General features: G+C 53.8%; 3 protein-coding genes across 5 annotated transcripts in view; 2 read left to right on the top strand and 1 right to left on the bottom strand.

Annotated features, from left to right (window-relative positions):
• Positions 1–11,547, top strand: part of KDELR2 (KDEL endoplasmic reticulum protein retention receptor 2) — a 16,887-nt gene extending 5,340 nt beyond the window's left edge. Inside the window, exons 2-5 of the mRNA XM_075527536.1 lie at positions 5,414–5,514; positions 8,473–8,631; positions 9,496–9,748; positions 11,318–11,547. Coding sequence (XP_075383651.1) covers positions 5,414–5,514; positions 8,473–8,631; positions 9,496–9,748; positions 11,318–11,352 — 548 coding nt within the window. The 3' untranslated portion in view covers positions 11,353–11,547. The remainder of the gene's footprint in view (positions 1–5,413; positions 5,515–8,472; positions 8,632–9,495; positions 9,749–11,317) is intronic.
• Positions 11,548–18,002: 6,455 nt separating this feature from the next.
• DAGLB (diacylglycerol lipase beta) lies at positions 18,003–44,590 on the top strand. 2 transcript variants are annotated; one of them, XM_075527534.1, is made up of 15 exons: positions 18,003–18,194; positions 22,848–22,999; positions 28,079–28,250; positions 30,978–31,224; positions 31,914–32,036; positions 32,945–33,072; positions 34,021–34,147; positions 36,904–36,987; positions 37,894–37,971; positions 39,717–39,797; positions 39,876–40,003; positions 42,379–42,447; positions 42,521–42,593; positions 43,561–43,793; positions 43,874–44,590. In XM_075527534.1, exons 1-15 carry the CDS (start codon positions 18,100–18,102, stop codon positions 44,073–44,075), a joined length of 1,992 nt encoding a protein of 663 aa, XP_075383649.1. In that variant the 5' UTR covers positions 18,003–18,099; the 3' UTR covers positions 44,076–44,590. The 2 variants fall into 2 exon arrangements, with proteins under 2 accessions (XP_075383649.1, XP_075383650.1); XM_075527535.1 differs by lacking the exons at positions 30,978–31,224; positions 32,945–33,072.
• Positions 44,591–47,087: 2,497 nt separating this feature from the next.
• RAC1 (Rac family small GTPase 1) lies at positions 47,088–66,802 on the bottom strand. 2 transcript variants are annotated; one of them, XM_075527533.1, is made up of 6 exons: positions 66,535–66,802; positions 57,170–57,241; positions 55,370–55,487; positions 49,406–49,468; positions 48,700–48,863; positions 47,088–48,555 (listed from the first exon to the last, which is right to left on the bottom strand). In XM_075527533.1, the coding sequence occupies exons 1-6, from the start codon at positions 66,567–66,569 to the stop codon at positions 48,495–48,497; spliced, it is 513 nt and encodes a 170-aa protein (XP_075383648.1). In that variant the 5' UTR covers positions 66,570–66,802; the 3' UTR covers positions 47,088–48,494. The 2 variants fall into 2 exon arrangements, with proteins under 2 accessions (XP_075383648.1, XP_075383646.1); XM_075527531.1 differs by having other exon boundaries at positions 48,704–48,863; positions 66,535–66,779.
• Positions 66,803–68,993: the final 2,191 nt, after the last annotated feature.

Raw genomic sequence — 68,993 nt, 5'->3', positions numbered from 1 at the left:
TAGAACTGCTCTTGTCGACTTCTGAGACTGTAACGGTTTACGAGAGTAGAAAGCTTCATCCTTCTCTGGGTGGGTAGTGGTTTTGAACTGCTGACCTTGCAGTTAGCCCAATGGCATGATCCACTATACCACCAGAGCTCCTGGCACAAATTCCCTATTTTGTGACTATTGCAAGCCTGCTGTGTGCTGGACACGTGGCCTCTGTCACAGAGCTGGGGCTTCACCAGACAACAGCAGGATAAAAGTCCTGCTCGCTTGGAGCACCTCCTCTTAAATCACCAAAGTGAAGAGAAATGACCGGCAGCGCAGCACCCCCACCAAGGGTGCAGGCTCGGTCCTGACCACCTCAATCAAGCCAGTGTGGCAAGAAAAGGAGCCACAAGAATGTTGTGGTTTGCCAGTGCATCTGAAAGTGGGGAGGATGACAGACTAGTCGATGAAGTGTGCCGCTGCCTGGTGAGAAGCTTGGGAATATTATGGGAACTACACTGCAATAACTAGGTGACGCAGGCCAAATGGTACTGGCTGTAGACATGGTCTGCTCCAGGTCACCAGGCCCCTTTCATTCATAAAAATACTGTCCCGGAAATGAGAAAGTGAGGCACTGAAAAGATGAGGGTGGCCTGTGTGTATGTGATGAAGGTCAAGGTCCGTAGAAAGCCCTCTCACACAGCTTGGTGGGGAAACGGGCAAAGGGTACTTAAGCAGGAGATAGCGTGGTGAAGAAAGCTGATGGTTCCCGGCTATCAAAAGATACAGTGTCTGGGGTCTTAAAGCCTTGAAGATAAACAAGCAGCCATCTAGCTGAGAAACAACAAATCCCACATGGAAGAAGCACACCAGCCTGAGTGATCATGAGATGACAATAGGATCCGGTATCAGGCATCATAGAACAAAAAATCATATCAGTGTGAATGAGGGGGAATGAGGAGTGGGGACCCAAAGCCCATCTGTAGGCAACTGGACATCCCCTTGCAGAAGGGTCTCGGGGAGGAGATGAGCCAGTCGGTGCAGTGTAGCAATGATGAAACATACAACTTTCCTTTAGTTCTTTAATGCTTCCCCACCCCCACTGTCATGATTCCAATTCTACCTTACAAATCCGGCTAGACCAGAGGATGTACACTGGTACAGATAGGAACTGGAAACACAGGGAATTCAGGACAGATGAACCCCTCAGGACCAGCAGTTAAGAGTGGCGATATGTGGAGGGCCGAGGGAAGGTAGGGTAGAAAGGGGGAATGGATTACAAGGATCTACATATAACTTCCTCCTGGGGGATAGACAACAGAAAAGTGGGTGAAGGGAGACACCAGACAGTATAAGACATGGATCTGAGATTCTAACTGGAAGACAAAGTCAGCCCATTTGCAGGGGAGACAAGCTGGCCCACAGAAACATCCCAAAAAGGAGGCCAGACAAAGTTGGGGTGCTGGGGAGGAGCAGGAGGTTTGCTCCAAAGGCCCGGTCACATTGATTCTTTCTAACTTGGCATCGTTGGAATGGTTCACCATTAGCATGAACGTCTTTTAAAACGGGAAAGTGCTGGGCAGCAGCCCTTGCGGAGCCTTCCCAGGGGTGTCTCGGTCCAGCCTCCTGCGTCTCCCCTTTTCTTGTTGCAGCAGCCCCACACACTTGGTTTGCTTGTGCCCGTTTTACAGATGTGGAAAGTGAGGCTGAGGGAGGCCGGGCATGTCATAGCCCAGCGGTAGCCTATGAGTGACATGTCTGAGCGCCAAATTCTGAGCCAGCTTCCCCATGGAGAGGCAGACTCCAGGAAAAGCAGAGGGAGGAGTGTGTCCTGCTTATCCCGGGGTCCAACATGAGGGCCCGGTGGTGTCCTGCCCTCATCAGGACAAAACGAAACTCTGGAGGGACAGGTTGTCTAGACCACAAGGAATCAGAAGGGCTGTCTGCCCGGCTGTGGGCTCTGACTGAAGTGCACGTGGCCCTGTGGGGAAGGGAAGAACCGCCTTGCTGAGTGTAGTCCATTTCCATTGAGTGGGTTCACTCCTCAATGTGGTGTGGGCCGCAGGGTCGGGAAGGGTGTTCTGTGACCGCCTGGTCCTTTGCATGCTGTGGTCCCAAATGACCAGGGAACTCCCTGTGGCCTAGAAGCAGAATTACCCCCCACCTCCCCAACCAGAAGAAAGGCCCCCTGGCCATGCAGTCGTTCAGCACTGGTTTAGCTGTTCAAATCCACCAGCTGCTCTGTGAGAGAACTGTGTGGCCGTCTGCATCCAGCCTCTGCAGTTCAGCTCTGTCTTACAGGGTTGATAGGGATCAGAATCAACTCATCAAAAATTTGGGTTTGGTTTGGAGTTTGGGAGGAAGCGGACTCCTTTTGGTCCTCTGTTGGCACTCCCGCCTTCTGTGGAGACAGGGCCTGGTGTTTCTGCTGGAGAAGCTATTGCTGCTGCTTCCTGGCAGGCTCCCAGGCCAGGAGAGGAGTGGGGACTGAGCATCCTCCTCTGAGAGGCCAGGCCGCAGGCTTGTCCCTCCCTCTGCCGCCCCATTCACCCTCAGGAGTCCCCATCCTCTAGAGCAGAGCCTAGATCAGAGAGACTCAGAGTCACTTAGAAATTCTGAAGATTTATCCCCAAATGCCATCAAGTGAGAATTTTCCCTCTGATCTGAAAGTGAAATGAATTCCATTTTTTTCACTTTTGCCCTCATCCGGCAGTTATTTTCCAAGCGCTGCTGTGTGTCCGGCCCCAGGGTGGCATAAAGCATGATGCTGGCTGGAACGAGCTGGCCACCACCTCAGCCTGGTGTGTTCTGATGCACGAAGTGTGATGAAGAAGCAGCCTCACTGCCGGCAAGTTGATTCCATCTCAGCTACCCCACAGGATCTCCAGGGCTGTCAGTGATCTTTACAGAATGATATTCACAAGTCTTCTGAGGAGCCGCTGTGGGGTTCGAACTGGCAACCTTTTTGTAAGCGTCCTGGTGCTTGACCAACTAAGCCACCAGGGTACCTTTGGATCTCAAGAGGGGAGTGATAATAGCAGTGTGATAGTCCCTGATGTGAAGAGTGCTCACGAGGAGGGCAGCCTTTCTTTTTTTTCCCCTGGTAAATACTTTTACTGGGGGCTCTTACATCTCTTTATCACAATCCATATTCCTCCAGTGTGTCAAGCACATTTGCATATATATTCCCACTTGAGCACCTGATAATCAGCTCCCCATTTCTTCCCCTGCCCTCCCTCATGAACCCTTGATAAGTTATACATTATTTTTTCCATATCTTACATTGTCCTCTGTCGCCCCTCACCCACTTTTCTATTATTTGTCCTCCTAGGAGGGGGCTCCAGGTTGACCCTTGTGATCGAACCCCCCCATGCCCCTAATCCTCCTGGTATCTCTACTCTCCTTGTTGGTTTATCTATCCTGGATTCCCTGTGTTGTGGGCTCTTATCTGTAGCAGTGTGCATCCTCTGGTCTAATCTGTTTTATAAGGTAGAATTGAGGTCTTGATAGTGGGGTGAAGGAAGCACCAAAGAGCTAGAGGAAAGTTGTATGTTTCATCGGTGCTATACTGCACCCTGACTGGCTTATCTCTTCCCTGTGACCCCTCTGTGAGGGGATGTCCAATTGTCTACAGATGAGCATTGGGTCTCCACTCCCTCCACCCCCATTCACCTTGGGTATGGTTTTATTCTAGGTCTTAGATGCCTGATACCTGATCCCATCGACACCTCATGATCACACAGGCTGGTGTGCTTCTTCCATGTGGACTTCGTTGCTTCTGAGCTAGATGGCCGCTTGTTTGTCTTCAAGCCTTTAAGAGAGGAGGGCAGCCTTTCAAGCCTGCCTGCTTCCTTTCCAAAAAAATTAGACCACACATGTCTCCTTTTTATTTTTTTTAGGTTAAATTATTGGAAAGACCATATAGGGCATGAGGACATGGGCTGGGTCATTGCTCTTAAGGTTTCTGCACATGTTGGGTGCACCCCACCTCTCCTCCTTGTTTTCTCTGTTTCCCTGTTACATCACCATCTCCTTGCTCCTTTGGACACTGGCCTTTGGTAGGAAAAGGAAGCTCACGTGACCATAGACCAGCTGGATGAACCGGCCCTCCTGGCTGTATCTCCCCTGGTTCTTGACATGTGTTACTGTAGATGAACTTGGACTTGGAAAGGCCATATCAACCGCTTTACTTTCTGTTTAGGGTCTGGGCAGTGCAGTGCTTAAGAGCTCGGCTGCTAACCGAAAGATCAGTGATTTGAACCTCCCAACCACGCCTCGGGATAAAGAAGAGACAGTCTTCCTCTGCAGAGGTTACATCCTTCAGAACCCAATGGGGTAGTTCTCTGTACTCTAGGGTTACCACTCACAGCTGTTGAGTAGATCAAGGTTCCCAGCCCACAACGCTACCCCTGAATGGCAGTGTGTTTGGTGGGTTTTCTACTTGGGATGGGCAGGCAAGGCCTGTAGTTAATGCAGACTTACCGACTGCGGTCTGCTGGCCGAGCTTGTCAGTTGAATAAAGCTGCCCCTGCCCGTGGTGGGATACTGTTCTCCCAGTCATGGAGTGACTGCTGACTTCAGTGCAGCGGTGTGGACAGACAGCCATGTAGGCAGTGATTCCAGCCACTGAGGTGTGCTGCGTGGAAGAGGGTGGCTGGGACTCCGCTCTTTCCTGTTCTCTGGTCATTTTTCAGCTCTTGTCCTTGGTTACATCAGGATTGGGCTAACTGACCCGCCGTGCCAGTGCTTGGGGTCGGGTGGTAGCTGGAGGTGGAGGCTCCCATGTTGGCTTACGGATAGTTCCGGGTCTCTCACAGACTTGACTAGGCCCGCCAATTGCCACCCTCGTTGTCATCTTTGTTGGGTGACGTCGAGTGGATGCCGGCTCACAGTGAGCGACTCCTAGCGCCAGTAGAACCACGCAGAGGAGCAAAGAGCCAGCCAGACCTTTTCTTCTGTGCAACTGCTGGTGGCTTCAAACTGCCAGCCTTCCGGTTGGCAGCCGAGGGCTTAGTTGTTGTGCCACCAGGCCCCTTGCTTGTTGCCTCGGTGTCAGGAATGGCTTCCTAGTGACCTGATAAGTCTAAAACCAAGCAAATGCAGTCCCTCAGCTGGTAGGTAACGGGATCACACTTCCTGCTTCAGCGCTCCTCTCGCCATCCCTCCTCTTCTGGATCCAACAGATCCGAGGCCACCCTTGGGTGCACGGACTCTCCAGCGTTGTGGGCAGGCCGGTGCTATGGGAGTCACTGCAGCACCGTTGAAGCAGAGTCGGCGGTGAGCGTCAGGCATCTCGCTCCGTCAGAGTGGCGTGATGGGTCGTTTTCCCCATCAGAGCTCAGAGCCACTCTTCCTCCTGAGAGTTAGCCCCGTCAGGGGTGTCTGCAGGAGTCCACGCTTGCTGGGTGGCCACACTAACTCGGTCTCTCTGCTTCCTCTCTAGGCATTTCCGGGAAGAGCCAGCTTCTGTTCGCACTGGTCTTCACCACACGTTACCTGGACCTCTTCACGTCCTTTATTTCCTTATACAACACGTCTATGAAGGTACGGGGATGGGGCCTTTGATCTGTAGTCCCAGACATAAGGAAACCCGGCTTGGCGTTGGCTGGGTGGCTGTGGAAACTTCTTCCCGAGGAGTGTCTAAAGATGCTGCCCCAGACTCGCAGCCCTCTGCCAGCCTTCTCTCCTCCCTGGGAGGGGTCACGGAGCTGCCGCAGAGCGTCAGGGCGTCTCATTCAGGAGCTTTCCACCTAGAGGCGCTTCCTTTATTCCAAGGGACACTGAGCACAGCTCCTCTTCCTGGAGAAAGAAGGGGCAGCTGCTGGCCTCAGGCTGTGGGCAGCCCGGCCTATCGCCAGGCCTCCCTTGGTGACTGCCCGCTGCCTGAGATCTTCTCCAGGTTGCCACACTCACATCGCCACCATAGGGCTGTCATTGATCTGATGATCCCATTTTTCTTTCGAAACCAAACCACCAAGCATGTGAATGCATGCTGCTTCCTCACTTGCACTGAATAAGCAGGTGCCTATTCCTATCAAGGAACCCTGGTGCTGTATAGGCATGCATTGGTTGCTAACCGCAAGGTGAGCGGTTCAAAACCACCAGTCATTGCAGGAGAATGAAGACGCTATCTGCTCCCGTAAAGTTTCACTGTCTCAAAAACCCACAGGGGCAGTTCTGCTCTATCCTGTGGGGTCCCTGTGAGTCAGCATCGACTTGATGGCAGCGAGTTATTCACACCACCGTGCCTGGCCATTAGCTCCTTGGGCAGCCACAGAGCCAGACACCACCTCCCTGGGGGGCCTGACAAAAAAGCAGGCAGCCAGAGGAGAGCAGTGAGAGCTGCCAACAGGTGGGAGGGGCCCCTTGGAATGGCCGTCAGAGTCTGGTGTTGCCCCTCCTTAAACGGTTGCAGGTGTGTGTGTAGCCGGGGCCCGTGCTTGTGCTATTCCTGGCCCTGGGTTTGTTGGTATAGCTCAGGAAGTCGGGTGTAAAGGGAGGGAAGGCCAGGGTGGGAACCTAGCGGCCCAGAAGTGGCTCAGTCCCAGCTTGTTGCCCAGTTGGCTTACCCTGCAGCTTCTAGGGGGACAGGAGCAAGGCTCCTCCTCTGTCTCTGCATGCTTGGTCTTGGGAGGAATCTGCTTCTCCCTGTGGCTGTGGTTTCCAGGATGATGTCCGAGGAAATCCCAGAAGTGGGTGTTTTCTGTGTTTTAAGTGCCAAGCCTGCAGGGAGGAGAAAGGTTTTTCCCTGATGGCTGGGAGACCTGGAGTCTTAACTGACCAGCTTGAGTGACCCTTAGCCATGGTGTGCCCTGCTTGGGGCTCCGCGTGTGGATAGGTGTATGTTCGTTTTGTGTATGCTTGTCGGTTACATGTTACTCGCATCCATGTAGCGGGCAGATGTAGAGAGCGTGCCGGTTCGGTTTCGGGTCACCACTGTAAAGCAAGCTGCCCGTGTTTTGAGGTTTCCTGGTGCATAGAAAAGCAACAGACTGTTGCCTGTTAAGTGTGCAAAAGCGGGACGGGAAAGTTTGAGGTGACTGACGGGGCACAGAGACACGAGGTGAGCGCAAGCTGCTGGGGAAACAGCTCCTTTGTAAATCTGCGATGAGAATTCTCTCTAACAAATGATCCCTCAGTGTGTTTCCTGTTGGTCTGGTTTGTTGGCTGGGTCAGCATGTGAACACCAGGCTGACCACGCATGCGTGAGCACTGTGTCATCGGCAGTTGGGAGGTGGAGGCTCGTACCCAGGTTGTTATTTATTGCTTACGCATATGAGGCTCATTCTCCTGTTGAGTCATTTGTCTTTCTGAAAGAGATGTTCTGAGCCACGTGGTCCCAAGGTCAAGAGACAACACAACCCTAGTGGTTTCAACCCAGGGCTCTTGGCCTGCCAGCACCTGCTCTTCCAGGACTTCAGAGCTTCCCTTGGGGCTGGAAGAGTACTGAGTGTCAGACCCAGGGGCAAAGGTGCCCACAGAGTCATTGCAAGCCCTTGGACAGCTGTCCCGATCCGGGCATGAGCTTCTCTCTCGGTGATGCCATCCTCCCTCGTTCGGCCTGGCTCCACTGCTGGCCTTAGTAAGAAGAGCACGAGTGGGGAAGCACCTTCACTTAGGAAGGAAGGGCTTTGGTTTTTGAGCCTGTGAAGTTTGCATACCTTTGTTCCCCATGCTGCTGCTCTGTGAGAGTTTAAATTGAGATTGAAAGTACGTTTCTCTTGGCAGTTCCTTTAAAGCTAATGGACCCAATCTCCCTCCTAGGCATTTTTGACCCAGGGAAGTGAAGACTTAGGTACTTAACTCTCACCCATAGACCTGGACGCGGTGCCCATGCCTGTGCTGCCCGTCATCCCCTCCCCCAAACAAGAACCGAACCCTAATGTCTACCTGCCAGATGCTCAATTATGGTTCAGCCACGCAGCACAGAGAGCAACATGCATCCTGCTGAGTGACGGAAGCCCGGCTCCAGGCCCCACTGCACTTGGCCCCTTTGCTGTGGCATTCGGGGTCCTGTAGGGGTGGACCCGTGGTGGCCAGTGGGCGGTCCAGTGACAAGACAGGCAGCACGAGGAAAGCTCTCGGGGTGCTGGGCTGTGCCCCGGGGCCTGATGATGGGCACAGTGGTTATGCAGGTCATGTACGCCTCCTGCCCTAGTGTGAATTTTAGCACATTGAATTTGTTTTTCTCAATCTCAGCAAAGCAAAAGCACTAAGTTGGGGAAAAGAAAGCACCTCTCCTCCCTGAGTGGGGGGTCTTAGATGAGCTGGGGGTTGGAGCCTGGTGGCACAGTGGGCTCGGTTGGGCTGTCACCGCAAGGCCTTCGGGCGAGAAAGAGGCTGCAGTCTGTCTGCCCCCATAGCGATCGGCAGCAGTGGACACCTCGTGGTGCCTCTCGGGTCGCTGTAAGTCAGAGTCGACCCGCTGGGGGTGGTTTAGGCTTAGGGGAGACATTGGGGGGACTGTGAGGTATTGACACCCTGTTTTGTCTTTGCTTCTAGCTCATCTATATTGCTTGCTCCTACGCCACTGTGTACCTGATCTACATGAAATTCAAGGCAACCTATGATGGAAACCACGACACCTTCCGCGTTGAGTTTCTGGTCGTCCCCGTGGGAGGCCTCTCGTTTCTAGTCAATCATGACTTCTCCCCCCTCGAGGTGTGTGCAGAGGGTGGTTAGTGGTGGGGGATGGAAAACAGCTATCATCTGACTTGCAGTTTTGTGGGAAGCCTGCCTGTGGGCCAGCACTGAGCACGCAGCCATGGCCTGGTGTCTGAAAGGTGATCGCTGGCCTCCTCTAGAACCAGAATCACAGCCTACCTGTCACTGTTGGTGCCTGTCCGACCCAAGAACTTTCCTGCCCTGACCCAGTTCCTGCTGCCTCTGCCTGTAATAGTTGCCTCTGAGACACTCCCTAAGCACCCCTGACATACTTCCCAACTTTGGGAGCTGCTCCTGTGCCACCTACACCGCCCTTGGTGACCTCCTCTGTGACCTGGGGCTGCTCCTGGGTGTCCGGCAGGGTCTGCCTGGGTTTTCTGAAAGCTCTCTAATGCTGCTCCTCTTGTCAGAGAGGGTCAAGTACGGTGCGTGTAAGGCCAAGAGTTTACATCTTGCCAGCGCCCTTGTCTTCGGCCTGGGGTTTGAGTCAGGCAGCTGAGATCTAGAGGGCAGCAAAGCTGGGGAGGAAGGAGGCTGATTATCAGACTCCGAGTCTGCGTTGTGCCAGCTTGCCCGAGGCCAGCAGCCTGTGGTCTGTAGAGAACTGACTGGGGCTGGAGGAGGTGCTGGCCAGACAAGGTAAGGAAACCCCAAGGTGGTAGAGGCGCCTCGCCTCCCAGCTTGTCCCCACCTGATGCCTGCTCCTCATGATGACAGTGTCTGAGCTTCTGTGACCTAGTGAATCCCTGTGCTGCCCAGACCCCCCAACACCAGCACCCCGCCACCTGGGCACTGCACCTTAGGCCAATAAAGTAGGAGGCCTGACCTGACCGCAGCCTGTGCCTGCCTCCTGCCTCACAGATCTTGTGGACCTTCTCCATCTACCTGGAGTCCGTGGCCATCCTCCCACAGCTGTTCATGATCAGCAAGACAGGCGAGGCGGAGACCATCACCACCCACTACCTGTTCTTCCTGGGCCTCTACCGCGCCTTGTACCTCTTCAACTGGATCTGGCGCTTCTACTTCGAGGGCTTCTTCGACCTTATCGCCGTCGTGGCTGGCGTCGTCCAGACCATCCTTTACTGCGACTTCTTCTACCTGTACATCACGAAAGGTACCAGGGCTGCTGCCCAGCCCACCTCTTCTTCCCTACATCACGGGCTCTCCCACACACACCCCCTCCCTTTACATCTGGGTGCCAGCCTTTGCACTACATGGGCACAGCAGAGTAGCGCCACCAGGGTTTCTGTTCATCCACACCAGGCATATCCAATGAGTGTTTGTAAACATGTCCCTGTGATCGGCGGGCGCTAGACAAAGGTTCTCTCTAAGATACTTGTCAGTCTCCTCAGAGTCCCTTCAGAAACAGGTGCCGGCAACCCAATGGCCTCCGTGAGGGGCTGCTGGGCCCGCCCAGGGCAAGGCACAGGGATCAGCTCAGAAAGTCAGGGCACTCCTAAGGGGTCATTAGAGAGACTTACTCGAAGGCCACAGGTGGTCACAGGGGCTTATTCAGGTGAAGCCTTACATTCCTGCCGCAGGGAGAAAAAGGCCAGGAAAGCTGGACTGGGGTCTTTTCCATCATGTCTTTTCCCAGGGTAGCAAGGGCTGTGTCTTAGAATTTTGTTGGAAACCTGAACCTCTGACCCTTATCCACCGTACAGCCATGGTCTTGCCCCCTTACACTTACTTCTCTTTGCTTCCCGAACTGTAAGCATTAATGAAGAGTACTGTTGGCAGCCCTGAGGCCGCCACAGCTGCCACTGACGGGGGTGGAAATCTGAGCTGGATGTTTGGAGCAGAGTTAGAGATGGAAGCAGGGCTTTCGGGATTGTGGGGACTGGATGAAGGGTCTGTCAACATGCAGTTGCTTTACATTTGTTTGGGGATAATTTTGTTACTAAAGGTTGCTAAGATTCTGTAGCAATACTTTTTGATTGGCCTCATATCATGTAAGTACCTCCTGTTTTCTTTTGCTGTTGTATTTTTCTATGGTCCTTGGGTAATCAGCTGTTATTGGTCCATTGATGTTAAATCCAAGGCTTATATCCATAGCCTTGTATTTGCTTTTTTTTTTCATTCATATGAATATAGTACATAATGGATTTCACAGTATCAAATGCAAGCTATGCATCTGGCCCAGAAAACAATGCAATTTTTGCACGTGCACAAAAATTTATGGTTGCTGCTTTTAAGGGGTTTAGGAGCTCCTAAAACCCAACCACAGATCCCAGGTGAAAAATCCCTGCTGCCCTGTAAACTTCTGGTATGGTGTTGCTGGGTGCAGGACATAGGGGAGTCATTGCTTGTTTGTAACATGATTGATTGGTAGACAACCTCCATGCAGATAATCTGTTTTATGTTGGGGGCCAATTTGAGATGCGTTTGTTGTCTGTAAAGTACAGGGGCGGCTTCTCTGCATGGTAAGAAGATTCCAGTAGGTTTGCCTGTGCTCTGTTCTGGCTGTGAGTCAGTGACTCCAGGACCCGGCCCTCTCAGCCTCCTGAAGGTGTGGCTGTCACTGACCGGGTGGTGGGGGGCACCTCGGCCCAAATACACCCTCTCCAATGCTGTGTCACATTTCAGTGGCCTTTGTCTTCTGTCCACTTGGAGGTGCAGTGGCGCATCTTGGACAGGGCTGCGCCCTGACCGCTGGTCTCTCACCCTCTCTTTCAAATCCCAGTGCTCAAGGGAAAGAAGCTCAGCCTGCCAGCGTAAGTGCCAAAGACCGCCGCCGGCCTCTGCCCTCAGGGCGCAGCGCGGACAGATGCTCACCACAGCAAAGGCGGGAGGTGCTCCCCGGGAAGATCAGACACGCCCCTGTCGCGGATGGTCACCAGCGGCTCTGGAGGTGCCGAGGCCAAGGACCCCGAGGGTTTCGGTTTGAAGCACCCTGCCTTATCTTTTTTTATTACTATGTACAAAGATTTTTTACACAAAGAAACGCGATGCTGTATTAATACATTCAGTATGTAGCTTCCATGGGGCTAGTGTCCAGAACAGGAAGATTTGGTGAGGAATCATTCAAACCCGTTCTTTGGTCTTTCTTTTCCTTTCTCTCTCCTTTTTTTAAATTTAAAAACAGTTCTTTTGAGATTGCTGATTCTTTGTGTCTGTAATGCAAATTGTACCCCTCGACCATTGGCAGATGACAGCTCGGCCCGTCATTCCACTATATTTATTATCACTGCTCTCCCTTGGCCAAAGGATGGGGGTCTGTCGGCCTGAGATGCAATGTTCTGTTGGGTAGGTGGGCTCGCCCCCGGTCACCGCCCGGCCTGGAGGCCATCACACACTACAGAGAAGACTGGGAGGGTGAGAGCCAGGTGCAGACTCAGCTGGAGCCTCTCCTGAGGGTCACCCAGGTGCCTGCCCCTTCCCCTACTGAGAAGTATCCCCAAAGCCTGCCCTACAGGTGTTAGGAGCCTCAGTGGACTGACCTGCTTGTCCTCTGAGTGCAGCCAGGGGCAGTCAGTTGCCATTTGGGCTGTCAGACCCCGCTCCCTCTCCCACCACACACACACACACACACACCTGCCTGCGGTGGGGACGTATTCCACTGGTTCCCTAGCAGCATGTTGTGGGAGAATACTGCCACCATCCTGTCTGTGCTCCGAGCCAAACCGTTGGGCTCAATTACACAGTACCCCCACCCCAGCCCCCAAACTGGCAGTGCGAATGACCTTTTTTATTCTTTTCTTTAAAAAAATTTTTTAATTATTGTTTTGTTTTTCACTGAACTTTTGCCTGATTTTTCTTATGAGAGCATCCTAAATAAACATTTTCTTGGACATAGAATAACACACACACTGTCTTTGTCGGTGAATCAGGCCCCCATGGGGTGGCCGGTTGGTCTGTTCCGACTGGGTTTTAGTTGGCAGAAAAGCTCCACAAGCTGGGGGCCAGGTGGAGGCAGGAATTGAAAGGCCACTTCATCTGTGAAAACCCTTTGTGTTTTGTGGAAATCTATCCCCCCTCCTCCTGATTTTGCCATGATAATTGATGTGCCGCTTTTTACGTTTATGACGATGCACCTGGCTCTCTGTCTGTCCGCGACACGCCGTAGTTTGGAGTGCTGGACCCCAGCACAGCGTCATTGGACAAGGAGGACAAGGTCTTGCCGAGGAGGGTGGGCTCTGCTGGTGTCTTGTGCAGCTCCTCGGTGTGACCTCCTGCCTCCCCCCGCTCACTGCGCTGACCCCCACCCCCAGCCTCCTGGCTTCCTTCTCAGATGTCCACACACCCCGTCTCCACCATCGGAAGCTCACCCTCTTGAGCAGAGCCAGCAGCTTGTGGCCCAGTGCGCGCCCAACAAGCCCAAGCTTGAGTCCTTCCTCCGCAAGCCCAGCGCCCAGCGCGAGAGTGTGAGCCCCAGCTGCTTGCCCGCCTCCTGATGTACCAAGTACCATACCTCCTCCAGTCCAAGTAAAAATGACATTGGCCACCACCTCACTAGGGTGGGCTCACCAGGGTTGGGCTCACCAGGTTGGGTGGCACCTAGGGAAGGAGGGGACCGGGATCCGAGCTGGGGTGTGGGGGCAGCACCCTTGCTGTCAGCAGGCGCCACGGCCTTGAGTGGCGGGGGGATATGAAGCACTGTTCATCGCTACTTTCACATCCTGAATAAAGGTTATCAGGTAACTGATGCTTTTATCAAGGCGTTTTATTTGCGCGGTGTGTGTTTTTCCATATTGTTTTTTAAACGAGGATTCAAAGGGCATGGGAGCTGCTACTTCTCAGCACCCTCCCGTTCTCCCAGCTGCTCCATCATTCATCTCCCAGAGTTCACAGGTGCTCACGATAAGGGGAAATGCACAGGTTACCATCCAGGCAAAAAATGCGCAGGGTACAGGTGATGAGCAGGACAGTCTCATCTCTGCCCTGCTCAGGCATGTTCCAAAACCCTTAGGACTGCTAATAAGTGCCCAGAGGGCATGCCACTCAGCTGTACCTTCACCTAAAGGCATTCAGCTCCAACTCGACAGTCAGCAAACCCAGCTCTCAAGTAAGTGAGCCAAAGAGGCTCAGTGCACAGGGCCTTTGGGGTCCATAAAGTGCCCTTCCCTCCTGACCTTTCTCGCTGGCAGTGAGATCCCCATCCCTGCTTCTGAGAGGACTCGTTTCGTACCCAGCAGGCTGGCATCCCAATTACCCCCGTTCACAATCAGCTGAATCCTATCCGAGTCTTGCCCCCACCTTCTCTTCTCCTGAGCCATAAGGAAAGGCTCTTTGGAGGGGATTACAAAGACTCTGGCTAGAAGAGCCTCATTAAATGTTTCACAACACAGACTTCACACGGCTGCCCCTTGAGTGACAGGACCGCAGCCCGTTCCCTGCCCAACCCAATCACCAGGCTTCCTGAGTTCTCCGCCTGGCCCATGGTGGAGGGAGGAACAGGCAGAGGAGCAGGTGGCAAAAGGCAAGTGTGTGAAGTGGAAAGATGTACTCACTGCCACCAAGTCCAGCCACCCTGCTGGACAGTCACCACCCTCCAATCAGTACTGACTCACAGCGCCCCTGTGGGTGTCAGAGACTAACTGTTTAAGGGCGTAGAAAGCTCTGCCTTTCTCACCTGGGGCTGCTGGTGGTTTCGAACCTCCAACCATTGGATCACAGCCCAAGGCGTAACCACTACACCAGGACGGCTTGATGCAGGGCAGAGTAGACCTGTCCAATAGGGGCTCCAAGTCCCTGATCTTCATCTTTCTTCCTCAGAAAATCTGGGGGAGTTCGAGCTGCTGACTTTGTGTTAGGCTCCACCTCCCCCCCCTCCTTTTGTTTCCTTTGAACTTTTGCGATCTGGGTCACATTTGGCAGAATGAGTTGGTTTTCCATTCAGTGCTTCATAGCCCTTTTGTTAGGCACCATGGATATAGTCGCACAATGCAACATCGCTCTCCCCATTTCTCCCCGGTTTCCCACCTCCCTTTGTCTTCCTCTCCTGTCCCTTATCCACTTCTCAGCGTTCTCCCAGGGCCAACGCTGCTGCCCTTTGGGTCTGGCATGGTTGATTGTATGAGAGTATTTTGTTGTTGTGACTTGCTTATTTACCAAGAGAAACCATTCCTTAGACTACACAGCCTATTTCAGAGTTCAGGTCCATAGGGAACCACCATCCCAAAGAAGTTCTCCACGTTCCCAAATCACTCTGCGCTGCAGAAGACACCACCTTCCTGCTCTCCGGGTCCAACACCTGCAGGCTTGCAAAGCGGACAACCCCCAGGGGTCTGGAAAGCCTTCCTCACAGGCCTTCACAGATGGGCCCAGAGGCCAGACAGCTGAGATTTACCTAAAACAGCACCAGAAGACATGGCGATCCTGCTCCCTGCACACCTGTGGCCTGCCTACTGATCTTGGCCCCCACCCCAGGCTGGCTGCTCTGTGACCTTGGGCTGATAAAGCAGGGGCCTGGTCCTTCCTCAGTTACACAGATCTATGGGGACCCAGCAGAGACTCAGCATTTCCGCCAGCCCCTTCTCCCTCTCTGCTTTCCTGAGAGCCTTGAAGGCAGGCTCAGAACTCTATCCAAGAACTCTGGCTCCCTGGAAGGCCAGTCACTCTTGCCAGCAGGTCCAGACCTTGCTGATGACAGAAATGCAATACCAGCTGCCGATGCGTGTGTCTGATTAGAACTACTCCCTGGAGTTTCCCCCATCAGCCTGAGTTTTGGGTGGGCTTGACCCTCCCATCTGCAGATCTACCCTCAGGTGTGTTTCCATTCTGCACCCCCTCTCCCACTCCCAGGGGCTCCTATGAGAACAAAACTGGTTATGGGTTAGGAGTCCTGGAGTCCATTACAACTTTTAGTCACCCTAGAGTGTTTAATGTCATCTTCACAGCGCGGTTACCAGGCCTTTCGCTCGTGGCTCGGTTGCCAGGGTGGGATTTGAAACGACACCCTCTCGGCACAGAGCTTAACCATTACCCCACCAGAGCTCCTTATGAAAAAGCAAAACAAAGCCTACCATCAAGTGGATGCCAACTCCTAGCAATGAAGCAGATAGTGTTTTCTCCCTCCTGAGGGGCTTGTAAGTTTACCTTATGGTTAGCAGGCCAGCACTTACCTGACAGCACCACCTGGACCTCCTTGAGTCCTAGATCTGTCCCCAACCAACCACCCACCCACCTGAGCACTGAAGAGTCCTGTAGAGGCTCTGGTGTTTTCTGTGTGCCGCCTTCGCCCTCTAGAGGCAGGATGTGGGTGTGTCTCCTCCAGTTTCGAAACAATTCATTGTCTTATCCTGCAACTTGAAAGCCCAGTAGGTGCCACAGGGTAGCACTGATTCTTTTGAACAATGGGGATAGTTTGTATACCAGCAACTGGTCCTGCTGGTCTCTGTTCTAGTTCCTGCTTGGGGCACTCAAGAGGTTGGCTGAGTCCTTAGGCAAACACTTCAGGCCACTTGAATGGCTATTCTCACACCTGCTTTAGTCTCCTAAAGTCACACTTAAGTCATTTCCTAACTGTCTATCGATATTTGGTATTGCTTCTTTCCTCGCTTTCTTTAGAGGGCAACTTTCATGAGCTTGGGGCCTTTCCCCATCTTGTTCCCTGCTAAGGTAGCGTGGTGGTGTGGTTATCTACTAGGTTGCTAACCAAAAGGTCTGCAGTTAAAAACCGTCAGCTCCTCCGAAGAAGACCATGCACTCAGCTCCCACCAAGAGTTATAGTCTTGGAAACTTACAGGGGCGGTTCTACCCTGTCCTATCGGGTCACCAGGAGTCAGTGGTGAGATTGTGTTTCGTTTTTTGGATGGTGGTGCCCCACCACTCCATGAGAGAAAGAGCCTTAGAAACCCCATGTAGAGTCTCCATGGGTTGGAATCAACTGCATGGCAGGTACACTGGTTCAATGTTCACATTAGTGGTTTGAACCCTCCCAGCTGCTGCACGGAAGAAAGGGCTGACTATCTGCTACTGTAAAGATCATGACCTAGAAAACTCTAGGCGACAGCCCTGCTCTGGCCAATGAGGTCAGCGGACACAGCATGAGTACCACAAATACTGAGCTACTACTAATCGAAAGGTTGGCAGTTCAAACCCATCCAGAGGTATCTCAGAAGAAAGGTCTGGCCATCTGCTGATCCATCCCAAAAGGGCACAACTTCAAAAGCCCCAAGGAGCAGTACTACCCCAGGCACTGGTGTCTCCAGGAGTAAAAATTGATCATTGGTTGGCACTGGTATACATATATAATAAGCCAGACCTGTGTGTTGGTTGTGACTCTCAGTGACCCTAGAGGACCGAGCCAGGCTGTTCCATAGAGTTCCTGAGACTGTACATCTCTATGGGAGCAGACAGCTCGTATTTCTCCCCAGGAGAGTCTGGTGAATTTGAACTGCCAACCTTTAGGTTAGCAGAGGAGTGTTTAACATGCCAGGCCACAGGGCTCTTCTGTGTACAAAAAGGAGTGCGTGACAGGCACTTCTTGAATAACAGCTCATCCAATAAGGGTCAAGAGTTCCCAAGTCTGCTACTGTGGTGATGACCGCACCATTGGATCGTATGATAAGTGAATTATATGTCAATAAAATTGTTGTTTTTTCATTTCCAAGTCTGAAGTTCCTTTCTGGCCTCTCTGAGAGGGCAAGATTTCAGAGTATAATGGTCAGATGGTTTTAGGTAAGGTGGCCAGGGAGGTCTTAGGCAGAGGCACATGAGCTTCTGCTGGAATCCAATGAGGATGACCAGGAGGGGTGTTCCTGGCAGAGATCGCAGGGGATGTAAGAGCCATTGGGTGGGGTGAGGGGGCTAGTGTGGTGGCCCAGGCAGCTGGGCAACCTGTATTCACAAGCTTGTGTGTAGCTTCCAGGGAAACCCCTACAAGAGGAGAGGATCCTATTTCATGCTTGCTGGGTCTAATCAGCACGCACGGGCCGGTCCACCAGGTCTCCCTGGCTGCTGGCGGGGCGGAGGGGCGCATTCATTGGGTGGGTGGGGTGGGGTGGATTCGGGCGCCTAGGGAAGGGGGCGCAGATGAGCAGTATTTAGGAGCCAGTCTTCAGCCTCAACGCCTACCTGTCCTGTGTCCAAGATGCACACCACCAGTCTCCGGCCCTACGCACGAGCAAGGATGTTGGGGCGCGGAGATCCACGGGCCACAGCGCAAAGACCACATCCGGGCCCGGCGAGTCCTTATTTAAAACATGGCAATAGTAGTAACCAAATAAACTTCCCAGAAACACACAAATGCAATAAAGCCCGCTGGTCCCTCCGAGTCAGCGAATCAGCGCAGACGGGTCCAGTAGAAAAAGAGGTTGCGTTGGCTAGTGCGCATGCGCCCGCCCCTGTGTGGGCGGGGATAGCCGGCAGGCCCAGCCTCTAAAAGAGCATGCGCCAGACGGCGCCTTCAAGTGCGCACGCGCAGAGGTGCGGTCAGTTTAGCGGCGGAGTTAGCACGGCTGGGGCTTCGGGACGCGCGGCGCGCGGCGGGCTAGCCCGAGGCCGGGCAGCGGGGCCTTCACCATGCCCGGGTTGGTGCTCTTTGGACGACGCTGGGCCATCGCCAGTGATGACCTGGTCTTCCCGGGGTTCTTCGAGCTGTTCCTGAGAGTGCTGTGGTAAGTGCGGGCGCTGGTCGGGCGGAGAGAGCGCGGGTCGTAGTGACCACGGGCGCATCTCGTCCGCCGCCGGCCGTGCACGCGCTTCTCAGGTGCTCGCCACCTCGCCGGGTAGTACTACCTCCCCTACTCTACCAACGGGAAACTGAGCCATCCCCATCCGGCGGTGGGCAGTGTGTCCAGGCGTCCTCCCTGCAGGACACGGTCCCCCATCCAAGGCGGCTCAGAGACCTGGCCGCGGGGGCCCGCCAGGACATCATTGACCACTAATGGGCAGTGCAGATAGGTTTGGAGTGTTTTACCCTTGTAAGCGTGAATCCCCTCAAAGTAGCTCCCTTTTGGGGGTCAGTGGGAAGTGGCATTTTATACAAGAATCTTGGTCAAAAGGGGGTACATTTCAGGACAGAAGTTCAAACACTTGTAGAATTCAGATTCCCTAGAACAGTAAAGGTTGGACAACCCCGAAACAGAAACTGAAATTATTATCCTCTTAAATCTTTTAAAACAAACAAACAGGGCATTTTGATGGATTGCTTTATCTTTGGTATTGTAACAGGGAACTGATGACTGGGTGGGGTTAGATAAAAGAGTTGTTTGTGGCCCACCAAAGATGGCATAACTCGCTAGTAATGCAAATAATGTATCTTGTCCATGTGGGGTGAGACTGCCAATAAGGTGTATGAGACCCTTGGCCATCCCAGAGGTCGACAGAGGAGACCACCAAGAAAGTATGTGGGAGCAGAGGGTATCCTTTGGACCCAAGGTCTTTGTGCTGAGAACAGCCCAGACCCAGGATATAGTGACAGTGAGAGAAAGAGAGGAGAGGGAGACAGAAACAGAGAGAAAGAGAGACTGACGGACAAAGAAAGTAAAAACGGGAGCTGGTGCAAAGTTGTGAGAAGCCGATTGCAGGAAGGTGCCTATAGCAGGTGTGCCTTTGGGCAGGAGGCTTGCTGGCAGCGTAGGATGCCTCTGGGCGCTTATTGGTGGAGCTGTGTGTAATATTTGCCTGGTCACGTCAGAGATCAGGTGCCCAGAAGGCCAAGTACAGGGAAAGGCCTGCCTGTGAGCTTGGCTGAGAACGTGAGTTGTTACCTGTGAATGTCCCAAAGTATGGTCTTTGAGTTGCTTGGTCAGTAAATACAGTGAATTCTTAAGCCCAGCAGAGGAGTGGAGCAGACGTGGGTGCAGATGGTGGCAGAACGTGTACAGAGGAAGTGTGCCTGGCTTCTGCTTCATGGAAGTCAGTCTTGGGCTGTTGATCTGGAGTCTCCTGGACTCTTGAGAGGACCAAGGTCAGTGGCCCCCACTCGGTGCCATTTTTACAGATGGGCTAGCTTTACTGGTAATGTGTGTCTGCCTTGAGTGAGTGCCCTGTTGATTTAAAGAACTGTCCGTGTGGAATCCAATGCCCAACAACGGCTCCAGAGGGGAGGTTGGATGTCAGCGGTCGGAAACCAAAGGGGGGACCATGAGCTTGTGTTGGTGGGGAAGAGCGGGTCGGGAGGGTTGTTTGTGCACCTTGAAGAAAGGCACCCAGGCCGCTGCGTTATTCATGTGGACTCACTGCATCACTGAAACGCCCTGTGTCCATTTCCAACAATACTTTTTTAGAAGTAGAATCTTGAGGGGCAAGAGTATAAAATAAAAACATGAACCAGTGACCAGCAGTCTCACGGTGCTTAGAAGCAGGTGCCGGGCAATTACCTCCCCGTTATTGTTCCTAGACCCAGAGCCATCACAGTATCACAAAATGGACACAAGCATTAAACAAAACCCACTCCTGGGCCTGCATCTTACTGGAATTCTGGCCAAGGGGCACGCCGTCCTGTCCTCAGCTTGCTTAGACACTTCGAGGGAGGGGTGGGGCCGAGCAACTCCAGTGGCCTAGAGACCCCTGCAAGCTGCCCACCGAGGCACCTCCTAGCACAGCTGGCGCCCCTTCTGCTTTATATGACGCCCACCTGGTCGGGGTGCCTGCCAAGTTGCTGTTGGTGTGCAGAAGTGGAAAGGGTCTCGTTAGCAGTTGAGCGTGTTGTCTGGCGGCATGCCGGGGGCGTATTTCTGAGTCACAGTGGGGCTCTATTCCAGTGGCCCAGGTCATCCTTGCTCAACTTCGCAGTAAAATACCCCTGGGTGCTGCAGGAGCGATGAGAGCATGTTCCAGAAGCATGGGGTCATAAGACACTTTCAGAAAGGAGAAAAGAAGGAGCCTGGCGCCCACTGCCCACTGCCCCAATGGCATCTTAATAGGAGGCCCCGCTCCAGTGAGAGGAGACGCCTACAAAACGCCAACGCCTTCAGAAGGGCCCGACTTCCTGGTCTGATCGACTGCACCTTCGGCACCCTTCACCCTTGGCAGCTGAGCGTCCCTGCCCCCACGGTTCGGTTTTCAGCCAAGTTGTATGCCTGTAGGTGGACTACCACCCCAGAGAGGGCTGCTCTCCTTAGAGATCAAAGCGCTGCATCTGGCTTGGGGGAGAGCCCGGCAGGGAGGGGGGGCGCAGGACAGGAAGGGAGGACGAATGGAAATGGGAAACACCTGGAGGAAGTGGACTACACCGTGGGCCTGCTGTCAGTTATTTAATGTGACTTTGCTGGCCTCTCTGTTTGTCACTCCCACCAAAGGACTGACTGTCATTTTCCTGATGGGTCTGGGTAAGAACCATGGGGGAAGGTGCAGATTTGGATTACAGGGATCAGCTGTGAGTGATTGTGAACACAGTTCATTGTGATGCCAGCCTGCTGGGTATGAAACGAGCCCTCGTGGGAGCAGGGAGGGGGTCTCACTCCAAGCCAGGAGAAGAGTCAGGAGGGGAGGGTACTCTTTAGACCCCAAGGTCCCTGTGCATTGAGCCTCCTTGGTTCAGGAGTCAGCTGTGACCCCAGAGGGGCAGAGCAGACTTCCCAGCCCGCACCCAAGTCCAGCTGAGTGCTCTGGGGCAGGAGGCTGGCTTGTGGAATGGGGATTCTCTGGACACTTAGCTGAGTTTACTGATCATGGAGTTAGGGTTACAACTGAGTGGCATGCCCTCTGGGCATTTATTAGTAGTCCTAAAAGAGTTTTGTAACATTGAGGCTGAGGACCAGAGAGGCCTGCCTGTGGGCATGGCAGAGATGAGACTGTGCTAGGTCTTGTCTCTTGTCAGAATTGTAACCTGTAAACTGCCCTTCTAAGCCCCCTCTCAAAGGCATCACTTGTGAGTTCGGTGTGGCCATTGTAATGAATTATTGAACCCAGCTAAGAAAGGAAGCGTGCTGGGTAGGAAGGCTGAGGTCAGGAAGGGTGAGTGAGGTTGGAGGGTGGGGATGCCATTGACCTCAGCGCATAGATATCAACCAGATGCCGATGTTCCTTTTCCTTCCCCTTGGGAAGTTAGGTAAGCGTCCTGGTGATCTATTGGTTTATGTATTGGCTGCTAACTACAAGGTCAGCAGTTCAGAGCCACTAGCCACTCCACGGGGGAAAGATGAGGCTTTCTGCTCCCATAAAGAGTTGTAGCCTTGGAAATCCACAGGGGCAGTTACACCTTGCCCTGTAGGATTGCTATGAGGTAGAATGGACTCGGGGGCAGGGGTTCAAGCAGGGAAATTAGAAATCAGACACACCCCCCCACCCCACATGTGAATGCATGTGCATTGTTGGATGGAAAACCAATCGCTCTGAATCCTTCCTCCCAGCTCACAATGGAAACAACACAGGTGCATTCTTCAGTTGTCGGGGTGCATCCGCTTGCTAGTGTCTTGAAGTGACACCCATTGGGCTCTGAGTAACGGTTTTCCCAGCGAATTCACATCCTGGTTGACAATTTCCTTCACCCTGGTTCTCACAGTGCACCAGCTCTCTCCTCTGGCACCTCCTTCTGGGGGGTTCTCTTTCCATTCTAGACCCCGTGTCGAGTCCTTGCTTTAGACCAGGCGCCTGCTCAAAGTGGGTGATATCACCCCTGGGGGAGAGGGGCGCTGGACGGCCCAGGAGACTGGCTGCCAAAGCAGGTACCTACATTCGATCCTGGGTGAAGGACTGAAGACAAATGTGTTTCATTGCCGGGGGCCCTAAAGTTGCTTAGTTGTTTTCTGTCCTGAAAAGGGGGCAGTGCCGCCTATCGCTGGCCTTTCAGTATCACCTGGCTTGACAGCACTGGATTCTCAGGTAGTAATGATAGCCGTTGTCTCCTGGACCAACCTGTCGTTTTGCTAAAGGTGACCTCAGGAAGGTCTGGGCTCAAGGTTTAGAGTTCTCGGGAGATCCATCATCTGGTAGGGGTGAGGGGCGTCCTTTGGCCTCAGGAGGTCTGGACATTTCCAGGATTTGAGTTCTCCCTATTTTGTTCCAGTTGCATCAGGAAAGTAGAGTTGCCCTTGAGAAACGTTCTCTTCCAGAGCGATGGGTGGGAATTGACTTTGGAAAATAAGGCTCCTAGACTTTCCTTGGAGCCCCGGTGCCATCGTGGTGACTCGCGGGGCTGTGATCTTCAAGGTCAGCAGTTCGAAACCTCCAGCCGCCCCTCGGGTGAAAGATGGGGCTTTCTGCTGCCATCAAGTGTTCCAGTCTGGGTGACCCACAGGGACAGTGCTACCCTGTCCTTCAGGGTCTCTGTGACTGGGCGTCACTCGATGGCAGTGAGTTGACAGTCCCCTTCTCTCCGACAGGTGGGTAGGCGTCTTGGCGCTGTACCTGCAGCACCGCAGGCAGCTGGACTGCATGGGCGGCACCCTGCTCAGCACTTACCTGGTCGTGCTTATGGTGCTCCTGACGGTGGTCATCTTCACCATGGCCGCCATCGTGCACGTCAGCATGAGAGGTAAAGAGAAAGGAAGGAGCTTCCGATTTCCCACCCGCTCGCTCCTGCTGGGGCAGTTTCGTGCCAGGTCCTGCACAGACCGAGAGATCCACCCACAGAGGGCAGACAGGCATCCAGTTGGGCCACCATCACACTAGTCAAGTTCCAAACGTTTCATCACCCCCAAAAAATTCCATGCCTCCCAACGGTCCTGCCTCATGTCCCTGGGCCACCACTGATAGAACTCCTGTCTCTCTAGATGTGTCTGTTCTGGACATTATGTCTGGGATCATTTGCCACGTGACCTTTTGGCCTGGATCCTTAAACTCAGCCTCATGTCTTCAAGGCTCAGCCAGGTTGTAGCACATCCCAGCACGACACTCCTTTTTGAGGGCTGAGTAATATTCTGCAGTCTGGCTAGACCACGGTTTGTTTACCCATTCCTCAGTTGAGAAGGGGCCCTAGTGTGCTCATACATTAGGCATTGGGCTGCTAACTATATGGCCGGCAGTTCAAACCCACCAGATGCTTCTCAGGAGAATGATGAGGCTGTCTGCCCTGGTGGAGAGTTACAGTCTTGGGAATCCTACACAGCAGCTGGAACCGTCTGGGTGGCAGTGGGTTGGGGTGTGGTTTTCACCAGTTTGGGTTGTCTCCACTTTCTGATATTATGAATCTGCTGGACACACTAGCATTCTTATACGGGTTATGTTTTCATTTCTCTTGGGTGTGTGTACACATTCCTAGGAGTGGAAGGCCTGGTTCATATGGTAAGTCTGCGTTTGAGACTTTGAAAAGCTGCCAGACTGTTAACTGACGGTTACACCACAGTACATTCTCACCGGCAGATTAGGGCGCCGGTGTCCCCAGGCCTTAATAAATGGGGAAGTGATTACAGCTGTCACGGATGTCAGCTTGTTTGGAAGCAGGAAAAACAAACAGCCTTCGCTCTGCACTGGGAAAATCCGCACAAGGCTCCTTTAAAGTGCTCGAAGGCCAAGCTGGCACTTTGAGACTAAGGTGCACCTGACTCAAGCCAGGGTGTTTTCAGTCTCCTCGTGTCCGTTCCAAAGCTGACCGTGAAGTGGAGAAGAGCGAAGGAGAATGGATGCCTCGGACTTGGAGTGTTGGCAAGGGACCGTCAAAGTTTTATGGGCTGCCAGCAGGACATGCAGGTCTGTGTGGGAAGGAGCCAGCAAGAGTGCTCCTTAGAAGTGGGGATGGTGAGACGCCGACACGTCCACAGAGGCGGCTGTGCAGACGCCCACGAGCTTCATTTTGCGTGGCTCGGAGTCACAGCGGGGGGAGTAAAGGTTGCTCCTCAAGACTCCCCCACCCACAGCACACCTGACTCGACGTGCCTCCCTTGGCCTAGCGGTTTTGTCTGCATTCCCCTGGTGCTTAATCTTCTGAGTGTTTATTGCTCTTGTGTTTATCTTTTTTTTTTTTTACTTTACCTTTTATTTTCAATTTCCTTTTCAACTTGTTCTTCCAAACTCATCAAACCAATTCCAACTCATAGCCACCCCGTAGGACAAAGTAGAACTACACTTTGGGTTTCTGGGACTGTAAATCTTTTTCTTTTCTTTAATAAATCATTTTATTGGGGACGTGTACAACTCATCTCACAATCCAGACACCCACCCATTGTGTCGAGCACATTTGTACATTTGTTGCCATCATCATTCTCAAAACATTTGCTTTCTACTTGAGCCCTTGGAATCAGCTCCTCGTTTCCCTCTGTCCGTCTTTCACCCTCCCTCCCTCACGAAACCATGATAATTTATAAATTATTATTATTTTTCCATGTCTGACAGCGTCCAGTGTCTCCCTTCACCCACTCTTCTGTTGTCCGTCCCCCAGGGAGGGGGTTCTACGTAGATCCTTGTAATCGGTTCCCCTTTTCTCCCCACCTCCCCTCCCCTCCTGGTATTGAGACTCTCATCACGGGTCCTGAGGGTTTGTCTTCTTTAGAGGGAGGCTGACTCAGACCCGTGGCCCAGTTGTTAACTGGGTTGTCGGCGGCCCTGTAGTCGTGGAGTTGTAGGGATCACAGTGATCCTGACTGCTTTCTGCTGGGTTGCTTTTCCCCACAATCACTGGCCTGAGAAGGCCTCACTGCAGACGCTGGGGATGGAGCAGGATTGGGCAGCGTTTCCTTCTGTTTTATGTCAGGGCTCTATGGTCGCTCGCAGGAGCCCTGGTTGCTCGGGGGACTACCCTCCCCCCCAGTGGTGTGACCCCGTCCACTGCTCTGAAGAAGAAAGATGAGGCTGTCGGCTCCCGTAAAGATTCAGAGTTTCAGAAACCCATGGAGGCAGCTCTGCCGTCTCCTGAGGTCCCTGTGAGCTAGACTTGACCGGATGGGTTGGTCGCCCTGGTTCAGGAGAGGGACAAGCATGCCGGTACACCCGTCAGTAGGCCCTCTTGTGTGTCACAGGCAGGGTCCTCCCCTCAGGGCCCCCGACACCACCCCCAGGTGGCTTTCTCTCTGCTGATCAGGAGGGAGTGTGGCGTAATCTAGATCCTGATCCTTCAAGACAGTGGACCAGTGGGAATAGTTGGCAGGAGCTGCTGGGACAGTTTCTGGGAGAAAAAGAACAGGCCTCTTGTGTCCTCTGCAAGAGCTGAGGCTCGACTGGGTCTCAGCATTGCCCCTGAGCATGGCCACTTGCGCTGGGGCTGGCCCAGGGACATCGTGGAAGTGGGATCAGGGCTGGGTGGCCTCTTGGTCTGGATTACTTAGCATCACCTCTTCGAGGCTCACTCCAGATGTAGCGTGTGCCAGCCTTTCATTCCTTTTGGGGGATGAGCAATAGTCCGTTGTGTGGGCGGACCAGCTGGTATCCATTCCTCAGTTGATCATGAAAACTGGTGGTACTGTGGGTCACTGGTTACTCGTTCAAAACGACCAGCTGGTATTCACGAGAAAGACAAGGCCATCTGGTCCCGTGAAAGTCTGCAACGGTGGGCACCTGAAGGGCAGTTCTGTGTGACTTTCTGGGCGAAGGACGAGTCTGGCTGCTCCAGTCGCAATTCCCAGCCTGGAAACCCACCGGGGCAGTTCTCTGCCCTGTAGGGTCCCTCGGAGCTGGAATAAGGAATCCTGGAGGTGTATCCCTTTTATCCCCCACCCTCTGCTCAGATCTCGGGGCAGTTGCGGATGCAGATGGGAAGAGCCAGTGCGCCCTGCCTTCTCCCCACAGTGAGGTGGCTCCTCCCCAGATGCTTGCCTCGCACCCCCACCCCCATGTGTGCAGCGCTCTGAAACCATCTGCAGAGCGAGAGCACCAGGGTGCTGCAGACACCTCCCAGCTACCGCCCCCCACTGTCACTCGACACATCCATCGACCACGTTCTGCCAAGTACAAGTCCGAGCAGCCAGCTGTGAGGGGTCTCTGCTTGTTGGGAGGAGCAGCAGGGCAGTGACAAGGCAGGGACGTTTGTGAGGAGTTTGCTGGGAGGCTGTGGAAAGTCTCTCCTCAAGGAAAGATCCAGAACTGGGCAGGACCCTTGTTCTTTGTCATTAACGCACGCATGCACGCTGAGGGCCTGGCGGGCATCCGGGAGAGTCCCAGGAGGGATGTTGGGCAGAAAGGTTCCTACTCTGGCTTCTCTGCTGCCGGTGGTGCCTGAGGAAGGGCGGCCAGGTGACTTCGGGAAGGCCATGTCCATCAGGAATGTGCTGTGTGCCTTAATTACAGGGTGTCCGGCTTCCCACCCCACCCACTCCTGGAGCCAGGTCACAGAGTGTCGACGCTTTGTCTCGAGTCTAAGGCTCGGTGAGAGGAACGGATGTTTTCTCTTAACTATGTAAATGTGTGAATGTGAACGAGAGAGAGAGATATGCAGGGGGCTGCTAACTGCAAGGTTGGCAGTTCAAAACCACCAGCTGATCCTCGAGAGAAAGACGGGGCTTTCTACTCCTCGTGAAGAGTTACAGCGTCGGAAACCCACAGGGCCAGTCCTTCCCGGCCGTGTAGGGTCACTGTGAGCCTGGAATGGGCTCGACGGCAGTGGTGTCCAAGTTTCCCTTGCTCTCTAGCTTGTGGTGCTAAATCCGAGAGTTGTCCCCAGCCATCATCCTTCCCGTGAAATTGTCTCCTTAAACCTCTGAGCCCTGTGAGCCAGCTGGTACTGGTGCCGCACGGTCGGCTCCATCAGCTGCAAGCTCTCTGGGGCCAAGATGTACACTGGACGTGAAAAAGGCCGACTCGTGTGAGGCCCCAACTTCCACAGCCGCCCCAGCAAATGCCGCCTGCTGCTGGCCCTGGGCTTCCGCCACAGGCTTTTCTGTGTTGAGTCTGACGGCATTCCCTCGCGTGGCTTACCACCTGCCGGAGTTGTAAGTCCTGGTGCTGCGGTGGCGTGGCAGGATCACCTCGTCCCGGATCCCCGCCCTTCAGGAAGCAGCACATCCACCCAGGCCTTGTGGTTCTTTCCAGCTGGCTGGCTTTTCCACCAAGAGCTCGGACCCAAAGCCGCTGCCACCAGGTCCATTAGCACTCTTCGTGGCCCTGCTGAGAGCCGGGATCCCCAGCCCTGCCTCCAGGCTGTAGCAGTGGCTCCTGCTTGACGCCACGCTGCTGGCCGCCCATGGGCAGCCACCACGGCCACGCCTCGTTTATACGTGGTACAAGAGGAAGGTCTGCGGCCACCCTGGCCCAAACAAGTCTCCCCGTCGCTGAGGCTGGTCCTGTCTCTGTCCAGTCTCTCCTCCTCTGTCTCCGTGCTGCGCCTGAGACACCACCACGCCCACGGGTCCTGACTGGCCTCGAGCCTGCTTGGCAGGGCATGCCTGCCCCTGTGCGGGTGCTCCTCCGCTCCTCTCTGTTTCCCTGGACCTGTAGTCCCAGCACGGTTGTTAACAGGGCCCCGCGGATGCTCACAAGTGTTACCCCACCCCCTGAGGAAGACCCCAACAGAGCTTCATCCCTGGGAAGCCTGAGAAACGAGCTGAGGCCTTTTCCCGCCCCGCTTCCTCCCTGGCGCATGGAGTGACTCAGGACTGGGTGAGGGGGAGACGGCGTCTCTGCCAGCTGGGCTGCTGCGGAAGGACGCCCGGCCACCGGGCCGGCCTGAGTGCTGTCTCTGTTCCAGGCACCATCTGCAACCCCGGGCCCCGGAAGTCGATGCCCAAGCTGCTCTACATCCGGCTGGCGCTCTTCCTGCCCGAGGTGGTCTGGGCGGCCGTGGGGGCCATCTGGGTTTCCCAGGGAGTCCAGTGCAACCGGACGGTCGTGATCGGCATCATCGCCACGGTAGTCGTCAGGTGAGCCCCTCTGTCTGCTCTGCGGGCCCTGCGCCTCGGCAAGGGCAGACCTCCCGGGAATCCCCCTCTGGCGGCGGTGGTCGGGGAAGGTGGACACCCTGAGCCAACGGGGACAGAGAGCTGCTCCTCTGAACGAGGGGCTTCGGAGAGCCCGTGGGCAGTCGGAGCCGAGGCCCAGCTCCCGGAAGCCTCCTGGTTGGTGAGGAGGAGCCCCGGTGACATCGTGGTCATGCGCTGGGCCACTCACTGCAAGGTTAGCAGATGGAAACCGCCTGCCGTGCCACGGGAGAAGGACGAGGCTCTCTGCGCCGTGCCGGGTGGCAGTCCTGTGGATCGCTGAGAGTTGGCACTGACGGCAGTGAGTTTGGTTTTCGCTTTGTTTCTGAGAAGGAATGCGCCTTCCACATGCCCTCGGTGTAAGAGAACCGCGAGGGAGCAAAGCCCACAGGTCTTTCCACGAAACCCAACTTTTTACAAGGGCCATTTGGATGTTCATAACATCACGTGTGGGCCATCCCCAGTTAGGGACTTGGACGCTAGCCTGCTGTCTTTGGTCAGCCATGGTATGGACTCACCCCGTGTGAGTCTGGTCGACTAGAGAAACCAATTCATGGAAACACATATGGGTATAAGAAAGCTTTAGCTACAAGAGCAGTTGAGCATTGAGGAAACATCCCAGCCCAGTCCAGATCAAGTCCATAAATCCGAGATTAGCCCATATGTCCTATACCAGTCTGTAAAGTCCTCTCCACACTCACACAGCACATGCAATGACGCCGAATGCAGGAAGATCACCGGCCAGTGGGTGGGAAGTCTTGAGGATCCAGTGGCGTTGTAAACATCTCAGTGCTGGCAGGTGTCTCCACGTGGCTTCTCTGGCTCCAGAGGTCCGGCTCCATCAGCCTCTCTCCATGTGTCTTCTCCACAGGGATGTCTCAGTGACATCGGAGTCAGCCTTGTCAGTAGAGTCTCCAAGGAAGTAAGCTGAGAGAGAGAGTCTCCTGCCTCCAAGGAGGAAATAAAAACAGGGGAGTTCCCAGAATCCGCAGGAGAAGGCCATGCCCACCTTGAGGCCACATTGGCTATCTCCTGATTGACAGACTAGACACCACCCCTACACTCTTAATCCTCAGGTTGACACCAGATTATGTAACTACCACACACCCCTACTGTGGTGGCTGGAGCTGCTTGTCTCTGGGAGCCCTGCGTGACGATGGCTGGTATTGATGACTCTTCAGGCCGAGCAGGGGCTGGGCATTCCCCACCCCTGCCACACACAAAGACCAACACAGCGGGTGAGGCCAGGTGTAGCGTCAGGAGTCGGCCGTGACAGGGACCCGGCTCGGGGGTGGCAGGGGTCTAGCCCTGCGTTATAGGAAGGAGATTCAAGTTCCCCTGCACCCTGGGCTGGCAGAGCCACCCGTCCGCAGTCCCTACCCTGACACTGGAGCCAGGGTGCCTCCAGGCCACTGGCAGTTGGTAAGCTCAGCCGGCCCAGGCCACCGCAGGAAGTGACATCGCCACCAAGGGAGTTGCGCTCAAGGTTGGGTTTCCGTGCGTGAAATAGCGGTGCCGACGATGCTGGGCTGTGGTCAGGTTTGGGGAGCATGCCGAGAGCCTCGGTCAGGTGGTGAGAAGGACCGACGCGGGACACAGGCCCAGAGTGAGCAGGGCTGTGGGGAGAAAGGCGCCCTGCCACTAGCTTGACGCAGGGCACCCACAGACATTCCATGCGTGAGCAAGGCGGAATCCGGGAAGCTCGGGGAGACGAGGCTGGGCTGCAGGTGTCAGGCTGAAGAGAGCCCTCGGAGTGCCTTGCGCCCGCACGGCCCCCTTTTCTCTTGTGGGCCTTGGCGCTCTGGCTCTGCTCTTGGTTGGCCCTTGGTAGTCTTGGGCTGGTGAGGAACTTTCCAGAAGGAAGGACTGGCTTGCTTTAGCCAGGTCCTGGGCTATAGGTTCTCAAACTTATCTTAACTACTATCCTGCCTTTCAGATAATAAATTACTCTCTCCCTCCTCCCCTGCAAGCATCATCCTGGGGGTGGGAGCTGGATATGTAAAAGTAAAAATACCCTTTTGCCCTCCTATATCTTTCCATCGTTCAGTCACGTCGAGCAGAATTGTAGAATTGCCTCCACAGTTTCCAAGCATTCTTTTTCTTCCTTGGCAACTTAATGTATTTTTAGAAGGTCCCGGTTTTCTATTTTGTCTTCTGTCATGTGGGTATTATGTTTAGTAGTGTATTTGTGCCTTGTATGGGACTCTTAAGTTTTTCCCAATTTTTTCCTTGATGACGCTTACTATTCTAGGGTTTATATTTAAGTCTTTAATCCACCTTGAGTTAATTTTTGTACGTGGTGTGAGGAACGGGTCCTCTCATTCTTTTGCAGGTGGGGGCCTAATTTTTCAAGCACCATTTATTCAAAAGGCTAGTTCCTCCTCCCCCTATAGACAGACAGACAGACTTGGGTCCAGTTGTCACCGTGGCCCAGGACAGAGTGCAGGTGTCTGCTTTCTGCAGCCGCCCTGGATTGGTCCAGTGACCGTGGGGGCCAGGATGGCCCACTCTGGGAGACCCTGGTTTAGGGCGTTGGGGCCCCCCTGGGGGGCTGGCCCGCCCACCTCCAGTGCCCTCGCTTCTGGGGGACCCTGGTCTAGGGTGTTGGTGACCCCCCGCGGGGGGGGGCCGGCCCGCCCGCCTCCAGCCCGCCCTCACTCTGTTTGGCAGCTGGATCATCATCGTCTCCACGACGGTGACCATCTTCGTAGTCTTTGACCCTCTGGGAGGGAAGATGGGGCCCGGCCCGGGCCCCCTGCACAGCCAAGACTCCAGCCAGCTGCTGAGCGGCCTCCGGACAGCTGCCACCAGCCTGTGGGAGACGCGGGTGAAGCTGCTGTGCTGCTGCGTGGGCGAGGACGAGCACACGCGGGCGGCTTTCTCGAGTACGGCAGAGCTTTTGTCAACCTACTTCTCAGTAAGCCGCGGGGTCTGGTGTGGCGCTCCCCCACTGCCTGTCTCCCTGCACGCACGCCTGCTGTCTGGGCCACCTCCCACCCCCTGTTAACTGGAAGCCGCTTGGGGGGCCGAGGGAGGTGCTTTGCCAGGGACGGGCCCTCTGGGGGGGACTTCTGGGAGGGACTGTTTCAGGCCTACCCCTCCGGTCAAGGGCATCTAGCCTTGATGCTTGGTCACCCCACTGCCAAGAACAAGGTAATGCAACCTGCGTAGTAGGTTCGGCTGCCAACCCCCAGGTCCGAAGTTCTACCCCACTGACTGCTCTGTGGCAGAAGGATGAGGCAGTGGGCAGTTCTGCCCTGGCCTGTAGGTTCACCGTGAGTCAGAATTGACATCCCGGCAGAGGGTTGGGTTTGGCTTTTCTTTTGGTGGGTTTGTTGGAGAGGGAGAGCGGGTTTTTTGGTGGGTTTGTTGGAGGGGGAGAGCGGGTTTTTTGGTGGGTTTGTTGGAGGGGGAGAGCGGGTTTTTTGTTGCTGTTGTTTTTAAGCTCAACGTGTGTGTAGGAGTCCTGCTAAGAACAGTAATTTTTTAAAATACCCTTATTCACATGTGTGCATCTCTCTGTCTGAACTTTATAAGGGAATTCTCGGGGACCCGCTAGCAGTTCCTTCTAGGTGTCATGACCACCCCTTGTGGTCTCCCACCCAGGACACTGACCTGGTGCCCAGTGACATCGCAGCGGGCCTCACCCTCCTCCATCAGCAGCAGGACAACATCCGAAACACACAGGAGCCCAACGAGGTCATCAGCCACATCCCAGGCTCCTCGCAGGTAAGCCCCGTCCTGGGTCCCTGGTGTGTGGTGTGTCGACTCCCAAGGGAGACAGACTGCCAACCAGCCGTGTCAGCGGCACTGGGACCAGAGTCTCATGTGACTCCTGTTGGGTGCAGTGGGTCACCTGTCAGGTGGGGCACCATCCCCTCACCTGAAGTGCAGGTCAGGGCGCACCTGCCCGCCCCCTAAACCACAGCATCCTCTTTTTGGAAGTTGGCAGTCGGGAGATGCACATCAGAAAACCTCTCCTGGGGGGCGCCCAGGTCCCTGGTGTGTGGATCTTCTTCCCTGGGCGCTCAGGAGCTGACTAGCTCTGATACAGACTCTGCTGGTTTGGGAAGAGAAAAATTGCTCGCCAGCCGCCTTGTTCAGACGCCCCAGTCTGGAGTCTGCGAGCTTTGTCCCGCACGCCACCACCAGGGCAGGGTGGCCGCTCGTTTTCCCAGGAGTCAGAGAGCATCGCTGCCTCTGCGCTCCGCCCACCCCTGCAACAGCAGGAGGCCTCGCCGGCTGCCCCTTCGAAATCTGCACGGAGGTGTGTCCCCGAGGCGGAAGTCGTAATACAGCCGTCGCTCTGGAATGATGTCGGCAAGGTGCCATCAAGCCCCGACCAACTCATAGCGACCCTGTGAATAACAGGAGACGAAGTCTGGCCACCCTCACTTCCAGGAATAGGGTGCCCAAAACACAAAGGGGCCCTGGTGGTGGAGTGGGACATTCATTGGGCTGCTAGCCGAAAGGGCAGCGGTTCAAGCCCACTAGCCACTCCTCAGGAGGAGGAGGTGTCCTGCCCCAGAGAGCTGCCAGGGTCATTCTGCGCTGCCCCATGGGGTCGCCGTGAGCCGGAGCTGACTGGGAGGCCGTGGGTTGCAGAGAAACACGAAGCTCTGCTCTCTCTCGTCCAGGAAGCGGATCTGGACGCACAGCTGGAGAACTGTCGCCACTACATGCAGTTTGCGGCGGCTGCCTACGGCTGGCCGCTCTACATCTACAGGAACCCGTTCACGGGGCTCTGCAAGGTCGGCGGCGACTGGTAGGTGGCCAGTCAGCAGCACTGGCCTGCCTTCGAGGCGTGGCCCGCTAGGGCAACCCCGTGTCCTTGCCCACCACGCCTGCTTTCGAGAGCAGCAGCAGCAGCACTTTCTGTGTTGAGGTATTTTGGGCACAAGGAACTCTCCCTCCCACACATCCCTTTCTCCAGAATCAGGGGCGGTGACTCATTTTGGTCACATACGCCCGGGCAACCTCACTCCAGCCGCCGCCCTCACCCCAGAGCCATTGGAGCACTGTGGCTGACCTCTTAGCCCTTTATCTGTTGCAGCTTCAGCGAGGGTTTTGTGGCGCTGGGCCATCCTTGCATAAACAGAGGGCAATTAGGAAAGTTAGGACCGTTCGTATTGGTGGTTAGCTGTGTCCAGTGGGTGTGCACCTTTCCCCTGTGGCCCCAGGACCGTCCTTTGTAGCAATTGTCCCATTGACCCAGGCTCTCACATCGCACCAAGCTGTCCCCCAGTGGGCTCCTTGCACCTGGAGCAGGCCTGCAGCCTGGCGCTCTCTCTCAGTCCTGGCACCTGGAAGTCCACAGCCCACACGTTTTGTGGGGTGTCCCCAGTCTGTGTGTTTGAATCGAGTTAGGCAGGCAATCAATCACATCAGGAGCCACCCACCCATTTGTTCTGCTGGTGGCGACGGTGGAGAATTGTAACCACTGAATGAAGCTATGAATCCACATTGGCCAGTGGGTGATGATTGTCCGTCTGCTGGGTTTCTCCAGAAGGGGAGCTCTGTCTCTCCCCTTTGGGAATAAGAAGTCATCTCTGGGGGGAGACTTCAAGGGTCGTCTGAAGTTCCTGTTTCTCCTCCAGCTCTCACCCAGTCCCCAGACCACGTCCTGCAGAGGAAGCACAGTGTCTGCTGGGGGAGGGGTGGGGCTCGAACTGGTACAACAACCCTTAGCCGCCGCCCCCCCCCCCCTTTTCAGCTGCAGAAGCCAAACCACTGAGTATGACTTGGTGGGGGGTGAACAGCTCCACTGCCACTTTGGCTCCATCCTGCAGACGACAGGGCTGCAGTACCGGGACTTCATCCACGTCAGCTTCCATGACAAGGTACCCACCGGGGTGGGGGTGGGGGTGGGGGGTGCTTCTCCAGTCTGCTGAGAGTCAGACCAGACTTCCTAGGAAGCCACTGCAGTTCCGATGACAGTTGTGAGTCGCGTCCCCAGAAAAGCGCATACATGCGCGCGCACAGACCCCAGGGTTTACTTATGACGTAGGGGTTTATGGAGCCTTTGGAAGCCCAAGCCGATCCAGGCTTAACATAAGATAGAGCAAACACCAGGGAGGAGGCCGCTGGGCCACTTGGCCTAACAGAGATCACAAAGGTAATGTGATCTATCCTGCTGTGGTGGGTGGCAGCTGAGGGCCATCTAAGATGTGACTACTCGTCCCTCCGTGTCTGGAGGAAGGAGGAGTGAAGGAAAGCCAAGAGTACGCAGAGAATGAGTCCCAAGGCCAACACCGAAGGACTAGGCAGAAGGGCCAGCCACCGCTGCTCACCGCTTTCACTGGGGCCACAGAACGGCAGGAAAAGTAGAATACAGTTCACAGCCACGAAAAAGAACTGACTTGCTGCTCTGATAGAGACAGGTGGACCCCCACCCTGCTCCCCAAGATTGCAGCCTGAACACACCCCAGACACCTGGTCCTGGAGATCGCCCTTCAACCACACAGCAGGCAGCCTTAGAAATCCAGGCACAGTAGCACAGCCGAGGCATGGGCTTCTCAGAACAGTGAACCGGGCCGGACCAAAAGGGCAGCATTTACACCCAAAAGCAAAGCTCAGACGGCAAGAGGCAGGGGTAAAAGAGGGCAAAAGGATAGGGGGAGGGGGGAGCCTGCTGCCCCACTGGGGGATGTCCCACTAACGTTACGAAGTGAAATGCGTCCAAATTGTTGAAAACCAAATTGCTCTGTAAACGTTCACCTCAATTAAAAAATAGAGAAGAGCAATGTTCTGTCAGAGATCCCCCCAGTCCCCCACCAGCCTGGACAGCCCGGAAGACCACAGCAAGTAAGCGTTCGGTGTGACTCCACACAGGCTTCTGGTCGAGGGGTCTGGTTTGTGGGTCTGTCCATTGGCAGGCTGCACACCTGGGTGGGTGCGGGGTCACCTGGGCAAGTGGAGGGCCAGCGGGAGCCAGATTCCACTCCGGTGGTCGGTCTTCATAGCGGCACATTTGAGAGCCCCGCCGACCTCCAGCTGTGCTCCCCGACAGACTCCTGGGGGGGATACACTGGTCAGGCTCTGGAGGCAGCTCAGGCATTCTTAAACTCCCAGGCAATTCCAGCGCGCAGGCACAGGGTGCCCTGACCCACAACGTCCAGCCCAGCAGCTCTCTGACAACCGTGGCCAGCAGCACCCAAGGAGCCCCCACCCTGAGTCCAGTGGAGTCAGAGTATCTGGGTCAGGTGTCCTCAGTGGGCCCGGCCCTCACTGGATGGTGGTGGAGGGAAGAGATTTGGTCCCAGAAATGCATCTGTCCTGAGGCCCCTTCACGGAGCCGCCACGCAATTTAGTGGTGTGACAGCGTCTCCCACGGAAGAGGAGGGCATGGGGGTCAGCAGTCTCTGCTTGTCCCAGCTAAGTGACTTTTGCCATGCCTGAGTAACATCAGCCGCTTAGCAACTGCTCACCACAAGCCGGACGCCTTCTCCCCGCAGACTGCACCAGCCCGCAGGGCCTGTGAACTGTGACCCCTGCAGAGACACAGAGGCAGAGAGCTGGGGGTGTGGGCTCCAGGTGGCAGCAGGAGAGGGTTCAGCCAGGGTCAGCTTCATAACACCTGATGGTCATCTGGGAGGCCACCAGGAGTTGGGACAGGCATCCACTAGGCCAGCTAAGAGGTCCCCAGTGGGTGCCTGTGCAAGACTGACTGGCACTTCTGCACCCCGCCTATGGTCACCGAGCTGCTGCTGCTGCCTCCCGGGGCCCTCGTGTCAGAGAGAACTAGCCCCATCACCTCTCTGCCAGTGTCTGACTCTGGGAAGTCAGTCACCAGGCCTCTCTTCGGAGGTACCTCTGGGTAGACTTGAACCTCCAACCTTTCGATCTGCAGTTGAGGGAGCTCACGGCTTGCACCCCCACCCCATCCCTACTTGGGGTGTATATGGAGGAAGTGACTGGGGAAGGTTCTGGTGGCTTGACCTTGAGCATGATGAGGCTGACCCCGGCCCCCAAGGGTCACAGGTGGTACCCAGTAGCTGCTAGATTAGGTGGAGGTTCGCATTTCAGATTGTCTGCATTCAACAGTCCCAAACACCAATCCAAGCCTCCATGCCTCCCCCCCCCACCCGCTCCCTGATCAGCCCCCATCCCTGTGCACCCATTACCCAACTCCCCGCTGCCCTCCAGAGTCTCCCCCTTGTGCTTGTTTTGTTTCCCTCTCTGGAGCTCTCCTGTGACATTGATACTTTGGTGACTGGCTAGCGGCCCTCAGCCTCACGGCCCATCGTCAGGAGGCGCTTCCTGATTCCGGCACTGTCTTCTCAAGCCCCATCGTGTGTGCGGACCAGGGTTTTTCTACCCACTCTTCCGCCGACGGGCATGCAGGCTGCTTGCGTCTTCCTGTTGCTGTGAACTGTGCTGCCGTGTGCGTGGTGTGCCCGTGTCTGTCCGTGCTGTCCTCTTCCTGATAGAGGGCCGTTCGTTCTCTTTTTTGACAGTTGAGTCTGGGCCCTGTGAGCACGTTCATTTTGAGTTTCCAGGCAGTTACCAGTGAGCCTGGGGGGGCGGAGGGGAGCGCTTTATTGGTGGGAGCATGCTTTCTCTGTTCAGGCCTCAGGCCCGTGTCTCTGCCCCGCAGGTCTATGAGCTCCCCTTCCTCGTGGCTCTGGACCACAGGAAAGAATCGGTCGTGGTTGCCGTGAGAGGAACCATGTCTCTCCAGGTAATGGGCTGGGTGCCCCAGGAGACCAGGAGTCCCGGTGGGTGGGAAATTGCTGGGAGGAAACAAGAAGAAATCTCTTGGGGAACAGACTGAGTCGCTGGCACGGGAGCATGAGGGCCATGTTGAGGCTGTGAAACGGGAAGTGAATCCAGGGTTGAAAAACTCCCCAACTATAAAAAGATCGGCAACATTGCTCTTCTTCTTGGGGAAAGGTCGGGAATGTGGACAGCGGCAGGCTTGGCTCCCAGCAGCAGAATCCCTAGAGGACACATGCCCTCGTACCCCCCAACTCCCCAGCCCCTCACCTAGGTGACCCCCTTCCCTCCAGCTTTCTGTACTCAAAGACACAGATACCCAGGGCTGTGGAGTCTCTCTGCCTCTGTGGCCTGTATGGGGCCCAGTGTACCTGCTGGGGGATCTCCCTCGTTGGCCCTGCAGGTCCCCACATGACCACTCCTTGTTCCAGTGAGAGTCGCCCTTTATCAGTCCCACACCCACACCAAACTGCCCTGATCCCTTCTGAAATCACCTTGTCTTCCCGCATGGAAGCGTCCATGGATGACTCTGGGCTTCACTTCATGAGCTTCCTTGTCTGCCCCACATCCCCAACCCTTAGTCTGGCATTCAAGGCTGAGTCAGGGGCTGTGTGAGCACTGGCGTGCATGCTTCAAGGGAGGCCTCAGCGTGTCCTGGCCAGCCGGGGTCTTCCCACAGTTCAGGCCTGGTCCAGAGCTGGCCATGTCTCAGCCTCTGGAAGCAAGGTTCCACCACACAGCTGTCTGACCTGGAAGACCCATCCCTGTGGATCTCAAGTGCCATTGGGGCAGGTTCTCCCCCTCTGCTGGGTGTGGTCACCGCTCCCCACCTGGCCTGCCTGGGTGATGGCCTCACAGTGATCTCTCACAGGACATCCTCACCGACCTGTCCGCCGAGAGCGAGATCCTCGACCTGGGACTTGAGATGCAAGACTGCTTCGCACACAAGGTAGAGGCTCTGGGAATGGTCTGGAATGTTCTGTGAAGGGGAAACTTGGGGCCAGGGGCTTCTAGCTCCAACACCCCACCCAGCCCACTCGTCAGTAGTGCTGAGCCCACTGGGCTTTGGGGCTATGTGCTGAGGGGGAGAGAGGAAGGCAGCGTGAGGCTGGACACGGAAGACCCTGCTGTGGCTCAGAAAGTAAGCTTTACTCCCTGTTCACTAGCAAAGCATTGTCCTGGTGGAAGAGAGATCGGTGAGTGCCCAACAGCCCCCTCCCACCCTCCTTGGAGGCCGGCGCTCCGTGGGCGTGGGCGGCACCACCCCCGGGGTCTAGTTTCATTGTGACTGGGCTGTGTGCCTCAGAGGAACAGAAAGCTGCAGCGAGTCACACCCAAAGACTGAGCTCACTCCTGGGGAAGCTTCCAGAAGCCAAAGAGGGGCCGGCGGGGCCTTTCCTTCGCTGTATGCACATCTCCGATTGTGCCCTTGAAACCCAGGCATGAACTACTTCCATGGTGAGAGGTTTTTCAATAAAATATCTCATTGAAAAGTGAAGAATTTTCCAGAAAGAAGGGGCCCTGCCAGCGACGGACCCTGTCCTGCCTGGTCATGGTCAAGGAACAAGCCAAGATGTAGGTCCTTTTTCTCTCACCGGTTAAAGCTTGGTCATCCCAGGAGAGTTACCTGTGACCCTTAGCTGTCTTTTTGTGGTGTAGTTCATAAGTGTTACTGGGTGCCCTCAGGAACCCTGGTGGCACGGTGCTTAAGCACTTGTCTGCAAACTGCACACTCAGGTGGGCCAGGCCCACCCGTGGCCCCCCTGGGGAGGTGAGGCAGGCCGATTCCCTGCAGATGGACAGCCCACAAAGCGGGCAGGGCGGCAGGTCTCCCTGTCCTGCAGATCGCTGTGAGTCCAGATCTGGGTGCACATGTATGAAGAAACACAAAGGGCATCCTGAAATGCGTTTGCCTTGATGGTAAGAAGCCCAGGTGGCACCGTGGTTGAGTACCCAGCTGTGAACTGGAAGGTCAACTGTTCAAACCCGTGTGCCACCCTGAGGGAAAGAGTTGAGGCTGTCTGCTCTTTCTACAGGGTCACTGTGAGTCGGGACAGTCTGAACGGCAGTCGGTCCAGTGTTGGTGTCAGTGGGTGCTTGCTCGGGGAGCCCCAGTGCCCAGCAGGGGTGGCTGCACTGCCATTCTGGGCTTGTTGCTCGATGCACAACTGTTTCAACGGAAGGAAACACCGCCTGGACGTGAGCCATGCGCACAGTGGTTCCTGTGCTTGAGCCCACGGTTGCAGCCACTGTGCCACTCCGTTTTATCAAAGGCCTTCCTCTCCTCACCGCCCTCGGCTTTACCTTCTCCAGGGATTTGCCTCCTTAATAGACACTTAAAAAGCCAAACTCACTGCCATCAAGTCCATTCTGATCCTTAGTGACCCTGTGGACAGAGTGGTGGAACTACCTTTGCGGGTTTCCAAGGCCGTATACATCCTTGCAGGTGAAGAAAGCCTCATTTTTCTCCAGCAGAGGAGCTAGTGGTTTTGAACTGCTGACTTTTCAGTTAGCAGCTCAACTCAACCCACTATGCCGCTGAGGCTCCTTGGTAGATGACGGTATGGTTTAAACGTGACTGGTTGCATTGGGGTGGCCCAGAACGGAGCCAAGGCCTCCGTGACTCTGTCTCCTGAGTTGTGGGCGAACCCGCCTTGCCTGGTGACTGATGGCTGTCTCTGTCCTCGTGTTCAGGGGATTTCTCAAGCCGCCCGGTACGTCTACCGGCGCCTCATGGATGACGGGATCCTGAGCCAGGCCTTCAGTGTCGCCCCCGTGAGTCTCTCTTTACTTGTGTCTTGTTGCATCTTCTCTAACCAGCAGGGTCCCACGGTCACCCTCTCTGTCCCGTAGGAGTACCGCCTGGTCCTGGTTGGGCACAGCCTGGGGGCTGGTGCCGCCGCGTTGCTGGCCCTCATGCTCAGGAGAGCCTACCCGCAAGTCCACTGCTACGCCTTCTCCCCTCCCCGGGGGCTGCTCAGGTCAGGGTCCTCCGGGAGGAGCAGGCTGGGGAGGGGCCCGGGAGTCCGTTTTCTTACACAGTTAAAGCCACCTGTTTCTCTTCCGGTCCTGCACGCTAGATCCTGGACTGTGGTAGGTCGTCTTCTGCCTGGTGGTTAAAAGTCACGTGTGTCTACAGTGGTTACACGTTGGGTTGCTAACCGTACGGTCAGTAGTTCAAACCCACTAGCTGCCCCGTGGGAGAACGACGAGGCTTCCACTCCCGCAGCGTGCTGGTCTCGGTCTCGGGAACCCGCAGGAGCAGCTCTTCTCTGCCCTAGAGGGCGGAGATAGGCAACACCCACCCGATGGCAGAGAGCTTGGGTTCTGAGTTTATCCGTCACAATGTGGGAACAACACCAAGTGCAGACACCCCCCGCCCTCCAGAAACCCCTCCTGTTGGGCTGGCGGGGTGTCTCAGCTGCTCTGAGGCCCCCTTCCCTTGTTCCTAGCATTTGCCTTTTTGTCACGTGTTCTCGAGGCTGGCCGGAATTCTGGGCTTGGCCTATTACAGACTCCAGGGTCTTGTAATGCACTCCGCTGTTTGCCGCCTGAAGGGTGGGGTTTCCTAGGAAAAGGGAGTTTGGGGCTTCCTAGGAAAAGGGCGTTCTGGCCGAGCTGGGATTTCTCAGTTGGCCACCTTGGTCCATGGTGGCGGAGTCAGCAGTTGGAAAAACTCCCCAGCCACTCCCTGAGAGAAAGATGAGGCTTTCTGCTCTGTAGCACTAGCAACCCACAGGGGCAGCTCCCCTCTGTCCCAGAGGGTCAGAGGGCAGCTGTGGGCTGCGTGTGGTGTGGGCGTGGGGTCATGGCATGTCAGTCTTGCAACATCTCACCAGGGGGCACAGGGTGCCCGTGGTCTCTGCAGTTGACAGCTAACCATGTTCACTCGGCCACCTCTATTCATTCAGCTGCAAGATGGTGATGTTCTCTTTGTACCTGCCGCTGGCCAGTCAGCTGAGGGACCCCTAGGAAAAGAGGAGCTTCCACAGGGTGGGCCCGAGGAGAATGCGTGGGCTGGAACCCTCCCCTAGTTGAACTGTGCGGAAGGACCTGGGGCCCCTCTAGTCGCCAGAGGTGGGTGGGCACTGCTGCCGCCGTTCATGCCTTGCTTTATGCAACCATGAGGTGTTTGGGGAAAGCTCAGCACCCCAGTCCTGATCTGGAGTTGGCTGCGTCTCTAAGGAGCGCTGGCTCCAGGGCAGCTTCAGGACGGCACCAGGGCTTGTTTTGCACCTGCTCCAGGGAGAAAGGCATCCCACATTCACATAGGTGCGTCCACCTGAAGCCCAAGGGCAGGGTTTTTTAGTTAGTCCCCAAGCGTGTACTTGAACTCACTGTAGGTGAGAGGAGGCTGTCTGCTCAAGAGACGATGTCTCAGAAGCCCCCAGGCAGCCCTGCACTGCCCTAAGGGTCGAGATGAGTCAGGATAGACGGGGGAGTTTTGGTTTATCTACTAAAGGGGTGTGTGTGTGTGTGTGTGTGTGTGTGTTCATTCACATCCTTAGTTACTTGTAATTCTCTGTCCATCAGCATAGTTTCGGACAGCGTCCTCTTGTTGTCCATTCTGATGCAGAGTGACTGTCTTGTGCGCAAGTGCCAGGGGTTTTGCAGGATGTGACCTTGGGAAGCAGGTGGTCAGGCCTGTCTGCTGATGCCCTGCATGGGGCTGCTTCAGACTGTGTAGTGGTTGAGTGCTCAGTAGTTTGAGAGGTTTAGGGTGGTGGTTTTCTTGTAATTTGTTTTCTTCTTAGTACTTATTCATGCTCAGAAACTCAAGCTCACTATTATTGAATCGACTGCCTCAAGGTAGCCCTCTAGGACAGCGCAGAGTCACCCCTGTGGGTGAAAATCTTCATGGGAGCAGAAAGCCCCATCTTTCTCCCATGGGGCAGCTGGTGGTTTCGAACCGCTGACTCTTGGTTAGCAGCCCAACTCTCGACCTGCTGTGCCACCAGGACCCTACATTCCTGTATTCCGGGATGGTCAGAGTCCGGTGGTTTCAGAGTCACCTCAGACAACTCTCTCCTGGGCTTGGTTCACAGCCGCCATGACATTTGTCCATTGCCTGTGGCTGTGGCTTGACTGCCTGCCTGCCTGAGGCTGGCCATGCCGTGGACAGCCTGTGGCATGGCCCTCTGACCTCCTTGAGAGACATTCCTGGAAGGAGACTTGCTGGGTCAAGACCCGTGGGTGCTCGGTCTGCCCTCTGGGCTCTCTGAGGCGGGCAGTGCTGGGGTGGTGGTGTTGCTGGAATGCGGTCACACGCCCCTCGCTGAAGATCCCTCACCTGCAGGGCTCGGGGTTCAGACTGGGCTTGCCTACTAACGGTTCCTCCCTCTTTCTGGGATTTCAGCAAGTCCCTGTACGAGTACTCCAAGAGTTTCACCGTGTCGCTTGTCCTGGGCAAGGACGTGATTCCCAGGTGCGTATGCGCCCACGCCGGTGGGGGTCTGCGTGCGTCCCGAGCCTGGGTCTCACCCACTCTCTCTCACCAGGTTAAGTGTGACCAACATGGAGGATCTGAAGAGGAGTGTCCTTCGCGTGATTGCACACTGCAACAAGCCCAAGGTGCCTGGGGCCTGTGAAGGGGCCGTGGGTGGGGCTTGTTCTCCTTCATAGCCTAAGGTGGGAGGGGTCCTGTGAAGAGGGGGGCCATGGAAGGGAATGGATGGCATTGTCTTCACTTGCAAACAGCAGGCTCCTGTGAGGGTCCTGTGGGCATGAACGGGTCCTATGACTTCATTCATAGCCTCTCGGGCTCCTGCCAGGGAGCATTGCTGGGTGGGTGTAGAAAGTGGGCAGGGGTTGTCTCACTTAAAGCCGCCAAGGGCCCTGCGAAGGGGCGAGTGAACGGGGACTGGTCTTTGTGTAGCCTCAGCTCCAGGGCAGTTTATGGGGCTCCTTCAAGCTCTCCTCCCCGCCCACCGGCACAGGTCTCTTGTCTCAAACAGACAGGAAGTGCCCTGTGGGATCTGCTTCCTGCCCTGTGCCCATACTTCCCCAGAGCTTCAGAACTAAGGTTGCCAAACACAGACTTCAGGGGCTCGGGGTCTGCAATGAGGAGGCGCCCTAGCGGCCCAGTAGCACACCAGTTGGTCTGCTGACCCAGGCTGGTGTGGTTCAAACCCTGGGGAGAAAGGCTTTCTGCTCCCGGAGATTCACAGCAGTTCTACTTGTCCTCTGGGGCCCCTGGGACTCAGTGACAAGGCCTTTTCGGTTTGTATTTGCCCGCGCCCCCCGCCAAATCTGGATGCTTTGGTTTTGAGAGAGCAGAAGAGGTAGGACAGCTGTGCAAATGGTGACCACACCCAGCTGGCCCCAGAGGCGGCCAGTCCACTCCACTGAAAACCCTCTAGGGCAGTTCTGCCCCTACAAACAGGAGCCGGGCGGACTCATGGCCTCTGGTCCAGGAGCCACCGAGTCAGGGCCCAGGTAGCTGGGTGGCTGTGAAGGAGGCAGTCCCTGAAGGCCTGCTGGCGGTGGCTGGGAAAGCCTTCCACAGTAACCAGTCTCTGCCTGTGGGTTCCACCCTCAGTACAAGATCCTCCTGCATGGGTGCTGGTACGAGCTCTTTGGAGGGAACCCTGATAACTCTCCGACTGAGCTGGACGGGGGGCACCAGGCCAACCTGACACAGCCACTCCTCGGCGAGCAGAGCCTGCTGACACAAGGGTCCCCAGCCTACAGCGACGACTCCCCGACCAAGTACCCGCCCCTGTACCCTCCGGGCAGGATCATCCACCTGCAGGAAGAGGGCCCCTCAAGCAGGTTAGTGCGCCTGATACCTGGGCCCTGGGCCCCACCCGCCCCCACCCCAGCTGACTTCGGCCTCCCCTCCCGGCCCCCAGGTGGCTTTGCTACTGTCCCTCGGCTCAGTACAGCGCCAGGTGGTCCCACGAAGCCGAGTTCAGCAGGATCCTCATCGGCCCCAAGATGCTGACTGACCACATGCCAGACATCCTGATGCGTGCGCTGGACCGCTTGGTGGCTGACAGAGCGGCCTGCGTTTCCTGCCCAGCCCAGGGGGCCTCCCCGGAGGAGGAGGTGTAGCCCTTGCTCCCACGGCTGCCACAGGAACTCAACACGCTTGGCTCTGTGCTCACGCTTGGCTCTGCTCACGCTTGGCTCTGTGCTCACACTGAGTCTGTGGTGCCCGTTGGTATATGGCTCCAGCCACGGGGCCTGGAGGGAACCACGTCGGGGATGGGACTCCGGGGGCCTGAGGTCAAAAGCCCTGAATCACCTCCCTGTTGACCACGGTCCCAGCCCTGAGGAGCAACCCAACCCTCAGCAACCCTGGCTGACCGGGGCAGAGGCTGCCCTCCCTCTACAGGCAGCACGTTCCGGCCACGCAGCAGACACCTGTGGATGGTGAGGCAAGCTGAAGCCACATTCCCTTCGGAGCCAAGTCTCATTTGGGGTGACACCCAGGCTCGGCCCTTGTCCACACCCGAGCAGGCCAGCTCTTCCTGAGGGTGGGCGTGGTTTCGTTCTCAGTGGTGCCGGCGCTTGGGTGGGCCAGTGGATCTGGAGGAAGTTCAGTAAATAAAGCACCTAGTCACGCCCTCCTGCCTGCGCAGCCACCTCGTGTTTCCGCGATGTTTCTAGAAAGCCCACTGCTGAGTAAGTGGCCAGCGGTCGAGTCTTACCTGTGTTTCATACATGAGACCTGGGGTTATCCTGGAGTTCTGTAGCAGCATCTAAGCTAATCCCACTCCCACCCCCCACCCCCCCCCCGAGAAATAATAGCAAAGGGGGAATGGCTTTTAGTCACAAACCCACACGGACTAGGAAGGAAGGGAAGGAAGGACAGTTCCAGCCTGGAAGCAGGAAACCAGCTGCCAAGTTACCCCAGGCCCCTGAGATGGGGTGGCACACTGTTGCTGTAGGGAGCCTGGGTGCTCGCACCACAGAGGGCAGGGGCAGGATGGCCTGGATTCCTGCCCCCTCTCCAGGGAGCTGCCCCGAGACCCCTTCCTTAGCCGGCTCCCTGCTGCTGAAAGCCATCAAAGGCGGGTGAGTTGGAGACACTCGCACCACCGTGGAAGCAGGACCGAGACTGGCACTGTCCCGCTGCTCAAAGCTTCTCTTGGACACGCAGTTGGAAAGCCTGGGTGGCCTCTTCTAAACTCGTGCTGAGTGGTGTACCACCTTGTGTGGCACTTGCGGCCTGTAGGCAGGAGCTGAGTGGGGCTGGGAGCCCGGCAATCCCGAGACGGAAGGGCAGGCGAAGAGCAAGTGGACGTTGGAAGCTTGATGGTTGAAACCAAAGTTCTGAGAAGACAAAGTTGGGAATGGGACAGGGAAGGAGACCGTTCCAGGAGGTCCAGCATGAAAGACGGCTCCATAAGGAACAGGAAGGCATGGTGTTAAGTCTCCAGCTGGAAAGCGTCCATCAAGTGGGCACAGACTGACCCTGGGACAAGAGCCTGGGAAGAACCTGTGTGGGAAACTGCCTTCAAAAATCTCCCATTGATCAATCACCTGCCACTTTCCACCCAGATGCAGGGCCTCAGGGAAGTCCCGACTTCCCACACTTTTTCTCAGGAACCCCCAGGATAATCCAGTGAAGATAAGGATGTAAATGGGGAATTGGAGTGCGTGAAACAAAAGGTCAGTACCCAAGACGGCTGAAGGCCAGAAAACCAAGAAAACGCACAAGGGGAAGATACAGACCACCTTGAGACGTAGCCTATAGAACTAAACCGAGCAGGCCTGATGATCTGGCCTGGTGCCAGAGTTGGGTTGCTAACGGTAAGGTCAGCAGTTAAGAACCACGAGCCAGCTACTCCAGAGGGAAAAGATAGGCTTTCTACTCCCATCAGGAGTGTCTGAGGGTGAGCTCAGGCTGCAGGATGGGAGTTGATGGGGCCTGGTGAATGGTGGGGGTGTGGGGCTGAGAGGGCAGGCGGCCAAGAGGCTGAGGTGCAGCAAGCGCAGAGGAAGGGCTGAGCCCAGGTTATGGATTGAGAGGCAGAGGCTGAGCTGGGGTGGGCAGGGCCCGTGGAGAGCCAGAGGCAGTAGTGGGCCGAGATGAGCGCCTAGAGGGGCAGATGGGTAGGTGCCCTGCACTACGACTCCTCCTGGGGCAGCCTCAATGAGAACACGGAAGGCCCTGGTGCTGCTATGGGCGTCAGCACCTCTCCACGGGCAAAGACCTCAAACTGGTGGTCCGCAGCAGACACGGTGTTCCATATGAAGAGGCAGCACTGCACATGGTGGAAGGCGTGGCACCGGGCAGTCAGTGCTGGTTCTTTTCTGGCAGACCGGGCAGTGAAGCTCCAAGAGTGGAAGATCCCACAGGGCTGCCTGTGGTTGTGGAGAGCCAACCTGTAGTGTCGGCGTTTCCCTACGCCATGTTCTGAATTCCATGAATTGAGTTCTGCGGAATGACCTGTGACAATTTCCATCTGTGGAGACCCAACCAAAAACCCACACTGCCAGCCTGTGGGGGTCTCTCCCGTCCTACAGGGTTATGAGTCAGCTTCCACTTGAGGACTGGGGCTTTTCTCTCGGGGAAGCTGGTTACCTGCAGCTCAGTCTGGGCAGTCACATGGAGGGGTGGGGCACCGGGGGGAGTGGCTTCTAGCTGTGAGGGGGTGGGGTCTGGCTTAAGCATTATAAACAGCCTGTTGATGCTCCTAGGTTTTTTGGTTGTGTGAATCTTTTTTTTAGCAAGCATTTTTTAGAGAAAGAGATACACAATTTTTTGAGCCCTCTACACAGGGTATCCTTTACTGGTTGCAATAAAAGACTTGGTTTTTGGTAAAAAAAAAATAAACAGCCTGTTGAATGAGAGAAACACCTCAGTGCAGCACAGCAGGGAAGATGCGACATGTGAGCAGCTTCGTGTTCTGTAAGGGTGGGAAGGTGGGTGTCCAGGCTCCAGCCTGCCTGTCTCAACAGGAGTGTTACTCCCAGGTCCACCCCCTGCCCCACGGTCGAACCTGTGACTCACCTCGAGTAAACAGCCTTTCTCCCAACCACCTAGGTCTAGGAAGTAAAGCAAGTTACACCCACACACTGTCGTCAGGTTCACAAAAACTCCAGTATGACCAGGCATACGGTTCAAGGATTTATTAAGTCATAACATGCAAAACAGTGCTAATTGCATTAGCAAAAGATCAATGTAAAAACACTCCACAATTCTGCATCGGTCAATTTAAAAAAACATTTGTTCTAGTGGTTGAAAGGCCTCCCGCTGTGTTCTTGCCAAGGTGTCAGGTGTAGAGAAGGTGGTTAGCACGGAGCTTACAGAACCTCACGGACCCACAGGAGAAGCTACGAAGGGAAGCGGCGTGTCCACGCAGGTGAGGTCGGGTTAGTTAGGTTAGTGTTGGTCATCTGGCAAGACAGCGAGGTTAGAGAAGGTGCCGGTGGAGGCAGCCCCCGCTGTTTTATCAACGGTCAGGCAGCCACACACAATCTTTACGCCTAGTTACTAGGGACCTAAGGGGAAGCACTTCATCAGCGTTGAGGAAAGAAACGACCACGCAACGCACTGGAATCTACAAAACCGGTCTAGAGCGTTCTCAGTCTATAGTACAAGGAGACACTGCTCGTGAGGCAGGGGCTCCAGAGGAAAAGCCTGGGCTGCATGGGGGTCTAGAGTGGCCAGAGGTGAGGCTGCCGCTCAGGGGAAGGGTGGCAGGCACAGGGAGCAGGGGCTGGGGACACAGACCACTCCCGTCCGTCTCCTCTGCTGCACTGGACAGAAATTCGCCTTTTGAAAGATTTGACCCGTGACACTTTTATTCAGTTTTGTGATACAATGTAGTGTAAATCAATTGCCACTTCAGATTCTGTCAAAATACTGTCTTCGATCACTTCAAGTGTCCCCGGGCCCCCCCCAAAGAACGCTTCACTGGAGGGAACCCGTAGACAGATCTGTTCAAAATCGCAGCAAAAACGAACAAATGGGTTTTTAGAAAATCTACAAAAACCCAGCACACTGACCCCGTGAGGACAGACAGTAGGAGGTCAGGCTGGGTTGGGTGGACAGTGATGGGGGAGGGCTGGCTGCTCTGCGACACACCTGAAACCACTGCGGTTTGGGTTAGGAGCCAGAGTCTTTGGAGACAAAGGTCTTCCCACCACTTCGTGCTCAGTGTTCGCAGCACAATAATGCAACTCAATTCAGAGGGTATTTTGGCAACTCGTAATGTGAGAATCGGGGCTTTGGAAAAATAAGGCTTTAATATTAAAGGCTTGTCGTTTTAGGGCTAAGTTTTCATAGAACTCTTACACTCAACCAAATCGAGAATTGGTCAAAATGGTCTTATGGAAAAACTACTCTGTAACAAAAACTTGGCATTGAGTGCAAAGGCTCAACCATTTGGGGTTTGTTTGTTTTGAGCAAAGCATACAAAGGGTCTGGGGGCAGGGAGGGGCTCTGGCAATTACAACAGCAGGCATTTTCTCTTCCTCTTCTTGACGGGGGGCGGGCAGAGGACGGCTCTGATGGCTTCATCAAACACTGTCTTGAGGCCTCTCTGCGTGAGCGCTGAGCACTCCAGGTATTTCACAGCACCTGCCAGGACAGGACAGACATGGGCTCTCAGCTGCCGGCCCTGCTCGCAGCTGCCCCTGCCTCCCACCCCTGCTAAGCCCAACTGGGCTCCCACACACCACCTCCCGATGGAGGCCTGGCTCTGGTACTGAGATCTTAGGCTGCGTACCAATCTCCTTGGCCATCGCCAGGCCCTGCGGGTAGGTGATGGGCGTCAGCTTCTTCTCCTTCAGCTTCTCAATGGTGTCCTTGTCATCCCGCAAGTCAAGCTTGGTGCCCACAAGGATGATGGGAGTGTTGGGGCAGTGGTGTCGAACCTCTGGGTACCACTAGGGGGAGAAAGGCAGCAAGGCTGAGACTGCCGCTTCTACCACAACACCCTTGGCCTCTGTACACCGCACGCTGTGACCGACAGCCTCCAGCCGCTGCCTGGCTGCTGGGCTGCGCCAACTTGCAGGCAAGCCTCACGAGCCACAGGGAACTCCCGTGGGCGTTTCCTCGGCAAGCCTGTGCTCCCAGGGGTAACCACCCTCCGCAGCAGCTCGACTGGTCGGGCAAGGGCAGGAGAGGGAGGATGCCAAGGAAAAGGAGAAGAGGGCGGGCTGCAGGAGGAGGGTCCCCCAGAGGAAATGACATTCTTTCTCAGAGGACTCATCAGCTTGCCCATGGACGGCCTGGGCTGTACCCTCATCCCCTGCCCAAATAGGCGGAGACCCACTTCACCACGGAGTCCTGGTCGTGTTTAGACTAGACCAACTCAAAGTTGTCCCTGTTTTCAGAGGAGTCCTACCGACCTCTGACACAGCCTACATTTCTACTCGGTACCTCAAGAGTGACAGTAACAATAGACAAAAAATAACCCCTCACGTACCTTTGCCCGGACATTTTCAAATGACGCAGGGCTCACCAGGGAAAAGCAGATTAAGAACACGTCCTGCAAGGAGGAGAAGGGGCTCAGCAAACACTCAGGGGACTGCAGCCTGTATGTAACTCCCTGCCCCCTGGGACCCCAGGACTAAGAGGCCGCTCCTGAGTCTCCGCCCAGCACCCCTGTCCCACCCCTGCCAAGTGGAACTGGCCTGCCAGCCTCCCAGGACAGGCCTGTCTCCTCATAAAGCAGAGGCCATGGGAGGGGCACCTCCACTTTCTTCACTACGGCTGTGCTCGAATGATCTGCCGCTGTATGAGTAAACTCACCACCGCCCTCCCACTGTGTGGGGCTCACATCCCTGTCAACCCAGTCGCCCTCCAGCTGCCTCAGCCCAGGGACCTGCACCCAGGCCACAGCCCCCAGGAGTCACTCAGGCTACGCACTGCAGAACACGTTTCATTTAAAAGAAATTTTCCAGGCAAAGGGCAACCAGGGTCCTCTGACCAGCACATCACCCCCACCCCATGTACACCCCAATCATCCACTGGCAACCCTAACCTGAAGGGGAGAGACCAACTCCACCCCTTCACGGAGGCTCTGCACCACGAGGCTGGCAAACGCCGTTGGCTTTTCCTGGTTCAGCCAGGGGCGACAGTTCACAGTGCTGAGGCCAGGGCCAGAGGGGGGCCCTGCTCCAGGGTCACACTCGGTGGCTCACATCTCTTAAGTGGCTGCACCTGAAGCAGTTCTCTCCCTGGCCTGAAGTCCTGTTGGGAGGAGGGAAGGCCTGGCTCACTAGGGTTGTGATTCCAACAGTGGGGGATTCCGAGCCCCCACCTAGAGGGAAGCTAAGTGTCAATCACTCAAGGCCTGGGTGCAACAGGCTGTCCTGGGCCCTGAGGAGGGGCAGACAGGAGGTTTACGGCTGGCCATTGGCTGGGCACTGTCCTTCCAATCCAGGCTCTAGTATGAGAGCCTGTTTTCAGCTTAGTCCAAATAGAAGCAAACAATAACCTTCGCCAGACTGTCTCAATTGACTCCCCTGCCCGCCGAAACTCTAACACATCTGAGCCACCAAGTACCTAAGACCCCTCCATGAGACCTGGCCAGAGGGGCTTTTCCCCAAGCAAAGACAGAAAGAAATGGTAAACCCACGATGGAGAGCACGGCGCCTCACTTGGTGCCAGCACATCAGGACCACTGCTCTTTCGCACCAAGGAGACAACGCTGTCCACAAAGGCCTGTCCAGAGCCGGCACACCTGGGGGGCTGGGGTATCGAGGGCCTTCCAGGCCTGAGTCCTCGAGCTCTCAGCAGCCAGGGCCACGCTCCAGAAGGGCAGCTGACATAACTTCCTTCATCTGTCACAGTGCAGACCAACTGCCACACTCCGCAGGCCCCCCGCGTGAGACCACAGGAACCATGCCACCCCTCACAGTGACCCTTTAAGGCAAGAGTGAAGCAGGGTTCTGAGGCTAGAAATCCTTAGGGGAGCAGCCGGCTTCCTCTGGCTCCCAGGGAGCCCTTTCAGGAAGCAGCCCAAGGCTGAAACACTTCTCCAAGACAACACAGAATGCTAGGTGCTTTTCAAGAGCAAGAGTGATTTTCGTTTCATCTGCTGGGTTCTGAGCTCCACCCACCCTCACAGGACAGACATCTGTGCCCGGAGTGTCAGTCTCCCCCCACAGGCTCATCTTTCCTTGGGGACTGACCTTTGATCTTCAGGGACTCTCAACCGTCCAGGGGGCCCACGCCCAGTCACTTCTCACAATTCAAATGACGGCGGAGACAACGGCTCTTCGCTCAGGGCCTTCGCCACCTGCCCTTGCTTCAGACGGGCCGGGCCAGAGAAGCTGAGTGCTATCTGACCCCCCTCTCCGTGTTCTTGTCCAAACGTGGCCCACCTGACATGACTCCCGGCCTGGGGAAAGGACCAAGCTGTAGAAAGCCAGAGCATCACTGAGCAGGGTGCGTGTATCCCCAAGTGTGTGAGGTGACTAGGAGAACGAGTCACAGAGAAGGGGACGCCCGAGCTCCCGCTAGCCAGCTGGGATGAGCTCCTGTCCCAAGTGCCGAGTTCTCCGTATGCAGCGCAGTCTACAACAGCACACACACAGTGTGTGTAGCAGCACACATGGAACTACCGGAGGGAGTTGTACAGTTTGCAAAACTACATAACCAAGGCTGGGTGCCCTCCTCGTAAAAACACAGTAACAATCTCCCGGAAACAGCATCCCACAAGGCCACTCTGTCACCAGGATGACAGGAGGCCCAAGATAAATGAGTAAATAAAAGACCATGGCTCTGGGCAGATGAGAACAAGGCACTACGCAAGTTACAAGCACACCCAGCACCCCACTTCATAATCCACCATCCCACCATTTGCTAAATTAACAATAGCAACCTCGCACTGCCCAACCCCCACCCCAACAGCAGCCCATCCCCACAAAGCCAGGTCGCCCGGAGCCCAGGGTTCCACCGTCGAGTTCCGGCCGCTGAGCTTGGGCTGGGAGCACCCATGCCCAAGGAAAACAACACTGTCTTCTTGTCCCTAATATCACAGGGCATGGTCACCTCCGGGGTGACCCTGCAGGCCATCCTCCCCCACCTCACACCACTAACCCCTAGAACCAGGAGGGAGACAGACACTGGGACCTACCAGACCAGGAAGCTGGGTGTGAGCGGTTCACAAACACACCACCCTCCCATGGGCATGCAGTAGTACAGCCTTCAGGGTGGGAATGGCACAGGCTGGACACTGACCAACTCGCTGGCAGGCTCTCCCGCATGCTCTTGGTCCTGGTCCCAGAAACTCTACCCTCTGCCACCCTCCTGGGACTGACAGTGTGAGGTGCCACATGTTCTCCCGGTCTCGTCTCCACGGATCAGGCTGGACAGTTTGCCAAAGTGGGTGGCGCTGCCCCATGGGGGTGCTGCAGAAGAACATGTCCACATTTCAATCTGGATGGTGTGCTGCAGGACAAGGGTTGAATTGCGGGGGATGGGGGGTGCTGAGATGTATTTTATGAAACCGGGGAGAAGGCCTACATTGACTGGGCAGTGACCCCAACAACAGCTGTCTCCCTGCTCCTATCTTGCACTTGCAGAAAACTAAGTCAAAACTCATGGTCTGAACTGAAGGAGGCCTTCTTCTCAAAGGCACATTCTGAGTGATGCGTCAGGTGTGGACCGCACCTGAGTTGCAGCGAAGCCCAGAGCACAGCAAGCTGGCTGGTGGCCTGTGCAGTGCAAGGCTAGAGCTTTTCTCCAAGGGGGGTGGGGGGATGCTCCCAGGTGCTGGGACCTCGGCTCCAAACTGCCACTTACACCCTCCCTCTATGCTGGTTCACGGAGACAAGGGGTGGGAAACCTCAGATCTTAAATCCGCTTCTCCAAGAACTTTGTGGAACCCCGCACATCACACCGCCATCGATCATCCTCCTCTGCAAGCTGCTTGGAGGGCAGGATCCAGCCTCCTTCCCCTTTTGCTCTTCAAGGACCTTAGACTCTAAGCCTTTGAAGGAAACGGCCCACTGCCTCACACAAAGAGACACAACAAGCTTGCATCCTGTTCAGTGAGGGGGCTACAGCCTCCGACTGCAGGCTGTCCACGTGATGGCTCCTTTACCCCTAGGGAGTCTTCAGTTCCTTATCTGTGTGCCCTCTAAGAGAAGTGTCAACTCTGAGTATGGGTGATGCCCTCAGGAGTCCACACCCGAACCCGTCCCCTGGGAGTCACTCAAGGGAGTGGCTCCTTTCTCAGAAGTGACCCCACGCCCTGTCAGAACTCTCCAGGTAGCTGCACTCATGCCTACAAGCTCAACGGGGACAGATGTGCAAACTGCTTGCCCTTCGAGCCGGAGTCTGGGCACCTGCAGCTGCAGAGTGCTGTTCACTAGCCACACGAAAGGTCACCAGATGAGGTCTGCAGCGCCCAACACTGCTCATTCCTGCTGCACAAGCCCCTGAAGGTCACAGACAGCATGTTAGAGCCCAGTGGTGCAGGGGCCCCTGGGGTTAAGGTCAGGTTTGGAATTCAGGAATACCCACTCTCCATCTCTCTTCCATGAGCTTTGTACTTGCTGAAGAATAAAGCCGAGAAAGATCCTTCAGCCCGGCAGTTTCACAGCAGACCCACAACCAAACTCACTGCCCTGTCCTCAGGCTGCGACGGAGGCAGCCTGTCACATCTAAGCTGGTGGGCTCCAAGTGCCAGGCCCTGTGTTAACAGCTCAGCACTCCCATTTCTGTGCTGGCTCGGAGTGCGGGACTCCCACTAGAATCTCTGCTAGCCAAAGGCAGGTGTGCACTGGGCTTCCCTGAGAAGGTTAAAGTCCGGATCCTCATAACCCCACCATTCCCAGGGCAGGGACATTAGTATCCCAAAGGTCTGTGGTCTGACCCCCCACCAGCTTGTTCCTTTAAGAGAAGCGAGACTGCCTGCTCCCAGAAAGATGGGACAGTTCTAGTCTGTCCCACAGGGTCGCAATGTCACTGAGGACGAGGTGTGCCCATCTCACAATCACTGTGAGAGTGGCATGAGTCCAGGCAGTGCTTTCTTCCGCCGTCTCTCTTGTACCCGGAGTCGCTATGAGTTGGAACCAACTTGCTGGCACTCGGACAGCAGCTTGGGTTGGCGTCCACTCGATGGCAGTGGAGTTGGTGTGTTTCGCAAACCCTCCCGCCCCGGCCTCTGCTGAGACTCCAGCCAAGCAGTGCCGATGGGCACTCCCACCTTGTAGCACGCACTGAGTTGCCGTCCGCTGGAATCTATCTGATGACAAAAGGTTTGGGCTAGACACCTAAAGCCAACCACGCAGGGTTCTGTCATCAAGGCCTATTCTGTGTGGTCTACACGTCTGAACTCCTCCCACCCCACAGGGGCAGGTGAGAAATGGGCGCGCTGGGATGGAAACCCGAGGAATTTGTCTGAGTCCTCCCAACAGGATGGCAGGGCATTACGAAGGCTCCCCTGCGGTATTCTCAGAGGCAACTCGCACAAAGGAGGCACGTGATAAACCTTGGGTATATTTGTCTTCTTTCAACCAGTGGCCACTTTTTTTCAGCGAAGGATAAATATAGCTTAAGATGAGCCAATTACACACCCATAAGACACTTCTCTAGAAAAGCAGCTCCTGGCCTCGGCCATGATCTTCAGTCCCTGTTCAGATGGCTGCTCAAGAGCCATCATCTGGAGGCTGACAAAACTAATCATGGTCCTTCCTGATTGAACTCTGGGGCCCATTTTACAAAAAGGGATGCTCAATGTGCATCGCAGAGCCGCAAACACTAAAGCCAAAGCAAGCACCCAGGCACATTCCCTGACTTGAGTCCATCCTCAAAGGGCTCCTTCCCATGGGAATCCAATTCCATTCTTTGCTTTTCTTATTGCTGCGTTTTATTAGCAGTGTCTTTATAAATCTGTGTCTACCTCCGAGTGTTGGGAACATTATCTATAAACTTATGGATGTATTTTAACACTGTGTAGTTAGGACTTAGTGCTAACAATAAGATGCTCCAAAACCTCCACCAAAAACCAGCTGGCTGTGTAGACACCCTAACTCAATTCCTTCCTAAGGCAGAGACGACCTGTATTTTGTAATGAAGAAGGCACTGATCTGTTACTCGACAGATTCAGAGGTGTCCCTATAGCTTGATCCTGTGGCACAAAGCCATCATAAGGCACACAGCCTGGAAATGACCCCAAACCAGAGCAGGACCTGCTTCACCCACTTACCCTATGCCCGACGAGGAAAGGGGGACCCCAGGGACCCAGCACCTGCATTTAGGAACTGCTCCTGCCCACGAACCACACCTTGTTTACACGAAGGGAGATATCTACAACTGAAAGAATCTAATTCCATTTGCCATCACCTGCCACATCCAGATGAAGGCCACAGAAGCAGCCCTCCTGCATGAACTGCACAGCCTACAGAGCGAGGGGAGGAAGCAGAGGGATCCTTACTGTTTGCGGATAGGAGAGGGGACGTAATCGGTCGTAATCTTCCTGGCCAGCTGTATCCCACAGGCCCAGATTCACCGGTTTCCCATCTACCATAACATTGGCAGAGTAGTTGTCAAAGCTGTGGAGTGGAGAAGGATTCTTGGTTAGCAAGTAGCGTTGGGGCACAAGGATGTATGGGGACACCTGCCAGGGAAGGAGTGGGCATGAGCAGAGTCCTGGGCGGAAGGGCCAGGCAAAGCAAGGCACACAGGAGCAGACAACTGTGGGAGGGAGCAGAGGACACGCTCATAAACTTTCTCTCCAGGATGAAACAAAATGTAAAATCAGGCCCACGTGCGGCACTTTCAGAAGTGTTTGGGTCATTGCAACAGGATGGCAGGGCATTACGAAGGTTTCCCCCACGGTGTTCCCAGAAGGCGACTTGCACAGAGGAGGCATGTGGTAAACCCTGCAACCGGTGTACTGGGAACAGGAAAAAAATGTGATTCTGGAAGCTGTCCTATCATGCCAGTGAATGTACCAGATGACGTAAATCTTTCAATGAACTTGACGCCGCCCCACACAAATTAAGAGGTGGCAGCCCAGAAAAGCCAACCAGCCGAGGACCACTGAGGTGGCTACTGACCGCTCGCTGCAGGAGCTTGCTGTCCTGTCCTGCAGGTCATCGGAGACAAAACACAACGCAATGCTGGTCCTTCCAGTCAAACCAGGACCAGCGGCCAACTCAGGAGAAAACACAGTAGCCTTAAACCACAAGCCCAGGACTTGTTTTTAGCTACTGCAAAGACCAAGAAACATCAGGCAAGACTCTTGCTAGACTACAGAGGCCTCTACCTGTTTCCGGGAGAAAAGTGTTACATAGTCAAGAGAGAGTTCTAGGAACGCCTCTGGCACAGTCTCAGCCAGCCCAGCCCAGGGTCACATGCATGCAGACTCCACCAACCCTCGTGGCATGGGAGAACTGTCTCAGGAGGGGCTACATAGAATCAGGGGAGTAGACTCCCAGGTCTTTCTCCTGCACAGCAGCTGCTGGGCTCTTGTTAGTGAAAGGTCAGCAGCTGAGCACTTACCCACCTGGGGCCCCTCTCCCATCCCACCTGGGGCTACACCGAAAATGAATTTTCATTGAATCACATGGTAAAACATAAGCCAAGAAAATCCTAAAGGAAAAAAACAAAGAGCCTCCAACTTTTTGAAGCCCCTTGGACATATAACTTCCCAGGGGGCGCCATCAGGAGTGTCATGACCCAGGGGTCCCTGGTAACCCCATCCATCATCAGAAAAGCCCCCCCACCCCAATTCTGCTATCCACTGAAAATAAGCAACTCTCCAGCCAAGGGGTTCCCCCCACACCCTAGTCCCAATCCCAAAGCTCCACAAGATTACTTGCCACAAAAACATTGAGGAGTGGGGCGCGCTCTGGCCATTCCCTGCTTTGTCTGGAGCAGAGGCCCTCGGCCCATGGCCTGAATGGCTAACATTTATACCAGACACTCCAGGCCCAAGCTTCGATTGCTAAGCCTCCTTTGTTCCTGCAATGACTAAAAAAATCTATAAAGAAAAACTGTGTGTATTCTTTAGAAACATTTGCAGTTTGTTTTATGAGGAAGCGCTATACTAGATTGTCTAAATAATGAAGAAAAAACTTTTTTAAAGGACCTAAAATACTATTATAATTAGACTTCAACAAATGTTTGACAAGAAAGGTAATCCTATCTGCTGACATGATCTGTGGCCTCGAAGGAAAACACACAGTCAAAGGAATCCAAGTTCATTCCCAAAGCAGCCGGTGGTACTTACACAGTGGGGATGTATTCTCCAGGAAACGCATTGGTGGTGTAGCTGATCAGTAGGCAAGTTTTACCTACGGCTCTAAGAAAAAGAAGAGAGAGGTGGTGTTACGTCACTTAGTCAACATCAATGCTGAGCTAGTTCTTATGACAGAACCCTGGGCTTTCATTACTCTGTTAAAGAACAAAATAGTTCTTGACTTCTCAATACTGTACACCTAGCCTTATCCTGAACTTTACAGTAACCGAGAATCACTCACAAAAGGAAGGCAAGGGAAGCCTTTGCTCGGTCTGGGTACACAGAGCTCACGCTGGTGGCTGCAAATGTTTGTCACATAAGCACAAATGCCTTATGTAAGAGGAGAAATATTTGCAAATTTAGACTTCTGATAAAGATCTACAGGAATGCTTTTCTTCCAAGAATCTTTCTTTAAGCTTTATTGGCACATAATTATAATTTGCATAGCTAGCATATACTTCAATAGTTCAATCATATCAGAACAGCACAATCATCACCATATCAATTTCTGAACCCCCTCCATGGATAAGTCACCTTTAAAATGAGTTGAGCAATCAGTTCTAGTGCTCCCTCCCACCTTCATTTCCCACTCCTGAAATCCCCCCTTCCCTCTCTATTACCCATTCCCCACCCCTGCATCCCCTATCAACCCCTGTATCTGTTAAGATCACTATGCATCCACTCTTCCTGTGGGTCACAAATTGGGAAACCCAACAGAAATAAAAACCAAATTCAGAATAAGGTGGTGAGGATAACATAATAATAATATAAAGACCAAAATGCAGATAATGAGTAAGGAAAGACCCTCCATCAACATTCCAAAAGCTAGGGAAGAAATTTCTGTCACAGAACAAGAGATGCTTGCACACAGAACCAGCTCAGGCCAGCTCTATAGCAGTCATCTGCTCAAGTACAGAGTGCGATTCGGCATATTCAAGATTACAATGGTCTAAGCCTGGCAGCAAGGCTGCTTGACTCTTGCCTGTGGTGAGAGCAGATCTGCCAGCAGTTCAGACTAATCAGCTACTCTGCAGTTGGGTTTTGGACTCTTACTGTCCCCTATTGCCTTCTACAAATTGAGTGGTCAGAACTTTAGCTCTGATACTTTTCCCTTTGCCATATTAGAATTTTTTAATTGTCCTCTTTGGATCACACAAGCTGGTGTGCTTCTTCTGTGTGGATTTAGTTGACTCCTCACTTAGATGGCTGCTTGTTTGAATACAAGCCTTTAAGACCCCAGACACTATTCCAATTGATAGCTGAACACCATCAACTTTCTTCACCACACTTTGTCTTCCAAGAATCTTGACATCCACCTTCCAATTATTCTGTGAATAATATAAATATACACACAGCTTCCCCATTTCAAACAACCTACTTTGCCCCTAAGTGGCACAACTCAAAATGCCCCCCAAGACTTCCCTGGGTGAGTGTTCTCCTGGGAGCACTTCTTTAGGCCAACGCACACATCACTAGCCAAACAAGAATTCACCTGTCTCCACGAGCCCCTCCCCGCTCCAGTGCAGCGCCAGTTTTGAAGGCCTGGGCTACGGCACAGTGTGCAGCTATTCCAGGCAATTCTCTGTGTTTCAGACACAGTGACCCAGGCCCCAAACCAAGGGGCCAAGGAGGTGGTGTGTGGAGCTGTGCAGTGACCCCTTCCCCCTGCAAACAGGCCATGATGGATGGACTGCACCCACTGACAGTCTGGCAGTGGGCAGAGCTGGGAAACTTGGCTGCAAGTCTCCAAAAAGGCTGGAAAGCTTTTCAGCTAAGACTTAGGATGGCTGTAAGATAAAGTCTAGCCAGGAAAAGCTCTCCAACTTTTAAAGACCACTGCAGGGGGTGTCTGGGAACCCTAGGCCAAGGACCTGGTTTCCCAAGTATTTACCAAATGGTCCTAACCTGTGTAATATCCTGTCAGATTATCAAGATCATGGTTACACATGGAGTTTATTTACAAGATTATGCTGGTCAATTACAACTACATCACCACACTTCATGCAAACACAAAGCCTATCATTTGTGCTGTGTGCATTACACACGGGCACATATTATTGACCTGAGCATAATATATATGCAAATACAGACCAATTCACCAAAGAAAAGTGAGCTTTCAGCCTCCCTCACACTTCTAGTTTAAGGCAGGAGAAGCTCTCAACAGCAACTACAGGCCCACCCAGTCTTGCCAAGACTTGTTTCACTGCCCGCATTATGAAGGCTTAACAAGACTTAGAGCGCCCCATCCAAAAGCCCTCAGTCAAACATGCATCTTGAGCTAGGAGGTCACTTCCAACTCCCAAGGGCTTTCTGAGCGGAAATAGCTCGCCAGACACACATGTGGTTCAAAGCTTAGAAGGTTAACTACATCTATTTGAACAGGAGTTTCAGCTTTTAAGTCTTGATCCTGGATGTGAAACCCAGGGACAACTGTCACTTAGTAGCTGTCATTTATCAGCCAGTTTTAAGGTTCTTGTGCCAACTCCAACACAAAACTATTGTGAATATTCGTTCCATTTCAATTGTGTGCTGAGATAATGCAATGAACACAACAGCCTGAGTGTATTCAGTTATTAAGCAAGTGGAGAGGGTATGCGGTCACTACAGAAACAACAAGCACCATGTGATTAAAGATGCTTTGGAATGAACCAGGGTGAATAAAGGCACAGGGAAACAATCCCAATCTCAATCTCTCTCTCTCTCTCTCTCTCTCTCTCTCACACACACACACACACACACACACACACACGAAATGCTCAGCAAGGGGCTCTTATTTAACTCAGCCCGAGAATGGCCAGAGACCTCATAGGTTAGGGTAGAATATTCTAGGCAAAAGGAGTATGGGGAGGCCCAGGTCCTGATCAGAAAGAAGCCTGCCCAATGTAACTGACAAACAGCAATCGACTACATCCATGTGAAGGTGCAATGTTTTTGAAGCAGCGCTGACTTTGATTTTGGGGTAGGAGTAGGGCTTAGGGAGCTGGGGCTGGAGGTAGGAAACAGAGGGGGGAGGCGGGGTTCTGGGCTGGGCGGGGTCTATTTCAAAAGCAGTCACAGGAGTTGACTGGGGGGCAGTGAGTTGAGTCCTAAGCATCCTCTTGGGTGGGCTCCCATCAGAAGAGCACTCAGGTAGTGGTACTCTAACCTGGCCCAGAGAGCCCATTTCCTTCCAAAGCTCAGCTGGTGCCCTACCGCTGCCTCTGCCCTTCCACCAGCCAGCAGTGGCCATGCCCATCCAGTACGTCCCTCCCTTTCCTTCCTCCCCGCTCTGGGCTCAATGCCATGCCTGGGGCCACACCTAGGTTCACCATAAGACCTTGACCCTCTCATCTACCCAACCTAGTCAGGTTTTCTCTGACCACTCCTATAGTGGGTAACAACCTACAAGTTTTGCTAACCAAAAAGCCTTTTTATTTTCCTATTTAAAATTAAGTCCCTTAAGGTCACTGAGCTGGAATCAACTTGATAGCAGTGAAGGTGGTTTCTTAGGTGGAGTGTCAAGACTAAGCAGCAATAAAGGATATGACTTCTATAGTACTTCCTCTAGGATTCAGTACTGTTCTGCGTTTCTTCTATGTATGTACATATGTATGCATTTGTGTACACACACACACACACACACACACACACACAGTCTACGACCAAGGAGTGGCCTGGGAGTTGGTTCTGAAAGTTCCTTTCGGGAAGCATTGACTCTAAAAAGGCTTTCCTCCCTGTGAAGAACTTCACAATCCTGCCAAAATCTGATGAATTACCAATCATTATTAGCTACATATCTCTGTTCTACAGGGATTAAATGATAGAATTCTAACTTTTAAATATAAGGGCAGGTCCTACCTTTGATTAAATATTTACTACTTTTGGGGTGGGGGACAACACCACAGAGAAAATGATTGTCTCCACCCATCCCTTATCAGTGTATTTACACAGCCCTTCTCAACACGCTGTACAAGTAAGCTCAGAGGCCAGAGACAACGTCAGCACTGGATAAAGTGAACACCCTGTCTTCCCCAAAGAGAAGGCAGGCTTATTTGGTCACAACCTTGACCCACTTGATCCAGCACTTTTGGAGGTTACTGTTTATTTGGGGATTTCTAATTTTAAGCATTTTGCTGCTCAGGTCACCGTCTTTTGATCTGAGAGATGCCAAGCGCTAGAGAACAAACATAAATTGGTAGAGGAACTCATGAAGGGCCCTCTGGGCTTTCCCCTTGCTCATGACACATTGTATTTAAAAACAGTAATCACCTACCCTTTCTTGTAGAAATAACCAGGAGTTACACCAATAACCTGTGACTATTTTGGTCTCCATGTTTCCATTAAGAAGAACATTAAAGAAAATCTTTTCTAAAAACAAATTTTGATGTTATTTAGTGAAATCCATAAACCAAAACAAAAAAACCCACATCTGATCAATAAATCTGAAAGCACTGGTAATTTCCCCAAATTTTAATCAGAAAAGGGATCCAGGAAACTTCGAAGAACCCCCTGCTGCCTTTTCTCTTCCTGACTGGCTTGCGAGGGAGGAGCGCTAGGCGGCACAGTATACTGTGAGCACTGAGCTGCCAACTCAAAGCTCATCCCTTTCCACCCGGGAAAGATGAGGCACTTGGCTTCTGTACAGATTAGTCTGGGAAAGCCTCAGGGGCTAGTTCTGCTCCACGGTTTTCATCCTTGTTTTATTAGCGAGCTCTGGTTAGCAGCTCAATGAGTAACCTACTAACTAGGCCACTAGGGTTCTTAAGTCTACCCCTGGGGTGGTTGATAGTTAAGCCATCCAAGATAAAGTTCGAAACCAAGAATTTATACTTAACCGTACACATATACATGTCTCCTTCAAAAATCAATTCTTCATCGGACAGTGTAAGATGTGACAAAATAAAAATTTATAAATCAGCAAGGGTTCATGGGGGAGCAGGGAGGGGATGCAATGAGGAGCGGATGCCAGGGGCTTATGTGGAGAGCAAACATTTTGAGAAAATCAATTCCTCCATTAAAATACTCTGACAATGAGGAGCTAAGTGATTGGGCAAATAGAAAATAAAATTTTGGGTATAAGGGCATACCTGAATATTTATCTCAACTTTCCTATGAAAAACAAAAAACAACTTTCTGCCATGGAGTGGATGTCCACTCAGTGACCCCCCCCCCCCCACAGGACAGGATAGAACTGCCCTTGAGTTCCAAGACTATGTTTACGGGAACAGAAAGCACCATCTTTCACCTGAAGAGCAGCTGGTGGTTTAGAACTGTTGACCTTGAGGTTACCAGCCCAACTACACCAACTCCTCCCTTTGCTGTAAGTATGCATTTTCATTGTCAAGACATGGGAGGAAAAAACATTTCCTTTCTTGACATGTGGCAACTGCCTTGGAATCAGGGCTCTAACATCTCTGTTCCAGGAAGACAGGGATCACAAGGCAGAGCTACCTGGTGAGGCAGAGGTAACAGAACTGGAAGTACCAAGAGTTCAGATGACTAATATTTTTTTTAAAAAACCAAAAACCCAGACATTATAAAATGTGGATTTACAGTTCTAAAAATGGATCAGACACTCTTCCCCATCACACACCCCAAACTTTTATTGAAATTATTCTATGAAATTAGGAAAAAAGAATGCATAATCTCACCCACTAAAATCAGCATCAAATGCTTAGCCCAAATGTGGGTACCAGTGCAAAGTCCACATGTATTTAACAACAGGTTCTGAACAAGCCTGGAAGCCCCCAGCACCAAAGAAAAATCTAGGAAGACAATTCACCAAGCACTTAAAGTCTTGGTTACATTATCACTCACTGCTCAATGGGAGGGTAGCTGATGCACGTTCTGGTGAGGGTGACTTCACCAAAGGCATTATGAGCAACCAAGAGGTTTTTTGTCTGGAAGTAGATAGTGGGCTGAATAAACTACCAGCCCAATCAGGACAGCATGTTGCACAATGAGAGAAATGTAGGGGCTTAGATTATTGCATCCACACCCCGTGTAGGCAGGCAAAGCCAGACCACACCATCTGCATGTGAGGTGCTGTGAAGGTGAGAGGCAGAGGTCTCTCTTCCCTGCAATGGGGAACACTATGTCTGTTCTGGAAAGGCAGTTTTACCTGAGGAATAAAGTACCACATTTCATCTCCTCTTTTATAATCAACGCCCACCGGATTTCGATGAGAAAATAATCCATTTAAAATACAATGTTTGTGGGCAATGAATGTACAAATGTGCTTTACACAATGTATGTATGGATTGTGATAAGAGTTGTATGAGCCCCTAAAAATGATTTTTAAAAAATACAATGTGATCAGTTATAAAAGTTTCAATGTAATTTATAAATACATTTCTTATATTTTCATATAAAATACTGTTTTAATAACAATACATAATATTTAGCTATCAAATATATATTTAGGCTAATATTTTAAATATTTAAAAATAAACCAACCAGTTTGCTTAAATGGCCCTCAAAAACTACATGAAACTCCATTAACTTCAAACTTAATTTATACCCACTGGTACAAGCGTAATAATTTTTTAACAAAAGAACATTCCAATTTTAGCCTCAGAAAGTGTATTCTGTTAAATACACTGAAACATATTTTTGGTATGGGAAACTAGACTTTTCACCAAGGCTGCACTGCCAGCTCACAGCAGCCCTACAGGGACAGAAAACTGCTCCCCAGGAATTCCAAGACTGCCCACTTTTCCCCTCTAACCAGCGGGTGGGTTCAAACTGCCAACTCTGTTAGCAGCCGGCATTTAAGCCCACTGTGCCACTGGGGCTCATGCCGTTTCCTACAACTTCAGTTTTTTATAAAGGAACATTTACTTCTAAGGTCCCTTAGCCTTAGTCAAGTCCCAGATGATCAAAGACAGTGTTAGAAAGTGGGCTCAGTTAGGAACTGTGTTTTATTCAGGATACTGCCTTACAAAGCCCAGGGGTGCTGCTTTGCAGTGGTACTAATAAGGGAAGTTGGCACCACCAAGCACTCAGCCAGGGGCTGGCACCTGGAAGCACTGAACACACACCAGTCGTCTTGTTTGTGACTGGGGGCTTCCCCTGGCAGCACCTGGGGGGTGAGGGGGAAGCAAAGAATGATGAGTTTAAGGTAAGGAAGAGGTGGGTGGGGCTTCCACAGGAAGGAGGAGCCAGCTCTCAACACCCGAAAACATTAAAGATTTGGCTTAATCAATAAACCAGTAGTGGACCATCATCTGTATTAAACAGGTAAACCTATCTACTAGTGCTTTTGATATTTTAAGAATATTACATCCCACAGCTGAATGTGCAATTCTCACCAAGTGACTGACTTTTAAAAAAAGTATAAATTTGTTTTATATTCTAGATGGCATTACTAGCATTTCTAACTTTTAAAGGAAATTCAGAGAGTTAAATATGTTCCTAAGAAAAAACGCAGCGCCTGTTTAGTCAATCCAGTGTTTCTCTGAAATGTCCCATAGCATTCCTGGCGGTGGGGGGGCTGCAAAAGCATCTACCCACACTTTATCCTGGATTGTGGGGTTATAGTACAAAAGTTCTCGATTGCCAGAGGGCAATGAGTAATTTCCTACCCACCCTCTCCGCACCCCCCAAAGTGGGCAATAAGAAATAATTTTGGGAACCTATGAGTTAATCCATTATGCAAAAGGATGAAAACTTTTGTTAAATGAGCCTATTGATTTCCTACTTAAATCAATGCAAGGAATGGGTTTTAGCAAAGTGGCTTTCTTTAAACTCAAAACCAAGTCCCGTTGCCAGAGTCCATTCTGACTCGGGGCAGCCAGCCCCGCCCAGCATGTCGTCACTGCACTATCCACAGAAGCAGCTCACCAGAGCTTTCCAACAGGGCCTTTGCGTGGATTTGAACCACCAACCTTTAAGTTAGCTGCCTGAGTACAAAGTCTTGAGCGGGCAGTCACTCAAGGGCCTAAGCACACACCCCTCCATGAGAGAACACACTTTTTTTTGGGGGGGGGGGTTATACACATAGCACCACCAACTGTTAATATCCTTCACATTTCAAAGTCTGACAAATCAGTCAGATGGTATTTTCAAAAATCAGTTGTCTCCATGTTCCCCTAGCATCTGAAGTTGTTCTAGAGTTCACTTCAGAATGTCAGGCCGGCAGTTACCCAATACACTGTGAATGCAAACACTCGGTTAGCGGCACTCCCGCCCAACCCTCGGTGCCCACGGCAAGTTGGGAGCACCGGCAGGCACACAATCGGAGGAGGATGCCTTCGAACGACCTGACACGGTCGAGACCCGAACGAGACAAAACCAGTGGTGATTCTTCAGCTCCCTGCGCGGCGGCAAACTAGCAGCGCCAGGCTGAAACGCCGTAACTTTGCTCCGATTACACTGAGATTCTTGTTTGAATGGGAGAGAGAAAAAACGACATAAGCCAAGTCTTGTCTAGGGCCTGGAACCCCCACAGGCAGCCGTGAAAAGCAAGGCCGGCCGTCGCTGCGAGCCCAGCTCAGCAAGTTTATTCAGCTAACCCATTAAGGGAGGACTTTTTTTGGACCGAAAATAGGTCTTAATCACACTTAATGCCTGCCTTCCTTCGCAGCTAAAATATGAAACGTTTCTTTTCTCCCAGGGATCCAACTGATAACACCAACTCCAAACGTGCCGACAGGGACCTCCGGGGGCGGGGGGCCGGAGGCGATCTTGCAGGGGCGCGAAGGAGGGTGAGCGTCGCTGCTCGGCTCAGGCCCCTGAAGGACACCCTGGAGTTGGGGTCTGCCCTGCCTGGCAAACTACACTCTCCACTACGAAACGAAACCATCAATCAGTGCTTCGGTCTCTCCAAGACAGGAGGGGGGGAAGCCACCGCCTCAAAATCCTCCAAGTGGCCACTGGAAGACGCCTCCCTTGAAGTAAAGTTCGGGGTCGGCCGACCCCGCCCAGGAAAACATCCGCTCGATGTATTCGCTTGCCCGCCAATGCCCACGAAGGCGCTCGGGGGGTGGCTGGGGGGCGGCAAGGGAAGGCGCCGTAATAAAACCGAAGACGGGCTTTCCGGGTGTTTTTGCGGCCGCTGGTTTTCAGAAGAGGCGAGCGGGAAGCCCCCGGCATCGGACCTCGGGGGCGGGCGGCAGGAGTGGGGCCCGGCGCCGGCCCAGCCGGGAGCAGCAGGGTGGAGTTCCCTTTTCCTCCGGCCGCGCTCACACCCTCCCCCACTTAGGGAAAAGGCGGAACCAGGCCCGCGACGCCCGGTCCCGGGGAGCAGGGGAGGGGGCCCGCGCCGCCGCCCAGCCCGGGGCCCCGAGGCCCGACGCGGCCCCTACGCGAGCCCGCGGCTCCGGCCCCCGGCCAGGCCCGACCCCGCGCGACCCCCACGCGGCGCCCGGAGCACTCACCCGTCTCCCACCACCACACACTTGATGGCCTGCATCTGGGCCGCTCCCGGGGAGGCGACGGCGGCCGCGCGCTGAGGGGAGAAGCGGTGGGCGCGGGACCCGACGTGAGGGGGGGCGCGCGGCTGCGGGCGGCGGGGCGCGGGGTGCCGGAGCCGCTGTCCACGCCGCCTCGCGCTCAGCGGACTGCGAGCCGGAGCCCAGCGGCGGCCACCACCCAAAAAGCTGGAGGAAAACTGCAGAGAAACAGGAAATGGCCGCTCCACTCACATCCGGCCTCCCCTCCCCCGCGCCGGCGCCGCCGCTCCCAGGCTCCGGGGCGGGGCCGCGCTCGCCCGCCCGCCCGCCCGCGCGATCCCCGGGGCTCCTCGGGGCTTCGGGAACTTCCGGAGTCGCTCGGCCGCGCTCGGCTGCGAGCGCGGGGCGCGCCTTGGAGGGCTGCGGGGAGGGAGGGGCCTCTCTCGGCTTCGGAGACGCTCGGGAACTTCCGGGAACGCTCGGAGAGAGTCGGCTGCGACCGCAAGGCAGGCCGCCATCTTGGGGCCACTTACCTACCTGGACGTGGCCGGCCCAGGTGGAGGGGACTCCCGGACGGAAGCGCTGGGTTGCAGGGACCACGCCTATGCCGACCAGCGCCTGTTCCAGGCCACCTGGAGGCACTGCTTGCAGTCCGTACGTGTTCCCTTTTCAACGGGATAGTCAACGTAAGGTCTTTGTCGAAAATTCGGGATCCCAAACTATGAGCAGAATCAAAACGTAGACCATACCACTATTCAGAGATAACTCATGTTCACGGAATAAAAGTGTGTTGGATTTTCTTCCCTTGTAGGTGCATCTCGATAGTGTTTTTCATACATTGTGAGAATCTACTGTTGCACACCTGTTAGAAAACGTAAAAATGCCCATTGCCTTGAAGGTGTTAGTAGACCACTAGAACAAAAATAGCATGCTATATTTTCTCATTCTCTTTATCTATATATAGAACATGTTTTATTTGTGAGTTTATACCATGACCCATTGTTGAACACCCACCAAAAAAACAAAAACATAAAAACCTCTCTCCCATGTACTGGACTCTCAGGGAGATACTTGTTAATCACTGCATACTAGTTCATGTCTATATACCTTAATTTAACCAATTTCTTTGCTATCAGACTGTTGGGACATGGCTAATCTTTTATGGTGCACACCATGCTGGGATTAGCATGTTTACGGAAGAATCCTTTCCTATCATTTTATTCCGACTACCAGTAACCAGTTGTGCCAGTGATGCCGACTTAGGGCAATTCCACACTGGTCAGCGCAGAACTGTGGCTTTTTGAAAACAGATCCGCAGGCCTGTCTTTTGAGGTCCCCCTGGTTGGACTTGAACTGCCAACCTTCTAGTTAGCATCCCAGATCATTAATCATTTGAATGCTTCATGCCCCATAAATCTGGTTAGAATTGCTGGGTCAATAGCGATGAATGTTTTTAGCGCTTTGTTGCACGGGTTGCTCCGCCCTCCGGGTGCTAGTAACCATTTTCCATCCCTGTCAGCCTACGTGGAAGGTAGACAGACCCTTCCCCCAGGGTACTGATTGCTGCTCACACTGCCATCGGCTAGCTCTTCTCTCCTTATAACTTACTGTTGCCCAGTATTCTGATAATTTTCTGAAATCAGACCCTATCTGTACAAATAAATACATGTATTTTTTAACGACTCTTGGCTTACAGTTCTTTCAAAGTAAAGACAAAGGGGTCTTTCTTTCTGCTTTTTCATAAAGCTCAGCCTTATTGATACAATTAATGAGTGGATTGTTAGAAGAGCTGTAAGAGCCCTCAATAAAATGATCTTTTAATAAAAAAAATTTTTTTTTAAAGATCAGCCTTTTAAAAAAAGAAACCCACCACACTGAGGCAAAACACTAAGGGGGTACAATAGAACTGCAAGGGGAGCAGAGCAAGGAGGTCCTGAGGGAGTACCAAAAATAGACTTTGGGGTCAGGGCATGGCACCCCATCAGACTTGAGGAGAAAACACTCCTAAAGGTCAACAAACAGTCCTTGAACTATTTACTGGCTTTTCTCTTTCTTTTTTTGGTCATCTTTTTGTTGTTGTCGTTATCACTTTGTTTTCTTTTGTCGATTTGTTTTGCTCTCTATTTTGTGTGTGTGTGTGTGTGTGTGCATATTATTATCTCTGCAGGTCTATCTAGATAAAATAGGCTGGATGAACAATCTGGAGGAGAAAACAACCGACCGATGGTTCTGAGGGGACATGGGAGAGGGGCAGGTGGGGGAAAGGAAGTGGTGTTAACAAACCCAGGGACAAGGGAACAACAAGTGATCCAAAATCAGTGGCAAGGAGGGTGTAGGAGGCCTGGTAGGCAATGTAACCAAGAGGAACTACTGAAACCCACATGAAGGCTGAGCATAATAGTGGGACAAGAGGAAAGTCAAAGGAAATAGAGGAAAGAACTATG

The sequence above is a fragment of the Tenrec ecaudatus genome, chromosome 12 (genome assembly GCF_050624435.1).
Source record: "Tenrec ecaudatus isolate mTenEca1 chromosome 12, mTenEca1.hap1, whole genome shotgun sequence".
NCBI lineage: Eukaryota > Metazoa > Chordata > Mammalia > Afrosoricida > Tenrecidae > Tenrec > Tenrec ecaudatus.
Note: the sequence above shows the minus strand (reverse complement) of the source record. Positions and strands in the feature narration are given on the sequence as shown.

Excerpts from the sequence above, each read along its gene's own strand:
- DAGLB (XM_075527534.1), top strand. The coding sequence starts at position 18,100 with ATGCCCGGGTTGGTGCTCTTTGGACGACGCTGGGCCATCGCCAGTGAT. Across the intron at positions 28,251-30,977 it reads ATCGCCACGGTAGTCGTCAG|CTGGATCATCATCGTCTCCA; the intron begins GTGAGCCCCTCT and ends TCTGTTTGGCAG. Across the intron at positions 33,073-34,020 it reads TGCAAGGTCGGCGGCGACTG|CTGCAGAAGCCAAACCACTG; the intron begins GTAGGTGGCCAG and ends CCCCCTTTTCAG.
- RAC1 (XM_075527531.1), bottom strand. The coding sequence starts at position 66,569 with ATGCAGGCCATCAAGTGTGTGGTGGTGGGAGACGG. Across the intron at positions 55,488-57,169 it reads GGAGAATACATCCCCACTGT|CTTTGACAACTACTCTGCCA; the intron begins GTAAGTACCACC and ends TCCACTCCACAG. Across the intron at positions 48,864-49,405 it reads TTGAAAATGTCCGGGCAAAG|TGGTACCCAGAGGTTCGACA; the intron begins GTACGTGAGGGG and ends TTCTCCCCCTAG.